The sequence below is a fragment of the Amblyomma maculatum genome, chromosome 11, assembly GCF_055883805.1.
Source record: "Amblyomma maculatum isolate TAMU_Amacu chromosome 11, ASM5588380v1, whole genome shotgun sequence".
NCBI lineage: Eukaryota > Metazoa > Arthropoda > Arachnida > Ixodida > Ixodidae > Amblyomma > Amblyomma maculatum.
Window position 1 is genome coordinate 74,183,361 of NC_139354.1, and position 72,089 is coordinate 74,255,449.

Consider the following 72,089-nt stretch of genomic DNA (forward strand, 5'->3'; position numbering starts at 1 on the left):
TGTTGTCGAAATCAGGGACCTTGTGCACCAGAGTTATAATGACTTTTTAAAATCTATTCTATAAAATCAAGCAGCTTATACCGTCCTTCACCTAAAAAAGGTAAAATTTATTAGTTAAATACTTTTTGTAGACGTCTAGCCAGGTCATGTCGGACTCTTAGCCTTGCTCGTATAGCTATAGTACTTCCAATAATCAACATCCACACCTTCATGATAAAACAAGCAGCTCTTTTTAACTACAACATTAGGATGACACTGCCGCACTGAACAGCCATGAAATATTGGAGAATGCGTGACGGAGAGAACAAATGCTTGTTGGAAGCACAGAAGGCGGTAACGACGTGTTCAGAGGCATAGAGGATTTACCAATTTGTTTAATAAACTGAGCTCTTTGCCAACCTCTCGAAAGAGCTCAGAATCTATAGAACACATGTCTTACATCATTTTCTCAACTGACTCGAAACTGTTTAGGTCTCTTCCAAAAGCGCCATTTTTCTAGACCTTATGGTGTCGTTTAGTGCAAGATTAAGATTGCACCTAAAATTTAGGTAGACATTTCAACACCATCTGAGTAGAAAAAACAACCTACAATTACAAGTAGCATTATTTTGATTATGAATGCGCAATACGCGTGCCAAGGATGCCACAGGTAATTATAGGGGCATCCTGTCTGGCGCCTTTCAAGAAGCGCATGCAACTTACACCTCCGTCTAGAAAGCGTTACCTCTTTTTAAGAGAAGCTAACTAAAGTCATACGGCAGGAGAGATTAGCTCACGTATACTACATGGAAGAGTTATCGCCTTAGGTAATTCTGCTGTTACGGACTGCAGTTTCTGCACAATATATGGCTCATTTGATTAGGGTCGAGAAAAGGATGTATTACATGCGTTCAATAAGTCACTGAGCTGCGTTGAAATTATTGTAAACATTTATGGCTTCAATAAATACCTGCGCATTATTTAAAATACCTTAAATCTCTCAAATCAGCATATTAAAAAGCAATAAAATGTAAATGTGCCTGTCATGAATCTAGCAACATAATGGAAACTGTAAGCAGGACAGAAAGAAATGTACAGACATACAAAAATGCTTAATGGTCTAAAATCTATACCTAGTATTTTCTTTCCTTAACTATTCAATCACTGTTTTGCTAAATAGTAATGCTTGTTTCCTCAGGTGCTTGCAGACTCGATAAATGACAAAGGTGAGCCACAGGTTTTTAACGCTTTTACAAATTTTAACGCCATTTTTCCTGGCATACCTAGTGATATTCATATGCGCTGTAATGGCACTCCGATTTTGTATGAGAGGTTACTCAATGCAATCTTCGTAGGCTTTATTTCCTATCAAATTTACGCATTCCGAAAACAGATCTACAGATTTGTGTGGGGCTATTTCTATTTACAAGTGTGTAGAGGGCTTTCCATTGCAGAGTATGCCAAAGACAGATAAACCAGGAACGGAAGTTGTTTAACTTATGTATGGCTCCGAAGTTGATCCGCAAGTATTGAAGGAAGCTTCAAACATTTATGCGTTTTCCCCTTCTTTACGTTGGGCTGTCTTTTTTTACTTCATATAATAAATGGGCACTTAGCTTGGCATGGCAACATCTCATGCCATTGTAAGGCTAAAGCAGTTTTTCACATATAAAGAACGCTGAGTGCTTGGCGTAATAAAAGAGGTTATAATACAGTCCGTGGAATAAAACTATTTATTTCTCAGAGGCAGCGTAGCATCATTATGCGCCTTGACAGGAAGAAATGACAAATAGGCATTCCGTCATTGCAGCAAGCAATAAAGTTTTCACAATCAAGCCATAACAATTTCGAAAATGAAAGCTTGTCAGATGAAAGGGGGCGTGTTTCGATGCCACCGACGGTACTGCGTTTGGTGCTTGAGGAAATGGAGTTAGGAGAAGGTGTGCCAGCTTAGGAGAAGCAGGAGGGCAGGCCTCTTTGTTTAAGTCCCAACGGGCCTTTAGTTTCGGACATTCAGTGAAAAAGAGGGTAGTGCTGTTGAACGTACAAAACTACACGCTAAATAGCGTGTAAAAGGGGTTAAACTGCCCAGAAAGGATTCTTACCCGAAATTCGTTGAAGAGTTTGGATAAAAGACACTATAAAACTTAGAAATTTTAAGAAAGTTTCACATCATTTGCTGGGCGTCCAGACAGTAAATAAACATTATGAATATGCACCATGCAACCATTTGGAATGGCAGTTTGCTTTGGAAAGTTTTGCCACGACAGCAAAGCACTTTGCAATGAATGTCCACTCCTGGTAACCGCTCTCCAACTCGGAGCTCCTCTCTTCTTGAGATGCAATTTAAAAACCTGCAAGCAGGCCGTGTTTTTTTATTCAACCGCTAAAATACTGGTGTTTAGTTTGCCTACTATATATAATGTCGAGATATGTGTCATCTGAACAGTTATCCACATGCTTTGAATTGATTACACTACTCGCTCTATCTGAAACAATTAAAGGCTGTTTCGAAATCCGTAAGAAGCCGATATCAAAGCAGTGTAATAAAAAGAAGCTCAGCAAAATTAGGAGGAGGTTCAAGCTTCGCGTTTGGAGTACACACATAGCACCTTCACACATCCTTTTCTTTCCGATAATTTTTCTGAATCTGTAATTTTTGGTAAAAAGATCGCGCAGTATCTGTCTCACTTTTCGGTGCGCATCTAAACTTTAACATAAGACCCGCAATTGGAGGTGCAGGCGCACCGATAATTAAAACAGAGCGCGCGAGCAGTCGTAAAACACTTAAAAAAACGCTATGGAGCGCGCTCTATCACCAGATCCGCCGAAGTGAACGAGGGGTCCTCGATATATCCGGCTCACCCAATCTACCCTACGATGCTTCGTTTATCGACTGTCATATCGAAGTCGCGCTGTTACGACGATTCAGAAGTGTTTCTCAGTGGCATGACCCTTTCCTGCTTCGACACAAATGGTGCGACTCTCAATACTCGTGGCCCCTCTTGCTAAATGTCCGCTGTATTCATTCAGTCAATCCATCAACCTTTCTACCCGATCGATCAATGTGGTTCGCGCTAATTTTGTAGTGTTGTCGAAATCTTGACATGCTGCCAGAGATGTGAGGGGCTGCTCAAGCAGCAAGTCCTGACTCCTCAGCACACAGCTCAATTTGTATTAGTTGCCGGAGTAACGGCTATTGTAGTGTCAATCGCGCCAGGTTTGAGCTGGCGTCTCTACTGGACGTGTCGCGCGTGCTATTTTGCTCCGTCTCTGTGTCAAAAATAACGACCATGCAGTTGCCAAAGACTAGCATTTAACTAGTATCGAGCTTTGAAGCAAAGCAGTTAACCTGACGAGGAGAATACAAGTGAAATTTACAACGGAGTGCCGTCGACACGCAACGTCGCCATTCCCTTCTAACATGAACCAACCAGCCCGACTATACCCTCTTGTTGGACACATTGTATAGAGCGCACGAATGTTATGCGTGTGTACAATGTAGAGATCATAGCAATCTGGCCATCGCCAGAAAAGGAGAATTCGAAACGAAAAGAAAATCAGCCGAAATCGCTTTCCTATCTCCTCTTCAGGCGAAGCTCATTCCTCTTCCTGAACTTTCTTATACCATCCATGAAATAAAATGTTGATAAAATATTCATAAAATGTTCATAAAATGTCGCCGAAAACCATTTGTAGTTTTCAGCAATGCTCATCAACGATACATTTCGTCGAAACAAACAGCGTTGCTTTTATTTTAGATAGAGTTACCTTGAGATTTTCCCAGGCGCCACATAAGAGGTAATATAATATTGCTGTTATTCTACAGAAGTCTCCGACATGGATTTTGTTCACTGTTATCTTTCTCTCATAAGACGTTTTCAGCACTTCGAAAGGCAGAGGCGCCTGGCCCATTCGCGATCATGAGTACTAATAGGTAAGTGTGCTCCTACGATCCGCTCGGCCACCGAATAGATGAGAGTGTCAGGGAGCAAAATTGCCTATTACAGTGCACTGTGGCGAGAGATGCATAGGTGCTCAATTGCCTAGCATATTGCTCCTAAGTCTGACTGTTCCAGGGCGCCTCTGCATTTCGCAATTGTGCAAACATCTTGTGAGACGAAGTGCACATGGTGCGCGAAGCTTGTTGCAAGGGTCTCATCGGACGCGTTGTAAATACTATAACAGTGGTATTATGTAACTATTTTCACCGTTCTGAATGGTATATCCTAAGAAATGTACCGCAAAAGCCTAAACCACTTCAAGCTTGAAGAAAATTATTTGTTCGCTGGGCCAATTATACGCCCCATAAGGGGTTCATGCCACTCCACCCCCATTACGCGCTTAACCTGACGGCTCAACGACAGTGTGCATGAGGCTGCATGGCTACTAAATTGCACCTTGCAAAGCAATCGGCTATATTACTCTGGAGTGGGCAGGCCCTAACAAACGCCTTTGGCCATAGATTCCCTGCAGACCTCGCTGTCACTGAGAATCGGCCCGTATCAGGTTCTAGAAAGGTTGTTTCTGTACCGGTGAACAGCAAGTTTCCGCACAGTTATGTGAACCGGGAGGCCAGCGATGACCGTGCGTCGCGCGCGTTACGCTGACCGGCAAGGCAGGGGAGCAAGACGCTAGGCTGTCTATCAGCTCGCGCTGACTGACGAGCTTAGCCACTAAATTAAACTTGCCAATTTTTTTGTGTCATTACAAATCACGTACTACTATTTTTTTTATAGCGGAACAGGTTTAGATTCATGCTGAAATGATTACCTATCAGCCCTCCGTGTATTGCATTATTTAATCTTTTAATATGTGCGCGAATACACTTCGAATCGGAGTTGGTGTGGTGCCTACATTGAACGATAACTCAGAAACGTTTTGGAAATACCAATATGGTCGTGATGCCTTTTCTCGTTTAATTGCATTATTCCTTGCTGGTCACTCTGACCTTGAATATCGTTCAATTTAAGGATACTTGATGCTGCATCTGGTTATACTTTCAAAGAATAAGGTACATACGCCATGTACTCAAGTGGCCACACTGACACTTGCGCCATAAAAGACGTAATCTATAAAATAACCACAATATAATATTCGAGCACTGAAACACGTACGTTGTTATGGCACTGTTTAAACATAATTTGCGCAATCACCTAGAAGCGGCAAATGGATAACGTGATAGCTCAGTACTTTATGCAATATTGAATGTAAGAGTATTAGGAGCGCAAATTAAAGGATCGGTAATTTGGCTAGTAGGGGCCCGAGCTGCTATGAGGGGCCCGGGCTGCTATGAGTGGCCCGTGCTGCTGACGGGAACCTCGATCGCTGTCACGTGACATACCTTAAGACGGAGCTTAAGTGTTCCATTTATTTGTTTACACATCTCCCAACTTCCCGACAAGAGTCAGTATATTCGCAGAACCTCCCTCAGCAGGCTGGTAGAACTGGACTATATATTGTTTTTCCGAAACCCGCGAGATTGGATTTCTATGCCCCTCTTTTTTTGTTGGCTATGAGCATTCAAGAAACTTCAGAAACAAATATTTCGCTACACATTGGAAGTTTAGATACTTTCTATGAGTAGGTTCAAGAGAATAATTTATCATCCATTTTTTTGTCTGAAAATGTTATAAGATGAACCTATTTGATATCACACAGCACGTAATGGCTTTTTTCTGACCGAAGACTATGTTCAGCGCCAAGTTTGTCCTGTACTGGACGCTTAGATATTTTCTAATAATTACATCCAAAACGTGCTTGAAAATTTTCAAGCTTTATCTCATTATTTTGAAGAAAGCAAGGAAAACTGGGCCGGCTTGCACGATAAAGTCCGAGCTAAGTCCAGACTTAAAGGCCTACTTGACCGAAAATCCTCGCCGGTTAACTATGCTCCCAACGCATCGGCAATGTAACCAACATAACTAATCTGCGTTTTTAGGGCTGTAAAGCGTTTGGTCTTATAGTTACACGCGGTTAAAAGGTTTGGTAGCAGACGACACAGCCCTCTAACGGCGTGCTAAGCAACTAAGCATCAAACCGGAAATTGCGTAAATGTGAGACGCTCCGCCGCTCCGCGGCTCCGCTACCCGTGCGCGAGCGGCCCTTTCGCTTTGTTATCTTCGCGTGCTATTGGCTTTTGCGCTGCTGCGTCTCGGTAGTCTCGCTGCGAATGCTGACTTGGCTACTGTGGCGTCAATATATGAATTTTTGGCGCCATGCCAAAAAAATTCGTCGCTGTTGGTTGCTCCAACACGCACTCGGTTCCGGGGATCAGCCTTCATCGGTTTCCGAAGAGCGATAAGCTGCGCAAGTTATGGGTCTTGGCGTTGAAGCGAGACCGATGGGAGCCGAGCAAGACAAGCGTTCTTTGTTCGGCGCACTTCAAAGCTGCGGACTTTGTGCATGACGCCAACATCGCCGCAAGTTTGCCGTACAATCAGCTGAAACGACTTTTGAAGCCCGATGCGTTGCCTTCAGTTTTCGCATACTACAAACGCAGCGAGATCCTTCGGCCAGCCTTCGAGAAGCGCCTTTGTATGGAGGTGATTATGCTTCTTTACAGTTGATATTACAGTGTTGCACCACAGCAGCCTTTATCGTTTTGTATTAATTTTTGTAGATCGTGAATAACGCCTTAGCGGGGTCTGCTACTGCGAGCGTGGGCTCGTCTTCAGCAATCATTGCAGCTCCTGAAAGCAATTGCATAGTGAGTGGAACAGCGCGAAAAGACGAAACACAAGAAAAGCAGCACAACAGACGAGCGCCTGAAAGCAACCCAGATATCTGTATCAATGTTTGCAGTCACCCTGAAGTGTCAACATGTGATGGTAAGTTGTATGAACTTACTTCAAAAAAGACTCTTTAGTGCGATATGGATAGGACACTGTGGCTTTATATGTGGCCGCAGCGCTCGAAAGCACTGACGTTTGGTGCTTGACAGAAACCTCGCTAAAGCTTGTATAGTTCTTTACAAGGAATAGCTTTTCTGCCACTGTCCATGGAATGGCCACAATGGCCATGGCACATTTAGGTTTGTATCGTCAAGTGACACATGGGAAAAATAATAAAAATTGTTTACTGACACATTCCTGGTCACTTTAGTGTCACAGTGCATCTCGACCCCTCGATTTCCAGCACCTATCTGAGCTTGTAGTTTCGTCCACATTTCATTATGTTGGTCTTACTCCTACACCCCTTTTGTTAGCTGTACAAACTCAATTGTTTTTTCTACCGATTTATACGTTTTGTGTGTCCATTGTTTGTTCTAATAAAGGCTGTTATCTGTAGTTGTCTCCACGTTCTGGAAAATAGCATCTCTAGTTTCTTATTAGCACCTGATGTTGCACTTCTCTACATTGGCGCGTCTGTTATTGTACCATAGCACAGATTTTATTTTTCAATATATCATATTGTTCATTTTGTTTGCATAGCCACTGTTTCAGGGTCACTGATATTTTTTTTTAATAAAGCATAGTAGCTTATACAAGGAGAAATTTATATCAGTTCATCTGCCCACCGGCCAGCCGTGTTTAGTGCCTCGTCGGGCGTTTCGTTCCGCGAATGATGAGAAAATCTTAACTTGTTTGACGAAGATTCATGGCTCTAGATATTACTTTTGCCATGACAAAGCTAGGCAATTAGTTTTATCAGCGAAAACGAACTGAAACGCATGTTTTGCCTTTCGGCTTTTGGGGTACCTAATGACAACCTACCAGATACGTGACATATGCTTCATTGTACAAGCAAACATGTCGGATATTAGCTCTGATCGCGAATCTGGCGAGTGTCTTCGGATGAAGAGACCAGATATGGGGTCGTTCCATATCAATTCGAGCCGAAAAGCGATTCCGCCTAGTGCAACAGCAGTTCACAGCACCCGCCTTCGGCTCCAAGCCCCCCTAATTTAGACAGGATTATGAGCACGGCATGGTACGTATTCATGCATGCGTGTGTTGGACTGCTTCGTTGGAAATGCATGTGCACGCTCTTATCGCAGGTGCAGCTGCGCCAGATGCATAGTAATGCCATCCTGGGCGGAATGTGTGTGTTGCCGCGAAGATCAGCAGGTCCTGTTAAAGATAATGAATAGCCAGACTTGCGTCACACAAAACGCCGAATTCGTGACATACTGCCTCACGCCATTCATTCTCGAGGTCGAGTACAAGAAACTACAACATTACCACCCGCGCTTTCACGACGTCGTTGAAGTGAATGCGTAAGCTATTTCAGTGATTATTTCCAAATGCACACAATGTAATTTTGACTATATTCTGCATTATTCTCAGTCGATACAGGTACACTGCGTACCGACAGTTTGCGTGGTGGGCGTATGGTCGGCTAGGCCCAGCTGTGTCGTAACACTGGTAAGGAAAACATTCCCATCGGTTGAGCACACGGGCTTCAAGTGGTCCAAGGTAAATGTGTTAATAAACTCGCTTCATATATGACACGTTTTTGTGTACCGTACCTACTAAACTACGTTATTTCTATACAGCGGCATGATGCTCCGAAGTACGATACCTTCCCGTCAACGGCACCAGCGTCATTTCGTGCTCATGGAATAAAGAGGAGATTCTGATTTTGAAAGACGTAAAACTTTTCTGCTTTCTTCATTCACTTTACAAAGGACATCTATTCTTCTTATCAAATCGGCCTGGACGCACCGTACTGTCACTGAATCACCTCGCGTTTTTTACCGGACCCTGCTCGGATTTGCCATGCAATACCCGTGTCTGTCTGTAGAAATGACTTGAAGCAATCGGCTATTTGCTCTTGGGGTTTACTGGATTATGCTTGATTCATTAAATGTGATCCGAACTCCGCATAAGCTCCAATTAAATACTTTAAGGCGAATATAGCTGCGTGACACGTGTAGTGCGAGCACTTTGGCCACTGTTAAATGCTTTCAAACCTGTCGTACATAGACCACGGGTATTTTACCCGAATGTAGGTGCTCACAGGCGGCATCGCGTGTTCGTTTATATATTATAGTCGTATAAAAGCAAAAAGTATCACGCGCAACCGCTGTCAGCGCTTTGCAGTAAGCGCTTTGCAACAGCCGCCCCAGCAGACGACGCACACGTTTCCTGTCTGAAACAATCGTCACTTCCGGCGAGTGGTAATGGCGCCTGTTTTTCCAGTTTCGGTTCTAAAAATGCTGATTTTTGCGTCCCGCTTGCGCCATAACTTCTAGGGCCTGAAATGTTATATTTTTATAGTAGCATGCTCTACATGTATACTATACAAACGTAGCTTTTTTGATGCCTAGAAAATTTGGGTAAAGTAGGCCTTTAAACAGTGTCTTTAGCAAGACCAGACTTCTTTAACACTGCTCGGGTTCCGAACGCTTCGGCTCGGCTCGTGTTCACCAGAGTGGCTTCCTTGAACGCCCTCAGCAACCACATGGGGCATTTTACCTCGTGACACAATCTTAAGCCGTAAAAGCAAAAAGCAAAAGGATTTTACGCAGCGCAAGAATGACGGAATGTTTACAACTTACAGCGTAGACAGGGTCAGTGCATCCCTGTATTTCTCTAATTTCTCTACTCGGGTAACTGGCGTCCTTGTGTCTTAACCAAGACGCACTAGAGTCGTAATCGTGCAAGCGACTTATTCAAGTCAGGACTGAAGCCCAGTCTCTACTCCAGTCTTAAGCGGCCATGCTAGTAGCCTATCCTTTAGACTCAGTTAAGTCTGGACTTGGCTAAGAAAGTCTTAAGATCGTTTCGTGCAAGCGGGCCCTGGTTATTTTATGAGATTTCAATCCAGCGAACGTTCAGGCAATTTTTGAGATTGCATTTTTACTACCCTTTAATGCTTTAGCCATCGCCATAAGCATGTGTATATGAGCGTCTATAATATCCCACTTTTGGCTCAATAATAGAAGAGTTTTAAAACTGGGAACTTGAGGTGGCACAGTAGTGTCCTCTCGTCTCCTTTTTTTTTTTACTTTTAATCTACCACATTTGAGAGCATAAATATTATATACACTGTTAATGTTTTACAGACTGTGGACGGGGACAGCCCATAAGTCGGATCGTCAACGGTAGAGCGATAACGAAGTTCGAAGTACCTTGGATGGTAAGAAAGTAAACTGTTCGTATCGGCTGCTGTCTTAGCAACGAGGTTTGCTTAGAAGGCAGGTGATATAGCTCAGTTTAATAACCTAAGCGTTTCCATTGTTCGAATATACCAGGGCGAATATCTATAGCATAAATTTTGCACAAACGGCGCAATGATCGTGGTAAGCAAATGTTGAAGAACAGGTGATTTATTTATTCGAGTATAGGATATCAATTGTTTGAAGATCATGCCTGAAAATTGCAGGTCTTGAATTAAAATCTTTCCTGGAAAGTATTATAGACGAGAAATACTGCTAAAAAACGCCAACGTCACTTATTGGTCACACACGGGTCCGCGCTTGTCAATTTCAGTGCGGAATTCAATGTATGTTACACTTTACTCTCGAAATGTTACACTTTCTGGACGAGTGAATGGCCAATATAGCAGGTAAAGCATCACAGGCTGTCTTAATGCAGCCTGCTACTACTGCCGGCGCGCTTGCTTGACGGGGTGTTGATGTCAGCTTGAGCCGTCCACGGAACCATTCTACATAAAAGATTTGCACGTAAACATTGAAGGACTTCTTAATGTAGACTCGAAGGGCTGTAATTGTCCTGTCGTGCTGCCAGATTCAAGGCGACGTATGTACTAGTGTTCTCGTGTGCAGGTTTTCTTCGGTAGGTAAAGTTCTCACAGTGGCGCGGGTGTGATACCTTTCTCGCAGAGCGTCTGAAGGAAAATAATTACCGAGAACTCTTTCGAAATCTCAGTTAGGCCAAAAACGTAAGACCAAAACCTCGCGTCAGGACTTATCATAGTTTTTCATTCCCAGCGTGTAGGTTGCCGGGTGCTGTGGCAGAACGAGCCATGTCATGCACTTCCGTGCGCTTTGGCTGCAAGCTTGATTGACTTAGTTGCAATTACATACAATGTCACAGGATGCAAATATCGGGTGAGATAGGTGATAGCACTGATGTGGCGAAAATTCATTTATAGATTTATTCCGTTTCTTTGCCTTCTTCATTTCCTCTAGACGATCATGTCTGCAAGGTATTGCTGCCCATGTATCGATGGTATAACATTGAGCATGCATTTGCAAAGAAAAGAAATAACAGTCAAGTGCGAACTGTTCAAATTATTCCATGGAAAAGAACTGATATGGTTCTGAAGGGTAAATGTTAACAAAACTTTACCTGGCCTTGTTCCAGACGTTCACAAGGGAACATATTACGCAACCGATGAGCGGATTGACAGCTTGGTATACTGTAGCAGTTCTCCTGAGTTACGGAATCACGCAGCCAATGAATTATACTGTACAGATTTTTCAGTCCCTAAATATAATGAATTTTTGTTTCTCCCAGGTCTACGTGCAGATAGCAAACAAGTGGGGGCCACGTAATATAACGGAAGCCATGTGCGGCGGGAGCATCATTTCCAAACGTTTTGTACTCACAGCTGCACACTGCGTTGATACAGTGTAAGTTGACGTTGCATGCTTGTTGTAAGCTTATTAGCTATGTAGCTTTTCATTGCACTGAGATTTTTAGGGTTATAATGATTGTATACTTATGTTCTAAAATTTCATTTATATTATTCGAGCTCTGTATCTTGAAATTGTAGTGCGATTTTTAAAGTAATATTTACGCTTTAGTACGTTAAAACAAAATAAACATTATAGAAACCTGTTCGTGATGGGAAAATTCTCGTGCTTGTACTGTTCAGAAAAAAAGGGGACGAGAACACGTAATGAAATCAAGAACATTTGCTTCTTCTCATGGTTCGAAAACAAGTAGTGATATTTTTCTACTACAAAATATCTGCAAAAGGTCTTATGTACCTAAGTAGGTCAGTTATTGCTACTCATGTGTATTTTAGAGTGCCTCTGTCACGCTTCCGTTAGTCCATTCATACGCGTAGTTGTCGGCGCAGCTGTAACCGAGCGAGACACCATCCATGAAAGAATCGCGATATAAATACAATTTCTCAGAACATGAGAAAGAAGAGCCCCGACCTCTGTACAGGTCGTACACCGGCCGCACGCTGTAGTGCGCGTCGCTCACGCCACTCGTAGCGTTGCTTTCGAGGAAGAATGATCGATGTAACCCAAGAAAACTGTGCTGGCATAGAGTGCCCTAGATTTGTAGTACAATGTATTGCTACTGGAGGAACTACAAGCTCGCAGACATACACACGCGTACACACATACATACGTGCGCGCGCGACAAATCTTCAATGATTCCCTTTGTGTCAATGCCAGATCGATCCTTTCTACATACAGCACATCCGTGGTGTAGAAAGCAGTCGATATGCACAACGAACACTAGCAAAGCCTTTTCTATGTGTAATTGACAATCGGTACTTAGAAAATAAGCATTTATATCTCGTAAGGAGATGAAATTATTAACAACTTGACAAAGCATAAGCGCAACAAAGAGAATCCACCAGCGCATGCACGACGGAAAGCGAAAGTCGCACCAGTCCATCACGGCAGCTAATTTCTTCATGTGCTGAGCTGCAGGCCATCATTCTGTGTTTAAGAGGCCAGTTTCCTCTTCATCTCGTGGGACGAAGTCATATCATAAGACTTAATAAGGCCTTCCTCAGTGTAACAGAAGTCTGAAAACGAACTTAAATTTTTAGACAAACGAATGATGCTTCAAACATAAGAGGAACAAAGCAAAATATATGTAATCGAGTGGGATAAATATTCCTTCTGCAAGTATATTCTGGTCTAGCGAAGGTAAACGACCCATTATTTGACTTTTGATTTCCGCGCGCTTCAACCAGGCGTCAGAGAATATTACATCTTATCTCTAACGCTTCTTTAGTTTTCTTTCCTCGTGATTGTGAAACCTATATGCAGTGTGTTTTCTAAATAAACTATCCATCCTCTCAGAATGCAGTCTTTTAGGTCTCTTGCTCGTTTAGCGTTTATAAGAAGATCGTGTATGCTTTGTTTGCAACTTTGTGCACAGCAGAGTTAATAGCGCCAGAATCTCCTGAATAATAAAACTGGTGACTTATACTCCTTGCAATTCAAGAAACTATTTTTGTAAACATTATAGAAATGGCAGTATAATGCAAGGGCCACCTTATAGTGGGTAAGAGAGCAGTGCTAATTATTTATGAACGCTTCAGAATTGTTGAAATATCTATAACCCAGGGGCTAAAGTTGCAATATCCCCCGTTGCACTACCACTGGCGTAAGTTCCACACTTAGAGTTTTTGCTTTCTCTACGCCACGAGGTGTTGTTTTCACCGACTCTTAGCCCTGCCCAGCTAGCCCCACTCTGTACAGAGCAGCGTTGTGGCTCCTGTGTCGCTCGTTTTGCCTGCATAGCACAGTGCGTAAAACTACCTGTGTGACACTCTAATAAAGCGGACGTTTTGCCACGCCCTTCCGCATCTTGGTCGGCGTGGGTTTCACATGCGTTAGCAAGGCGCGAGCAAGCAGTGCCTGGCGGCTCACACGGCCATGCAGATGTTAGCCATGAGCTGGCAATTCGGGCTTCCCCTTTCGCATGGACTCTTGATATCAGAGTCAGCCTGTCATTAGATATGAATTCACGTTAGGCCGAGGTCGCGCAGGCATGTTCATTTACGGCTTGATTAAATCGGAGTAAATTTCCTTCGTAGAAGTACATATCTGCACAGAAATAAAATATTGTCTGTAGTGTCCTTGCTGTTCAAAGAGATCCATGAAAGAGTAGCGGGTTTTTACTTCCCATAATTCGGATAAGCCATGGTAAACGTTTACTTTATTTTCCACTATACTTACAAAGTGATAATAAATGATCTATGGTGACATCACTACTTGTTCATATCTCCTGTTTTCTTTCCTGCCGTCCATTCTTTTTATCTATTCTCATTGTCGTGATATCGGCCACATTTTGTTGGTTTTTGTGTCAGCTGAGCGAAACCCAGGTTTTCTGCTATTATGCATTGTCGCATGAAAGCTTTACTTTGTGTCTAATAATAGAGGCTAGAAAACTACCTAAACAAGTCCATAAAGATTTTACTGAAAGAGTTGATGCCTATGAAGCAGCTATAGGAGACGTTGCGATACCCCATTAAGTCATGGTTATGTAAACCGAGTGTGGCAGATCTTGATCGCCGCAGTGCGAGTCACTAACGTAACGTGATGAATGGTTTATCTGCAGTGGAAAAAGGCCATTCTGGACTCAAGTTTACTACAACACGTCCGAAATGCAGAAAGGTCCCCACGTGGCAGTGGAGAAGTTTGTTGTTCACCCCAACTTCACGTGGGACACCCTTGCAAATGATATAGCCCTTTTAAAGGTAAGATTAACATTGAGAAAAGCGCTGAAAGTAACCACACAAACACAAATTTAAGTGCATTTATTTGCATTCGTTGATTCTGTAAGGCGCTGGAGCATGGGAAAACAAAAAATGGAACACGACATCACATGTTGAGCTCGTTGTATTTAATAATCGATGCTGCACAGTGAAGATGCTTCGCAAATTACACGCAGCACGCAATAGTTCAAATATTATTTTAAAGAAGATGTGAGTATGCCATTTCTTACGTAGAGTGTGAGGATAGTGCACTGCAACTGAATATCAATGTCATTTAGTCACTGGGTGATCTTTCTCTCCAGTATGCGTACTTCAGCACCACTGCTGCCCTCATTGTGAGGCGTCAAGTATTGCATTCTGTTTGCGTTCTTCATCACTCGGCTTTGCGATTTTAACCTTTGCCGCGTACTGTTGTTTGCATGGAGCCTGGAAAGCCGTTCCTGCCCGGGCGACGTATTATCAAACCATATCCCGTAGGAGCACTCGAGCAGACGACGCTCTGGCGCGTGATTCCTCTGAGCAGTGCCACCAGGCGACAAATAGTGGATGTATTGTCTAAACGAATAAGAACACATTTAAAGCCCACCGTTCCCGTCATATCGATGGCGCAATTTTTTCCCTTCCAAGAACTTCTTCACTGGCAGTATTAATGAATGCTCATTGTGCCCTGTAAGTGGTTTTGTGTACTGTGCCGAAATAAACAAAAAAATGTTTCGATGGCGCAATGAATTAATACCGCGCATCTGTTCTCTGATGCCACTTAAACATGCGTTCGACTCCTGTGTCCTATTTATTTTTCTGAATATTGTTTTTTGCAATTGCCTTCACTGTAATTATAACCAGCCTTCAGTGAGTGTATATTACCTTTAGGTTGCGTTTACAGACACCTTTAAGCAAGAATCGGAATGACAACAGTTACACTAAGCAATTACCTTCCCCACAATCATTTCCTACCTCAGTGTGTGTATGTTACCTTTAGGCTGCGTTCAGAGACATCTTTCATCAACAGTCACCATTTACAGTGAGTGTATGTTACCTTTATGTTGCGTTCACAGAGATCTTTAAGCAACAATCGCCGTTTAACTCGCTGAAAGCGTAGTCTGCTCCAGTGCGCCTACGGGATATGGTATGGCAATATGCGCCCGGTCGCGCCGTCGATTAAAAGTATCTTCTTCTTTCCGTTTGACATTCGTGCTTCACCCATCGCGATATGCAATGCCTGAATTTCCATCAATGCCATTCGCTTCACCTTCCTGCTCGCTGCGTCCGTGCATCAAGAAGTGAAATGCCCGGTAGTGCTTTCACGTGAAGCATCGACGGTACAGAAAAACTTCTGCTCTTGCCTGAATACCTTTTTGGCTTTCCAGATAGCTCAGTTGGTAGATCGGTTGCCCAAAATTAGCGGTGTCCACGACTTTAAAATCCCTGAAAACAATGCATTTTCCTTAAGCTACTAAGTTAATGAGAAAGTTTTTCGATTCTATTTGTAGCCCTTTGCTACGCTTAGATGAATCAAAATAAGTAATCACTCCCTCATTACCAGCGCTGATCATGCTTACAGTCTGGAATCATCATCATCATCAGCCTGATTATACCCACTGCAGGGCGAAGGCCTCTCCCATATTTCTCCACTTAACCCGGTTCTGTGCTAGCTGCATCCACTTGACCCCTGAGAACTTCTTAATCTCATCCGCCCACCTAACTTTCTGCCGCCCCCTGCTACGCTTTCCTTCCCTTGGAATCCAGTGTGTTACCCTCAGCGACCATCGGTTATCCTCTCTTCGCACTACATGTCCTGCCCATGTCCATTTCTTCTTAATTTCCACTAGAATGTCGGTAACTTGAGTTATTTCTCTGACCCACTTTGCACGCTTTCTATCTCCTAATGTTACCCCTACCATTTTTCGTTCCATAGCTCTCTGGGTTGTCCTCAATTTAAGTAGAACTCTCTTGGTTAGCCTCCACGTTTCAATCTGGAACGTCTGGAATACGAGTCATGAAAATGCAACAATGAATAAAAAAATGATTTCTCTAATTGTATTCTAGAGCTGCATAAGCTGGCAAACAGAGCTACGTTCTCAGCTTGTCGCCCCCATCTTTCCAGCATCCGAAGAGGTGACACAGGAAGCAGCAAAAATAAGAGTGCCAGCGCGCGCTGAGTTTTCCTGACCGGAGTAAAAACACATTTGTTACAAGGACGAAATATCAGATTTGATGCCCATTGACATCCGGCTATCCTAATCTGTACAAATTTGTGCCATGTTTCCTATTTATAAAAAACAATTCATGTGGTATTTGAAGTCATAAGTTAATAAATATTACTTCGCTCTGCCTTCTCGTACCCTTTAGCTCCGATCACCGATCACCTTCGATAGCAGTGTGCGACCGGTATGTTTGCCAAAGCAACCATTGTCATTGACCAACAGGCTCGCAGTAGTCGCTGGTTGGGGAAGAATATCTGAACGTAAGTACAGTACTTCATACGGGATAGCTTTCTTTGAAAGTATGCATCAGAGTGGTTGAGTATGTCTCGCTCGCTGCAAGAAGGGCGAATTTTATTACGCAACACAAGGGACATAATTACTAACTGCTTGAAAGCTGCATTCTTGACACACATATAGAAAAACTTTATTACACGTAGGCATTCAGGGTGCGCCCCCCCCCCCCCAGTCCCCTCACGACTTCACTAAAATAAAAGTGTTTCTGTCCCTCAGGCTCATAACTCCGGCAGCCCGGGCGGTGGCGATGGTCTGTACGGTCTGCTCGTCCGAGCGCAGCAGGGGCATCCAGTCCTCCCAGGTCTTCAAGTGCTCTAGGCTCCGCGGAGAGGGTCCGCCGGGAAGAGGGAAAGGATATGGAGGGAAGGGTTAATAGATCTTGATCAAAACGCCAGTTGGGTATACAACGGACGTAATTGTTGTTTGCCGCTGCCCAGCAACTACACAGTGCGTGTGGATTGCATATTTATCACCGGTGCAATAAATCAATACTATGCCTAAGAAATATCACCTAAGTATAAAATTATAAGTGAAAAATTCAAGAATCGCCCATAGAATACTTCAGAGGTTGCGAGGAGCTTTACGGCGCGCCAACTGTTGCAAATAATTTACCTTGAATCAAGCTATTGAAGTCTGTTCTTCAAATGCACGGCCATAATTGTTCTTCGATTTTCTCGTCCAATGCTGATAGTATTGAGTGTTAGTCACTGCAGCCGTTTCCTCTACCTATATTGTATATATCTGGGTCAGTTTTAGTCATTGCGAGCCTTCTGATCTGCCTCAGTTTCTGAGCCCAGTTGACCCTTCCTGCATGCAAAGTGTTTGCAAAGGTACTCTACAAGTAATGGTGTGAGGCTGAGAAAATTATTCTTAGGCTTTAAAACATACAAGAAACCTGTCATTTATTTTCGAGATGAGTCTAATTATGAGAGAAAGTTTTGGCCAAGATAATTTATTCACACCAACTAAGCTTAGGTTTTTATAGCATGCAAAAGAATGAATGGATGAAATTCGATACTAAGAGAAATGACTAAGACGATTATGCATTTAGCCACTCTTTTTTGTCTACTTGTTTTCGAAATTTTTTTTTAGGTATAAAAGCATAATTACCTCACATCCTGCATATTTATTTCACTTTACCTATTCGCTTTCTGTACTGTATAACCGCTAACACATGAATGGCCAAGAGCTGATAATTAGGGTTTGCACTGGGCGTCTGTCGTTTCAAATTCAACTACTATTGCTTTCCAGAGGGAGAACCATCTCACACACTTCTCTTCATAAGTCGCATAGTTCTTCCCTTCGACATGTGCAAATTAGGGTTCGTGAACGAAGAGCAAGCCAGCGCTTTCGACCGCTCTATGGTGATTTGCACGTCTGCCAGAGGCAAGGACAGCTGTCAAGTGAGTCTGACTAATACTTACAATCTACTTGCACCAGTTTTTACTTCACACTACTTTTTGTCCGTGTACATTTTCGAGACTTGATATTATGAGCACTTCATATTTTATTCGTTTCGTTTGAGGGTAATTGCAATTTGCATTTCAGTTATTTTTAATCGTACTCCTAGCTTCAAGCCATAATAAATTCTAGAAACAATCCAAGGCTTTGTCACGTCTTTGGTTACGATACCGAAAGCAGCAATCGAAGAGACTAGCGATGAGTTGAATGAACTCTTTATTGGGCTGACTTGCGCCCAATTCCGCTGCGGCGATAAAAGCAAGCGTGCTCATTGGTCGTCTAACTACGAATGCCCGTTGTACTCGCCAGTGGCGAATTTCAAGTCCGCGCAGTAACATCTCGATAAAACCACAAAATGTGACTAGCATAACCTGGAACTTTGTACAAATAGGTGCGAGTGTTTGGAATATTTCGAGATAAATCTTGAAGCATCTTGCACGATAAAAAAAAAGAAACATGATATAGCCAAGACGCGCGGATGCTGGGTGTGCATTAACAAAGAACGCAAGATCGTTTCTTGCAATGAGCCTAAAGTGACAAGGCTTTAAGGCCGGGGCTGCCAGAAGCAACAAATAAAGGATGCGATGCTTCGGCGCAATATGTAAAAAAGGATACGCTGAAAGCAAGGAACAAAATTCATAAGGAAACATGCGAAACACGCTAATAAATGCTATGCCAAGTATCAATTAAATACAGAAGAGGGGTAAATAAAGACAGCTGGTACAGATCACTGAACGAACCTCCATAGCACTTATTACAAGCTTAGGTATTACTCTACACACCAATACATGCCGGGTGCTCTAAGACTGTGGGCTAAGGTCTCGATATCTGGATTATCTTGATGTGCAATTTTGAAATATGTATCCTTAAGGGCGGGTACATTTTATCGTTCATAGGTCGGTTTATGATAGATTTGATTACTTTGAACTGTCACTGCTGCTCATAATTTAGGTTGCCTGCGGAATAAACACGAGAGGCTTTGATCCATTTACGAAAGGTATTTGACGCTGCCCTAAGTACGCACAAAATACTCTTTGCTACCATTCTGAGCTCACAATCTAATATTCCCGTACTTTTCTTGCCATAGTGATAATAAAACACGTGTTCTAATTAATGTCAAACAACATCATTTTTTAAATGAGTGCAGCAACCACCGATTAATGCAGCGTTGAGCTTCAGGACAGTCGCGCATAGATACTTATGCAGCGAAGGGTGAGGGGAGAGAGCAACGCGACAGGTTTGTTATGCTCCCCAATATTACTTAACACGGGAAGCTAGACACTGCGTCACGTAATCCTTCTTTCGTTTCCGCACTGTTTGCTGCTGGAGTACTAATAAAATAGTGGGTAAGAAAGAGAAACGAAATAAAAGGAATGGTTGGAAAATACGTCCCGAGATTTGTAAATCAAGCGAATGGTTTCGTATCACTTAAAATAATATTACAAGCTTTAGCAACAAGTTTTTTTTTTCCTCCAAATTGGAAATGTGCATAATTTTTGACTTCTTTTCCAGGGCGACTCCGGCGGTCCCTTAACTATGTGGTCTAAATTAGGCAAGACAGTTCAAATTGGGCTCGTTTCGTTTGGCGTGGGATGCGCTCGAGGGGAGAAACCAAGCCTCTACACACGGGTGTCGAAGTACGTGCCGTGGATTGAGAAAGAAATTGCCCAAGTCGATGAGGAAGACAGCGGAAATGATTACTTCAACGCAGCTGTTCGTCATGTTCATGTAAAATTGTAACTGGTAGCCATTCGGTCAGGTTCTAAAAACTGCTACGACTGGTACACTTTTATTTGGGGGAGCTGAGTGTTTCAGGCGACATGTTCTATCGCATAGGGAGAACGGTTGACTCTATGGTGTTACTTTGTGTAAGCACTGAATGGTCTCAATGCTTTGTGCGTCCTGGACAGTGCAACTTCTCTTTTTATATCAACCATGTTTTTTTCAAAACTCACATGAATATTATAAGTATTGTAATAAACTACAATTAGTAGGTAACCGGAAGGACAATTTTGAAAGAAACAATCTCAGCTTCGACTTCACACTAATCTCACTATGTCCAGATACGGTTCGTCTAACATGTCGTATTCCGTGCCCGAATGGAATCAGACACGCACATTAAAGCCTTGGCATCTGTGTTATAAATATTGCTACCATAAACTAAGTGTATTTCTGTCAATATTTCTCTGTTAATTATTAAGAAAAAACATCAATGGCATAAATGACTCCAAGCGCATGGTGGCGCGAATGTTGGCGCTGACAACTCGTACTTTAAAAGTTCACTTTATTCAGCATGTGCTTCGAAAATAATTGGACTAAGCCTCAGTCGTACCAGCGCATTCATATAAGAAAACCCACTCCTGCAGCATCGCAGAAAATTGTTGACGTAGCTGTCATGGTGCGAAACCCAAGGCACTTCGCATGCCAATGAGAGATATAAATTTTACAAAGAATTCTTTTCAATGGGGTTCTACTTGCCTTCTATGTATATGTATGTATATCAGTGAATTTTAGGCAGCCTGTGAATTAGGGGATTTTTATGATATTATGAAACTAATGCTAACGTTTTCCCTGCAAGACAGAAAATACGAGCAGGAAAAGAACAACGACCGAAGTAGCAAATTGGACAAAATATTACTCAAAGGGTTCCTGAATTGGGTGGCATTGTACAGAATGAAACGAAAACAATAATTGCTGTTTGTGTTATTTATACAATCAAAAAGAACTATTTGCAAGGATGCTCCTACACATCGAGTCGCTTGCATCGTAAAAGGATGCATATCAATATGCCAAGCTTGGTCGAAATCTTCAGCCTTGTGCTCAGTCCTCTGTTCTCTGCGCGTCATTTTTTTATTCTTGGGGCTGCATGCCTTTTCCTTCTGTGATTAATATATTGAAGCAAGCAAAATATATATTTTTTAACCGGCCAGAAAGCGAGACTTGTCCTTAGGCTGGTTTAAAATGAATGCTTACCAACTCGCCCAGTCGTCAACTTTGCAAAATATTTCTTTTACGAAATTGAAAAGCTAAAGTACATGCATAACAGCGTTATCTTGTCAAGGATTCTCGATTGAAGGGTTGACGAGAAGAATAAACAAATTCTGTTGCCTTTAAAAAGCAAAGTGCTTGCGATGAAAGAAACATGCCTGTTGGAAATTGGACCCGCTAGCCACTGTGCACTGATAGTAATATTTAACAAGTAAAATACAAGATCAAATTCTCATAGAAATGAGGAGTGTTATGCAGCATCGTTGAACCTACGATATTGTGCCTGACGGCAAGCCAAAGATTAAAATGGTTGCTCTACAGTTCATTTATCGATCTTCGAGCCATGTTCAGTAACTGTAGAGGCAAACGTAAAACCTGTGGGGACCTTGAAGCTCTGCCTTTAAGGGTATAAAAAAGAAAACTTGAATGAACCCCGTCTTGGGTTGCCCTCGGGTATCCTTGTTCGTGTACATGCGCTGATCAATTCTCTGTGACTCGTCCCTTCGATTTCCCAGTATATCGTCTTACACTATGTTTAGCATATAATACCAAGCTGACGCGCTGTAAAAAAGACTGCGAGATGTCGTCATAAAACCTAAACTAACAAATATCTACGTATACTACGGTCAACTGTTAAATGGTACGTGGTGTAATGGGCCTTAAACACGATGCAATGCGCTGCCGCCGATACGAAGTGAGAGTGGGTGGCATTATATGCATGCTCTGGAAGAGCAGATAACCCTGCTTACTAATTATGTATCTTCTGCGGCAGTTTGTCGACCAGTCTCTTGGGAGTGCTTTGTAAATCCCGGCGGCCACACGGTCTCATGTTCCCTTTAAGGGTAGACCATACTGTACGTGCCTGCGCCGCTGGGGGTAGCATGTCTGATTCGCAATCTTAGGACAAGAAGGGATCCATTCTTATCCTAAAGGAGAAGCGTAAGTTGGCAGCTCCTGGCAATAGAGCCATGTGACATGGCCGATTAAATAAAGAAAGCTCGACGACCAATCATTACCCGGAGATGTGAGCGGTCAACTATCCCCTCACCGAAGCATTCCTATATATTTTCAATCGCAATTGCTCGGACAGCAATACTGACCCCAGATTTTAAGGAAAATTAGACTTTTGGTGTAAAAATTGTAATCTACCTGCCACCGAGAGGGAGTGCTATTCATATTCAATTTCAGGAAAGGCGCAGGATGCAGGGTAAAAAGAGAGGAAGCAGATCAAAAACAGTATGAAAGCGCACTGAAAAAGCATGAGGAACTGCTTCAGTTCGCGAGCTGAAGCAACATTTCAAAAAGGGGGCTTATCTTCTTCTGGCCAGAACAATCATCTGGGGCGGGAGTTTAACGGCGCTTTTTTTTTCTAAAGAAAAAAAAGCCAGAGAGGGGACAGCAAGGAGGGTGTGGAAGAAAGTAGCAGGGCAAGGTGTGAAAGAACGTTTCCTTGGGTTAGAATTTCTCAGCCAGGAACCGCTGTTCCCACGGCTAGAAGAATAAAATAAAAATAAGCAACTGCAGCAGAAATTGCAATGCGGGGTGGACGATTAGCCAGCACCTAAGGCAAGTTTGTTGCTGACATGCCCTTCTTGGAAGGGGGACAAGCATTCTATAGGGTCCTGATAAGCAAAGCAGCTGCTGGGAACGAAGGAGAAAAGAATAAAGAAACTAAATTGAAACAAATCGGAGTTTCAATACCTGCCAAGCATGATAACTGAAGAAAAGGATTCAAGGGGGAACCAAGGTAAGGAGTGATAAGCAGGTAATATGTTTGAACAAACACGTGCCATTTAAGCTGTTGGCACGGTTTATGACATTCTCGGCCCAATTTATTTATATGCCGTATGGGTCTACTGACTAGGTATAATTCGACTGCTGCATCTGCTGCGCAACCGCAGCTGGTTGCGGGCAATGTGAGGTAGTTTCTTGTGCTCGTCGTCGTATTGAAGTGTAGCTTGAATTACCACCCTGACTGCTTTCGTGGCTTCGAGACCTGCGAAAGTAAATGGAAAACTAAAGGGTGAAGGATATCGAGCATGATGCAGTAATGCACCATACTAAGAGACAATCAGTTCGAACAAATAGCGCGTGACGCTGCGATGACCGCCCAGAAATTTGTGGTTTAGAACGTATTTTTCAGCAGCCAAACTAGAAATGAACTGAGTAATAGCTGAATGAAATAAGGAATCAGAAAATGTCGCTTTCATTTTTACCAAGGATAGAAAACTGGATCTTGTAATGTAAAAGCACCCATCCAGCCATTCCATTTCTTTTAATCAAATTTTATTACATCTAAGCAGAAATACTGCAGCAAAATTGTTTTCTGCCGTGCGGAATCACCATTAAAACACTGTACTTTGTTGTTTTTCGTCGTGGGAAGCGAGTAGCGCCAGCCGTAGTGGTCACCGCAACCAGTGATCAAGCGTGCTAAACTGCCAAAAATTCTGGCGCTATGGATTCCACGCAATTGCCTCCGTCGACTTCTACCTTCGTTCAAGAGCTTTTTCACAATAATACTCAGTTTAGGCAATTTTAAACATTGTAATTTGTTTGCTTTTAAATAGCATTTCTAACAAACGGTGTAACATTTCTACCAATGTCTTGCTGCTCTCCTTGTCGGCAGAGAGGGGCGCGCGCATCGAGGCACCCTAGTCTCTATTGCCCCGGAGTTTCTGTCTCCCTGAAGGTTTGCGCCATAGTTTCTCAAAGTATTTTAAGGCGATTGCTTTTAATGGCTCTTGCTCGCGGATCGTGTTAGTCCGTTCGTCCGTTCGTAACGCTTTCGTTACGTTAGAAGCGGTAGCTCGCAGCTGATATGGACGAGCACTAACTGGACGTAGGGCTTCCTGGCATCACGTTTGGCTGGAGTTGCCTACTCGGGCGTCTCCTTTCATATCGGAGGGTGATATAAGAATCCGCCTGCCTAGTCGCTTGCTTTCACGTTATTCCTCGGCCACACAGGCCCGTTCGCACGGCTCGGTTATATGTTGACTAGTACCTTACGCTATCACGTCATCGCGAAGCTGGCAGCGAAAACAGAGAGAAAGAAGGGCCGTAGCAAGAGGCTTCGGACAACCGGGCGATAGAGGCTTTCACCTCTATCTCTTCAGTTTACCGATGCAAAGTGCCCCTTAGATTTATTTTACTTTTAACACTTAATAATTAACTAGTTGGTTTTGCACAATGGAGACTACAGGCAGCCCGGCAGTGCCAAGGACGAGACGAGAAGGACACAAACACAGGCGCTGTGTATTATTTTGCGCCTAAGATATAGAAGCTACTGCCGTAACTAGAAAAGGGTACGGGATGCCAGTGTAAAAATAGCCGATAAAAATACGCGAACCTAGTCAGACATGTGCAGTTAGAGAAGCAACTGCAAACTTTACATACACAGTGGCCGCTTCAGAGTAAACAGAAAACAAAAAGAGAGGCTCCAACCTCGCAGCAGCTGAAAGTCAGCTGTTGATGAAAATGATGCAGTCTGCTTTTGCAGAAAACTCTGGGAAGCCGCATGTGGAAGAATAAAAAAAAAAAACATCGGTAAGCTTCCGGCTTTACTAACGAACGTGGCCGGATAATGAGTCTGGTAGACGCTTTTACCTCAAAGACTGCCGAATTCGCTCTGGGCTTCATACTGTGTCAGATATTGTGGCCGCTCACGCTTTCACCGCCCGTCGCGAGCAGCTTTTGTTGTGGGTGCACATGGTGGCTCAGAACGCAGAGTACCGATTGTGTAAAATTCCTTCTAATGTGCTGCTTGTTCCCTCTTTTTGTTTGTATAAGGATGTGCGCACACCGCCACCCCACATATAATTAGTGGGACCGAAACACGCTGTTCCAGCTGCGTGGAGTGGCGCCAGCTGCGGTGGAGCGCGCTGCACTAGCGCCAGCTAAGTGCACGTTTTTGAGTTGCTTCAGTGGTCCTTAACGGTGGAGGGGGGTGGAGTCAAGTTATGGTTACTATGATTCACATTCTGTTGACATAAGAGTATATTTGAAGCAATCGGCTCTACAACAGCGTGTTGTTAAAAATTACTACTACTAATGCATATTATTGGGCGAATAAAAGGCGTTGTGAAGGCTAAAGATCAAGCGTGAGTGGGTCTGAGAAGTAAAAAAATAAGAAATATTCGAGTATGGAAAAGAGCAAAAAAAAACAGTATATGCCCCTACGCATCATTAGTGTTTGTTGTTGAAGAAAAATAAGATGCACAATCAGGCGAGAACGTTTAAGGGGCGCATATCAAAGGAAAAAGTCACCGACAGATATAATATGTAAATTTAGTGAGCAATTGGCAGACTTCAGAAGGCTCAAATTGTGAATGAGCCAAAATATGTGGATGTGCGCGCACATGAACTTCGTAAACGTTCGCTTGTCATAGAACATTTGTGTTACCTGCGGCTTCAAGATTTAGGTTATTATCTAGGGCAGGCCTGGCTTTTTGTATCTTTTTTTCGCCTTAGCGTCGCACTCCTGGAAGAATTATTTAGCTACATCCGGTGCGAGACGAATAATATACAATATTATTCTTAGTCTTTATTATTGGGGGGCCAAGAACAACTCCAGCTTGAGAGTGAATAACATCCAATGAAGCCAAACGCATTTGACATATAAAATCATGCAAACAATTGATGGCGTTTTAACTTGATCAAGCCTAGATATGCGTAGCAAACGCTACCAAACGGATTGCTCACTAAGTTTGACTCGTAATTTCTTGTCGCCGATGCAGTGCATTGTAACCGTGCGTTGTGTTCAGCGATTCGGTGCGTCTTCTTGGCGTCTTGTGAACCTTCTTGCTTCATTTGACCGGCTTTTTCTTCTTCTTTTTCCTCCATTTTCTCACTCCTCCCATCTTCCCTTCTGCGGCTCGGAGCAAACATTTGTCCAGGTTACGACGCATGCGCAGTAGGGCTTAGCAACGATTACCAGAAATGCACCGCTGATTAGGCTAGTATAGCTTTCGCTACGAATTGTAAAGACTAATAGAAAAGGAAAGCGTGTCCGATGAGAGCAAAAAAAAAATAAAAAATAACCCTTCTGGCCTAGCTAGGTTATGCAGGCAAAATATTTGTCATGGTGGCTTATGCTGTGTTGGCAAGCAAGGTTATATAAGGTTTCACTTTGAAGTGACATTTGTACCGTTTGTAAAAATTCGTGCGCTCCATCCGCCGCGTTGCCTGCGTTGTCATGGGAGCAGCAGCGAGCTTGAGACACCTGTTGCTTTCTCGCTTTGTTTCTGCACATCTTGGGGATATCAACATGTCAGTGCAACCCGCACCAAGGTAGTGCTCATATGACGTTCCATATCCGCCCTTATCTCGCGATGGCATCCCAGCTTAATTTCTCTTACAGGCCTTACACTGACTGTGGGGCATCGTAAGTGTCGGATTATTATACCTACTGTGGTGGTTCCTTCGCGTGTGGTCGGGATTTTTTACTGCCCATTTGTTATTATGAATTATCGACTCCGCTTGAGACATGTTAACAAGGATTCCACTACCTGTGAAATACATAAATAAATAAATGCGCTCGTCCCGTGCTACGTGTCCCTCTTACTTTTGTGTCGTGTTTGTTGCGCAATTTCACCATGACTACAGTAGACATTCACCAACTAGCCCGCCAACAGCTCCTGTTAAAATAAATATATACATGCATTTATTCTATGTATGTTGCATATTGATGAATTTAACATCCTTTTCTTTCAGAACAGATTGAGTTCTCGCTCAAGATATGAGTAAAAGACATGGAGATGTTTAGTCGCCTATTTCTGCACTTTCTTACCGCTGCGCTGTATTCTGTTTCCCAGGACACTTTTCGTGCGCGAGTAATTGTGCGAGTGCTCGCAAGTTATGTTTAGGTGGTTGGCAATTGGCTTGCGGGGTTTAACGTCCCAAAGCGACTCAGGCTATGAGAGACGCCACAGTGGAGGACTCTAGAAATTTCGACCACCTGGCGGTCTTTAGAAACGTGCACTGACATTGCACAGCACACGGGCGCCTTGCGTTTCGCCTCCGTTGAAAAGCGGCCGCCGAGGCCTGGATTCGATCCCGCGTCCTTGGGAGGTTCATGCATTATAAGAAGCCGACAGTAACGTTTTCGCTAGCCGTGAGCTCTTACAAAAAGCTTTGAATTGGGAGCCCTATTTCCGAACCAACCAACGTTGCCAGCCAGATAAATCTTGTGTTTGCTAAGGCTCCTCAGATACGTTCTTTGGTTAATCGGAGAAGTTTACACCGAGTCAAGCATGAAAGTCTCAACCTCACGTAATCCAAGACGGAAATGGGCACTCGGTAAACTTTTTAAACCCATCGTTTTTAACCGCCTCGGCGTCCCTCCGCCTCGCGTTACATTGTTTTCCCACCTGTAGCCTTCAGAGCGTAAATGAAGTAGAACTTGGCGCTTGTATCTGTAGTTCACGGTCGCTGGGAGGTATACAGATTGAGCGTCCAGAGCGCACAACGCAGAAGGTTTGCTGAGAGTGCGCTAAGTCTACTGGACGCTTCTGCCGACTCGTCCAAATTTAGTGTCGCATTTACAAACTCACTGACGTGAAAGAAACGGCAAAGATCATGGAAGACAGATCCAACCGACGCTATATACATACGCGAAATTTGAAAGCGACGAACATTTGTAAGTATTTCTAATGTAAAAAAAATGATTATTCCCTTCTTTTGCGACGGGCGTATCACGCTATCACCAGACACTCTTTTATTTCAAGAGCGCGTGTTTACATTCTTGAATGTTCTCGGCACTCAGCCTCTGAAGCGTTCGCGCAGATTCAATATTGAGAATTATATTGCATCTCAAGGAATAAAAAAACTATTCAGTTATTGGGTACTCGTTGCAGCAATCCTGCCTTCGCTCCTGCCTCCTTTGCAAAGAACTCTTTTTTTTACACTATATATATGTATCTGTATACTTACCCGCAGGTTGTTGATGAAAGTTTTAGAACACATTGCGCTCATGTTCAAAAGCCATTTTTCCCAAGACTGTAAACACACCTGCCAATAGCACCTGTATTGCTATTATGAACTGACAGATGACAAGATGACTGAAATGAGAAGGAAGACAGCTGGAATATGCAAAATAAAGAGCCGTATACGAGAGTCACCTGCGGAGATGAAAATCGGGAGCCCGCTGCAATATGCACTGAGAACGGATACCTAGAACTTAAGGACGGAGAGAATATTCTCGTCATCAACGCCGGTTTCACCAGTAAAGAATGCGCAGCCAGGGAATGCTTACCTGACGTGGCCAGCATGATTAGATGCCGAACAGTTCGAGTCCTCAGAGACACAGGCTGCAACACGGTGGTGGTAAGGAAGGACTTGGTACGGAAGGAAGATATCATCGATACGAAGTCTCCAGTTTAGTTACATGACCGCTCGGATAGTCAACAGTTTTACACTGCTAACGGCGTCTTTCAGAGGAAATATGTCGCCGAGACTGGAGGAGAATACAATCAAGTTGCTGTATTTAAAAGCTATTCTCAAGCTGGCACATGAAGGGTTGATGGGAGGCCACCAAGGCGTGAAGAAAACTCTACTGAAGCTGCAGACAGAATTATTCAGGCCCGCAATGCAGGCTGACGCTACGGGATTCGTTGCCTCTTGCGATCTATGCCAACGCACAATTCCGAAGGATCACACCACACGAGTGCTTTTGCTCCGTGTTCCCGTAATTTAGGCCCCGTTACCGAGCGTGGCGATCAGACATTATTTGGCCCAATTAACCCGAAGTCCACTCAAACAAATCGGTACATCCTGACCATGTGAACTATGCCACTTGGTACCCTGATGCAGTCGCACTTCCTAGCATCGAGATCGAAAGGGTAGCCGATGCTCTTGTTGAAATGTTTTCTCGTGTAAGTGCCCAAAGAAGTTCTCAGTGACAGTAGCACTAATTTTAAGTCAGAAGTAAAGAAAGAGTTTAGCCGTTTGTTGTCAGTAAAACATTTGCATACTTCTCCCTACCACCTGATAGCAAACGGCCTAGTGGAACGGTTCAACGGCACGCTTAAGCAAATACTTAAGTGCATGTATGAAGAGAGACCGACCGACTGGGATTGCTACCGGGCTCCATTCCGGTTCGTATACAGAGAAGTACTCCAAGATGCTTTTCCCCACTACAACTCTTATAAGGGGAAATTGTGTATGGGCTATTGGCTGTACTTACAGAGCTTTGGAATAATGCGACCATCCCTGACGAGTTGTGAACTACGTACGAGTACGCCCTTACTCTATGGGACAGACTGGAGAATACTTGTAAACTTGCCTACGAAGCACGGGAGCGCGCAGGGGATTATTACAGCCGGTACTGCAACATAAAGAGCCACAAACGCTCACTCAAAGCAACCAAGCAGCATCTTATTTTTCATTTCACAGGGCACAATATGCTGCCTATGCAATGGAAGGGGTCTTTTTCGGTCATAAGACGAAGGGGCGAGGTCGACTATGAAGTGAATTTGGGCAATGTCACAAACATATTTCATATCAACTTGCTAAAGAAATACCAGCAAAGAAAAGACAACACCATCATGGCTGCCATCGATGCAGTAATTTCGGCGGAATAAGACACACAGGCGCTGAAGAAATAGAGCTCCCTGAGCCCTCCAAGACACAGTCTATCACGGATGTACACATTTCCGATAGGCTGACCAGCGTAGAGCAGATTATGAGCCGGTTGGAATACTTGTTCAGCTTGCACTACTGCATATTTTCATTGTGTTGTAATTAGTGCAATTAAACCATACATGATGTGCCTATATATTTGCGCTTGCTTGGTTGTAATTTATGATCAGTGACTTGTGACATGTGGTCAGGACATGACTGCCGAACTAGAATGTTGTGGTACAGTGTGGGTTCTGCTCAGTGCGTATATGGTGCGTGTCAGGGGCGAACGATCTTCAGTGCATGGCATTATGGACCCCATCCATGTCTAGAATATTCCGAGACAATAATCTTAAGGGGGGGGGGGGCTGTCGCAAACTGCCTCACATATAAAGCGTAAGTTACGGGATCTCCTTCTTCAGATATAGAGCGGAATTTACGTCTCCCCGCTCTTGCGAGCAAGCTTCGACATGACTCTCCGGGACAGCGACCGGCAAGTGCGCCTCCTTGAGGATAGGCGGCAGCGCTACCAGCCGAGTGTATAAAAAGGCAGACGGCAATACGCCCGTGGCAGTGCGCTCTGGAGAGATGTAGTCTCTCGAGAAAATCTTGCAGCCGCTCGCTCTGTGAAAACACCTTTTGTCTTTGACCGAGCCCGCGATCAACTCATCCTTTCTCCTCATCTTCTACGGCCGCTGCTAGCGATTAACTCTGCGACTACGAAGCCTCAACGAACAAGAAAGCCGTGAGGATTCCCTTGTTGCCACAGACTGTCAATTATGTGACGCGTTTGTTTAAACATTGATCTGGCTTAGTATTTTACGCTGTTTTCTTTGTCACTACAGCCCTTACGTATTGTATCTAGAACACTCGCTCTGTTACATTTATAGTCTCCTTTAATCGCAATGTTTGCTCATTGCCGGTATTCCCTCTTGTCATTTACCAAGTCGTCTGTTATCACTATCGTGCCGTAGCATTTATATTTTTTTGTTCTAATATTATTAAACAGTGTAATTTGGACCACTAGCTGTAAATATGCTATTGTAAAAAAAAACGTGACTTTTTTTTAACTTATTCCTCAGTTTCACACCAACACACGTATTCCACGGGTTGGCCAGCCTGATATTTACCTGTGTCCTCAAACCTCATAAAGGGACGATGGGTAACCGCAAAGGGGACCCACTTTGTGTACAGTACACTAAATGTCCTATTTTTAGAATGAAAATTTACTAACGTATTATTTCGCAGGAGTTACATGCAGACGTAAATCCTGCTGCAAACTTTAGTGCAATGTGTGTCCTTCTTTCTATGCATGCAGTAAATAGAAACTGGCAGTGTTTTAGCGATACCTAAGAGAGCTTTGCCCACACTAAAAGGGCTTAGTTCTATGTAATATATCTTAATTATCCTATTACGTGTATAAGTGTGTTATGTGTCCGGACATAACCTTGAGACTTGATATGTCTAATTAATTCAGAAGTATTTATGCTTGGCAAATCTTACAAGGCCTAACAATGTATAAGACCAATACGTGCTCTGACGCGTTGTGACTTTATTTGCGAGCCTCTGTGCTTCGAAGAGGCTATTTACAGTTAATTGGGTATAATTAACTTTCAGCTAAGCCGAGACCTTTGGTCGTGGCACTAACGGTATTCATGGTGTCTCATAGCAAGTCGTAATATAGCTATGTATTGTAATGCTTCGCTTGGATGCTGCGATAGCAACACATTGTTAGGAGGACGGATTTTAAAATCTAGTACCAAATATGGATTTTGTGCTCCTAGACCGAGAACTCAAGAAAAAATGTTGGGGTAATCATGTGCATTACGTGCGCAACATTCAAGGCGTGTGCGATGAATGGGTAATTGGTTATGCATGAACATAGATAGGGAACGGAGCAAAAAAACGAAACAAATACAAGAAATAGACTGCAAGCGCAATATTATTTTTGCAATGACAGTTTACCTTATATTCATTATTGAACGGCTGATCAGATATTTACCTGGAGACCTCGCCGTGCTGTCACAGCGGGTCTGTCTGCCGACTGATAACTACCAACGAGTCAAATTCGAACCCCGCTGGAGCGACTGCCTTTAGATGGAGGCATCACTGCGTTATCGCTAGTCAGTTTAAAAGATCGTAGAAATTTCGGGGTGAAAATGAGCTACTACGACAATTTTATTTAATTTAGGATCTGTATTTCAAATTACCGTTCTCCATCTGGATCAAAAATATTCTGCTAAGGTACCCTTTAGTTTATAAAGGAAGCTAGAAAGGATGAATAGTGCTTACATCATATAAGACTGGCACTCATGATACTCTACATTTTCGTGAACATTTTTCATTTACGAGCAGAGAGGTCGCGATTAGGATATTGACGATTTGTCAAGATTTGGTTTTTAACAGCAGGCCGCATCGTCGCGAAAGAGATGAAGTCTTTTCAGTCATTTTTTCTGCGTACAAATAATTGGCGTCAATTTTTGTTGCCGATTAATGGCATTCAAATGATCAGATACGTCGTTACCTGCAGATAACATAAAACGTGTGGACTTCATTTTAATGTTTCAAGGCAGCAGAGACATAATGTAACTTCTAATAAGAAATAATAATAATTATATTGGCTCACAGGAAAGGAAAGGCGCTGTATGTGCCACACGTGCTGTGGACTCCTGACCCTGACCCGCTACTAAAGATAGGGAGGAAGGGCAGAGTGAAAGTGGAAAGAATGCGGTTAGTAGGGGAGGGCTACGAAGTTATGTCGAGCACATGGGTATATTTAGCATGCGCTGACATCGCACAGCCCACGTACGCCACTTCGACTCGCCTCCGTCGAAACTTAATTAGAAACCGTTAAGAAAGTTACAGAAAGGGAAAGGGCCAATATCGTTTACTCGGGGAAGTGGAACTACATAGTTTATCAATATGTGTTAAAAATGTATGTGATTTATTTTATGATATATACAATGGCTAGAAAATATTTTGTCAGCCCTGTATCTGCTATCTGATATCTAAGGCACCTGAACCGTGGCGGCGGACATAAATGAATATTGAGAAAGTGGTAGAGGAAATCGATGATGTGGGGTTAAAAAGGAATAATAATAATTGATTCAGACGAGAACAATTTGGGGTTTATTTGTTTTGACTCTGTCATGTGTTGTTTATTGTTGTGAAGGTTTTTTTTTTTTTTTATTGAGCATAGGTAGTTCCATGCTTAGCTTTTGTGAACTTTCTCTGTGTGTACTGAGTATTAGTGAGAATTCCTCTGTATCGTCTCATGCTGTGTATAAAGTTTGTTTTTCTTTGTTATTTCTGACTCCGACCCTTTCTCTGGCTTTAATCGACGAAAGCTGGATACTAAGCGCCACCCCCTTTTGTCACTACAGGTAGCTGCGTTCCGACTGAGCTTGTCACGCAAGTGAGGGCACCTCATTTGTGACCGGAACAGCTGCCCCTGCACACTCTAAAGCCCAATATACATGCGACGTGTTTTGTTGCGAAAGCAACACTTCTTCAGCCCAAGCGAGACTTGGGGTGGCCGCCGCTACGTCATGAAGGGCCTTAGCTATGAGAAGAAGAGGAAGACAAAGACGAACAAGAAGACGAAAGAGAAAAGGAAGGCGAAGAAGAAGACAAAGAGGAAGGGGGACAAAGAGGGTGGGGGGGAGGGTGAAGGGGAAATCCCGAAAGTCATTACAATCCCCCACTGTAGGTATGTGCCATTACAACGAGGGAGAAGAAGAAGAAGAAGAACGCTCGGTCACCCCGTCATGTAATGCTTTCGCTCTACATTCGGTTCAGCAGCGTTGAACCCTTCTCATTTTATTTTCTGCAATGTTTGCTTGTCTGAAAGCGCCGCGCCGGCGCGACGCTCAGTTCAAAACACATAGAGCGACGAAGTGACGAGAAACACCACGTATCTCTCGATGAGGAAGCAAATGTTATGAGGGAGTAGAAATAACTGAAAAGCAAGGTCCGCGAGTGCAGCGACGCTGTCCCCTTCTGTTAAAATCCCGAAAGTCATTATTACGACAATACTCAGCTAATTCTAGCAAACATGTGCGTACATAGGTTGCAGTAGGATTTGCATGCTAGAATGAATGAAGACGAATACCTCGAAATCACTGCTCAGCCTCGAATACCGTCGGTGCGGTTTTCTAGACACATTTAGCTTCAGGGAAGACACACACATACACATTCAGAACCGATAGTAGGTCGTGTACTGCCAAAAAAGCGCGAATAAATGCTTGAGAAAGCGTTTATTTGCACGATGATCACATTTCTGCGAAAACATTGCTGCATATCTAGTCAGCCATTGCCGGGTATGTTAAGAGCGGCCTCTGAAACCGGAAATGTCAGCTTTCCGCTCTGCTATCGGCGCTCGTTCGCAGCAGCTTCCGGTTCCACTAGACGCCGCGCCGCCCTTACGTCAGATATCTGACAGGTACAAATTAGCGGCGGCGCAAGTTATCCCATGCCGGGCGTCGAGTGCGCGTCGTTAGGCAAAAAACGCCGGCTTGATGCGAGAATAGGCCTCCATGTATACCTGGCCCAAGGATGTCTGGCAGTGTGCGCACCAACGAGTGGTGCATCGTTAGTAAATGCATAATAATTTACGGGATACAATTTTAATTGAAAGTAGATGTAAAAAAAATATACTACTCTTCGCGGTTCATAGCTGGTAGTAAATAATTATTCCAAGTATAGTTAGCGTACGCGTATCGGTCTTTGCCCAACATTTATAAAAGTCGGCGCTTCCAATACGCACAAATTGTAAAGGCTTTTCGGAGACGTTTAAACTTACGCGTGTTTAAACGTTGTGAATTTTGTTGTTACATCCAAAATGTGAAAGCCACAGTTTTGCTTTTGCTGTCAATGAATCAAATACTTTGCAATCAAAAACCTTGGTTCGCATTCCTTCCCGGAAGGCATCAGTATATTAACGACTTCCAGATTCAGCGAATTGCCAAGGACAGCTTCCTAGAAATAGCCGCTCACTTAAAGACTTAATAACGGGCGTGGCTACATAATGCATAAAGAAAGCAGAACATGTTAGGATGCCAAAGTAATTGCCTGCATTGTAGTAAAGTAAACACAGAAAATTTACTTCAGCCACACCTTCATACGCGCTTTCATTATATGGTCCTTGGGCATAGTTATTACTACTTGAACGAAAGCTTTGTGAGCCGTGCGGGATTCGCCCCAAGCAACTGTTAATATGTTGCTAAAGAAGTCACTATCTGCAGTTTCACTGAATCAGGTTCCAATCAACCCTTAACCGTAATGACGGCTCCCAAAGGTTTTTCAAAATATCGCTTTGACGCTTTCAGAAATTATGTTTCGATTCTAAAACTTCGGAAAAAGATCACCGGTCGTCGAGAGTTACCGCCTTTTCCAAGCAGAAGGCGCGACTAAATATCTCAGTTTGGAGCTCTCAATGCATAAAATATCATACGGTGAACATACCTATATATTTTCTGAATTTGCTTAGCGTTCGTGGAATGAATCTTTACCACCTATTTTTTTGTGGTGTGACAAATGGTGAAGAAATTGGCGTAACAAAAACCCAAAAATTAGTGCAGTCGGAGAAAGGCAGGTATCCCGCCCATTGAAACCTAACCCCAAAACGGACAATGGAGCTGGAAAAGGAAAATAAAAGTATGCGACATGACAGTTAGTTACTCACATGAGTGTATTGTTTATCTGCGGCTCTAGAAACAAGCTAAGTTAAAACACGAAGGTATACCTGAATGTTTCGACAAAGAGTGAACATTCAAATTGCTGCATTACTCTCCCTTGTCGTAAAGGTTCTCCTGTTGGCAGCCCTAGCAAATGTGTAAACACACATATGTAAAGGAAATAACCGCTGTCTGTAGTTCTGCCAAGTTCGAGAAAACAGGCCGCGGTAATTGCGCTATGAAGGCCAGCGCTAGGGTTATTTTGGGCTTTGCAGTTGCATCTATTCTATTGGTAAGGAGTGAAGGGTAGAGGATGTGTGCGTCACGGTTTTGAACGCCGAGTCGTAAAGCTACAGTGTAATAGTGCTCATTGAACAGCGGGTGAGGAAAATATTATATACTACAAAACCGACAGGGGGGCCAGCATAAACTCTCAAGGTTAATTATCCTCTTAAACAAAAGCAAAATATTCATTTCATTTCAAGGTAAAAGTACAACGACCGGATTATAGTGAACCTGAATTATTTCGCGAGGAAGAGCGGTAGGTTTCCATTGTGCCCAACGGTTTTATGGGGTACCGATAACAACGCCTTCGTGCGAGGCTTCTCCTGAGATTACTATCTATGAAAGTAGGATGACTGCCCTCACTAAAGGCGCTCTGTAGGGGAAATCAAGGACATCAAAACAAGCGATCAGGTGTGTACAAACCGCAATTTCAGCCGAACAAGTTTGCAAGAAGTAAAGATGAACGGTTGCGATGCTTCGACTCGTCGCCGGGATTGAGGTCAGCCGCGCGGAAATCGAGACGATTTGATCTGGCCCCCTCTCATGTTTCCCCCTTTCCAGAGTGTGGCGCTAGCAAAAGGCGTGATATGCGCCAACTCTGCCTGCAGCTGCGGGACATCGTGCCGAGAGCCTGATAACGACACTTCTGTTCAACAGTAGTCCTACAGGAAATACGCGCCGCGTTGCGCGGCATCCCATCAAACATGGTTGCGGCTGGCGTATGTCGTATTGCCTGTGTGTTGTCCCTGACATGCCTTGTACACTCATCGTCGGCGGCTAGTGTTTCCGACAACAATGAAGCACCGATCGTGACAGCGGCCGTAGGAAAACTGCGGGGTTCTAAGCGTGTAGCTGCGGATGAAAAGTACGTGTACGCTTTCACGGGCGTGCCGTTCGCAAAGCCGCCCGTCGGAGAGCTGCGGTATAGGAAACCCGAACCCGAGACTCCGTGGGGAGACAACGTGCGGGATGCGACGAAGACGCCACCTTCGTGCACGCAAGTCAGCGAGTTCGCCCCCAGAAATCTCCTGTGGGTTCCCTACGGTGAGTACACAGGGCTTTGCGTTTTCCTCCCGCACTGGAAAGTTTCATATTCGGCCCTATTTTTATTATGGAATATCAGGCGTTCCGTGTAGATGTGCCTTTAAAGCTATAAGAAATTGAAGAGAACTGCGATGAGGCCTCAGTGACAAGAGCTAATGATCTCAATGGTTTCACATTTGGTCTCATTATTGTGCACTATGGAATGCTAGATTTGAAGTATAGGCTTTGTTAGAATATTGTTATAAAGAAATGTAAAGATCTACAGCGAGAATTCGGATTTACACCAGACAAATCCTTCAGTTTATATTTGCGGTAAGGTTTGTAGTGTCTGAATTCATTTTCACCGATGGAGACGCAATTAATCATCAAATGAATTTAAGTGAACGCTAAATATAGGTAAAAGAACAAAATGAAGAGCTTCTCAGAGAGAGTTATGATTTCCAAATGAAATGTTTGCGAAATTGTGCCAATGGTACCACACAGGAACATTTTATTTGTTAATAAACTGGAAAGAAACCTTTTTTTTTTGTCATGGAGCACAATATACAGTATAAAATAATATTTCTTTTCACATTTTTATAATCAAGAGTTTTATGTAATAAAGAAGTTCCAGTAAACGTAAATCGCTACTTTGATGACCAAGTACAAACTTGAAGTACGGATATAGGCAAAGTAACGTTTACGATAGTTAGTGAAGGTTCATGATGAGAACACAGATTACACTGAGACACAGACAGCGAACAAGAAACACACACCCTATTTAGTGTTTGCTTCTTGTGCTCCATCTGTGTGTCAGTGTGCGCTGTTTTTTTCAACAGGTACAATTACACGTTCAAGAGTGTACACTTTATGTTGCAGCTTTACGTCAATTAGGCAAAAAATGGTATACATACATAAAATTGTTTTTCAAATTAAACAGAGCACCTTTTTGTTACGTTCAGTGTGAACATGGCCATGCAGTGAAATATGCAGAAATTTGCGCGATTATGAAATACCTTGAGGCCTACTACACGTACACACGGATAAAAAGAATATACGAATGAACACGACTCACAAGTATGGGGCTTTAATGGCACGCACGCTGTTCGGTAAATTCATCGTCTTGTTCTTTCACTGTGCATTTTTTTTTGCGTCGTTTACTTGCAAGGGATTAATCGAAATTACCAAACTCCTCAATTTACCTCATACTGATCCTCTCATTATGAAATAATAGCAAACATTTTTTTTTAAGAAACATTTAGGGCGCGTCTGCAGAAAACCAATTAGGAAAAACTACAAAGCGCATTTATGCATTTATGTAAAGTGAATGTTTTAACTAGGCAAATTAAAACCTACATTATCACATGAGGGTTGTTCCTCACTTGTCCTTGTTGCACTCAAATCCACTTTTTATCGGGCTTACTAGGTACCATAAAACAGGAAATAAATTGGCGGCTTCAGCGGCAAAAGGCAACAATCTTCCATCACCGAAAAACCCAATAACAGCGGCAGTCAACGTTGCTCAATTCCAACTGACAAATAACATTTAGAGATTGTCAGTACAGCGTCAACAGCACTCTCAAATAATTTAGAGGCATTTGCAAGCCTGAGACGCTATTCGAGATAAACGTAGTCGCATATTGAAGGAGAAACAATGTGATAAAATCACGCAGCGGTAGCAAAGAAAATCAATCCAGACAGTTCTTATAACTAAGTGGAATCTTGAGAAAATACTTTAGAATGCTATATGTTATTGCTCCCGTGAGGGGATGGATTAAATGTATGGTTATCACAAACGATTCCTCGCATGCAGTGACCTATATCACAACGACGCCATTTTAGGACAAAAAAATTCTGATACATTCAAACTTCGATAAAAATTACGCCTTCAAAAGTTAGCGCGAACCTTGGAAAATGCTGCGCCATTTTATATGCCTGAAGGGCACAGGCAACAAAAAGAAACTGGTTCTCTAAAAGCACCTGCAGAGGTCACTGACACCATTGCATGTCACGGCGAAGAGCAACATTTTTAGTTTGTTCAGCGCCAAACATAGTGCGATAGAAACTTTTTTCTTTATTACAGCATTTCCCTTCACAGACCATGGCAGCTGGTCACATAGATGATGTGCATAGTAAACACATCATCTCGTAACAGCGGCCGTAAGCCACGTAACAATATGAAATGCATTGTGCCAGGCTGGAAAGTCCATAGGGGCCAACACACTTCAAACGAAGCGTAAATGCTTTGTGTCACGAAACGTTGATCCATCAGCACTATACAACAATTACGAAGTCCTTTCTAAACAGATTACTGCCATATTTAATGTCCTTAAACAAGAGAGCTTTATGTAGAAAATAGCTTTTGTTTCGCTTAAAAACGAACTTGAGAATGTTTTTCGTAAATAATGATCAAAATCCTGCACTGTTGCTCAGATTAGTCTCTATTATCGCTGTATGTGGTTTACCAATTCATGGCTGGCTACGGTGAGAACCTACTGCTGCCTGTAGGCTTCTTTACGATGGTAGTGAAACGTTTTTTGCAAACGTGAAAAATACTGGAGGAATAAGGCGAGCGTAGTTGTTTGCCTTGCTACGATCGACTCGCTAGAATAGGAAAGAGGTCTACTTCGAAAATGATGCCCAAGTGATTGAAACAACTATTGATCGTCTAGGTTACAACAAGCTCCAAATGGCGCCAAAATGAATTTGTCGGAGCTTCTTTCAGCCAGGGCAAACATTCTAACTGAAAGCCACACAAAGCAAGAAATAAAGAATATCCACATGCTATGTTACTACTTCCAGTGTGCGGTAATGTATTAAGAATACAATTGTATAGGGGAGACACAAGACGTGCATAGGAAAAGTTTGATTTTAAATCAGCGCAGACATGTGACGCGAATACCCATGTTCATCGCACTTGTGCCCGGCCAACGGTACCACAAATTTTGTATATACATTTCGTTCGACTGAAATAAGATACCAAAATAATTTGAAGTTATTGTACTAGACATAAATAAAGCCGCACTATTTAGTGCGGTTTTATTGAGCTCCTTATTGAGCAGAGATAAGGGAGGGGGATGTGTATGTGGGGTCCCTAGTTCGGGACTCCAGCGGCTGCCTCTGCTATCCGCGCGCGGGTCACGAGGTCCCCTTGGGACTCTAGTCCAGAGCTGGATAGGGCAGCCTCCCACCCTTAAATTGTTTTCTTTAGTCTCTACTTGCAAAAGCGCCACACAGCGTCTGTATAAAGGGTTCCTCGCCTCTTTCTGCCTTATACTCTTGAAGGCTATGCTGCCTGTTGCCTATCGTCCTCGAATGCTTGCCATAAATATCTTGCGAGCGCTTTGACGGATATAAAATTCAAGCGTACCGCGAGCTTTTGCAATCGTAGAGTTGGAGTGACCATGCCATGTAATATTTTTGCAGACACAGTTTATGGTTTCAGCCTTTTCTTTTAAGACCTACGCAGGATGCGTTATTACGAATGAGTTACTGCCGTGCACCAAAGCGTACGGTCAACGTTGGTCACAAAACTATTCACTCAAGTTCGTCTTGCTCACGCCGTACGCACTTCGAATTAGAATGCTGTGTTAGTAATGTTGCAGTAACACTTGATCTGTGCTATATTCGTATTATATTAAGCCCATATTATTGTACCTTGCACGAGTAGAGCCGATCGTGAACGAGGCAGTTAGTTCATCGCTGTTTTTTTTTTCTCTGTCTGTGTTGCTGCAGTATTCGTTAAAAAATACAACACAAAACATCCTTATTACGCATACCAACTAGTTGTAACATCTGTCGAGAAAGCAGTGGCGCCTTTTTGCACCACCGACTTGGGCACAAATGCGGTGGGAGGGTCTCTAAACGCCTCCTTAAACGGTATGACTCAACAGCAATGATGGCTCTGTAGTGGTATTGATCCATTATTTTCTTTTCATGGAGTAGTGCCTGCCCAAATACTATTTAGCGTACAGTCGTAAGAACTTCCATTTTGTGAAACACCACCTGTCAAAAATAAAATTTCCATCAGTATGCATTCCGCACTAAAGTGCAGCTGCGGAAAAGGGCAGAATGTCTAGCTGGCTCGGAATGCAGGGGCCATTGTTACCCTCTGTCCCCATTCTCAGTTGTCAAGCCCGATTTGACAGCTCCTGCTTGTTCGGTCGTGCCCTGCATTCACAGGACGTCGTAGCACCCTACGACCAATGAGGGTCCGGCCGTTATGCGGCTAGCTTAACACGTGCCCGAACTACGATGCGATTTCATTTCGAGAACACCGACTCAGACAACACCGACACCACATTTTCGCATAAGCACTTCGCTACTCATTTAGTTGCTAATCCCATCATTTGCATTCCTGTTATCCTACTCTTACCCAGGCTATAAAGCCCCGCTTTAACCAACCATAACAGTCACGCCTTCCTGGACTGAGGGCGGTTTGTATTACTCGGTCCAAGGTTCCCGTGTCTAGCTTCCACGTTTTCTTTCCACCTCAGTAAAGTAACGTGAACTAGTAACTTCGGCAAACGCAGCTGTGCTCCGTGACGTTTTCAGTCAAACGACCGATCGGCCGTCATAGCCTCTCCAGGTCAGCTGCTACGTACTACTTGTCCATAAAGGCACTTGTCCATAAAGGATTATCACGACGATGCGTCTTATATACCTGATGTTTTAGATATTTGTAGGTGTAAATTTATTGCCGCCTGTCAAAAGTGTTGTATAACTCATCAGAATGGTTTGCATTTCACCGAAGCAAGCTTAGGAACTGAACCTGGCGAGAATAGCAAAAAATCCGGACTAAATGGTTTAGTTTTGACAGATTTTTTATGGAATCATTAGGCAGGACTTACGTATGTTATTCCATCGAAACCAAAACCATTCAAGCGCTTCCGCAGCAATACAAGTGGACATGGCGGAGCTAATTTCTTGTTTGCTACCCTCATTGAACGTCGGCCTATCATAATATATGTTACAGGTGCGTGAAAGTGTGTCTAGTTGTCCTGAACAGCAATCATTGCTATAAAAGATGCGAACTTGTACTTCTGGCATATGTGAATAAGATGCGATTATTTCCGCATTATCAGCGTGCCAACGCTCACTGAAGAATAAAGCTGTCCGATATCTCTCCAAATAACCAATCTGGCGCAGTTGAGACAACGATATCCAGCTGAGTTTCGCATCTTGTCTATATACTTTATCTATGGCATCCTTGCTACCATAGCTGTCTCTTGGAATCATGCCTGTTACTCTTACCGATGACCGTTTATAAATGTGCTGTACTTATAGTTCAGATAATGGCATAGGTCTCACGCTATTCACGAAAATCGCTGATTGGTCAAGAAAGCTTTGAGGAAAACATCACCTGGTGTTACCAAACTTTGATTGGTCAGTCAGCGCGATATTCCTGAGGACATCAACGTGACCATGTCGAGTTGGACCCGGCATTTCATAGATAACAATGCTGGGTTCTGTGACGGCTTTGGACGCTGTTGGCTGTTGTTCTCAGTTGCATGTAGACGTGACTAGAATTGTATCCCTAAGAAGTTAAAAAAAGAAACATTACAGTGTTGTTTCGTTCGAAGTGTAAAAAATACGTTACTTTATTATTGGTATATGAATTTCAGGACCCACGTTTTCTTTTTCCCTCTGTAAGCAATTCATCGCGCTTGAAATTTCTTTTATTGCTTAGTGGGGGATATTTACTAAGGCAATATCATATCCTTTTATAGTTGACTAAGGTGTTATCTATGAACTCTCGTCTTCAGTATTCTGAAGCGAAGCGTTTTATTATATTGTCTAAACTCGGCATGCATAGCTACGGGGAGATTGCCTCTTCTTGTCAGGTTCAGGTGGCCCAGCGCAACGGTACGGGGCCTAGACAAGAGAAATAAGGGGACAAACACAGCGCTGAACTGCCGACATATGTTTATTCAAGAAGCCTTCGCTATATATACTCTAGCTCCGCAGAAAACTGACAAAAGATTGCGGCTTTAACTTTTCTTATGAATGACCTTTGTTGGGATCTTTCCGTCCTTCTAACGCCACTTGAAATAGCACTTGCGGTGCCACTTAACGACCATACGAAGTTTCTTGATCTGACACTGCGTTTTATTGCTGTCCGTTACTTCTGGTTGTTTCCGCACAGAAGTAAAAAGCCCCTGCTTTTGTGCAGCTGAGCCCACTCGAAACTTGTAAGAAAGGGGTAGAGTGATCTAACGCGTATGAAAATGCTACGATAAAATCCTACACTCACAGAGTTATCTGCAGCTTTTCCGGTCAGGTGGAAAAGCTTGTTCAAGCAAGATGCTCTCTTGAGGTTCCTGCTTCAGTACGAGGAGCATTGTTAAAATTCTGCTGGTTGGCAAGAGAGCCAAGCAGACTACCACCGAAAGGAATGTGGCCGTTATACCCGAAATCAGTTTTCTGCCCATATTTTGAAAAAAAAAACGGAAAAATATTTGGTGTCAACATGGTGTTTTCGGCCCGTCATATTGAGTGCCTCTTGCTAGCGTGTATATTAAAATGAAAAAATGGCGAAAAAAACGTGTTCTTATTGCAAGAAAATTCATCACAGCAAAAATATACCTTACAAAAATAATGTGATGTATTCAATCCCGCTGTATTGTTGTTGTTTGTACATCAGCCAAACCGGCAGTTGTCAAAATGACAGGCTTAGGGAGCATATCACTAACGTTAACAATGCTGCCCGTAACATAGGTATTCATGCCGCAGCTTCTCTTGTTTTACACTGTTGAAAAAAGAAAGGCCAGATTTTCACCACCCACCAAGATAAACTAACTAGAGGGGTAACTGATGCATCACAATTTATGAAGCGCCGCGAAAAATGTGTCCGCTCCCCGTCTGCTGCCTAAACAGATGAAAGAGCAAAATTAACTGCTTTCTTGTAATCGCCGGACTTAAGAAAAGTCGGCATGTCAGAGTGATATGAGTACAGCTTCCTGCTACATGTCCACATCTTTTGTTCTTTTTTTGGCGGTGCTAGAGTACATATAGCGGTGCCATCCTGAATAAAATGATATTGTTAGTTCAGCGCTGTGTTCGTACCCTTCACTCATCTAGACTTCGTGCCGTTGTGCTACATCACCTGAAGCTATGTCTGACCAACTAGCCCACCAGTTAAAGTTCTCCTTGTCAGATATTAGTGCTTTTTGAGCTTATCCTGCCTTTATGAAACAACTTTTAACGGGCAGTTCAGCGTTTATACATACTACTTCTCAACACTGTGATTATGCAACGACTGCGTAACTGCTCGCGCTCCGATTGAATGATGTGCATTTTCGAGATCGTTTTATTGCTATACGTTGTCGTAGGCAGACTTTCTGAACATTTTCTGTCGCCTGAGTGATCTCGGGCATTAAAAGTATCATCACCTAAAGCGAAAAAGTTTAATTTTCCTTTTCTGAAGTAGCATGGTGTTCGTTATATATATTCCATGCAATAGAAGAAAACAAAGTTGGCTTGCAAACTATCCAGCGCTGTCCTGTGTACTTCTTGTGTTTCTGCTTCTTTCTCTGGTTCAGCATTTTATAAACGTAAAATCTTTGGCTTCAACTATTTTGTATATTAAGGTAATACTTACTGCGTTGGAAATTTTGGAAAGGTCCAGAGAATGTTACGCGTCTCATGTACAATATGTGCACTTTTTTTCGTACAATCTGCTACCGCCCATTAACACATGCGTTTTTACCTGGTTATCAACAGCTGCTTTCTTTACTCAACGCTACATTATGTGCAGTTTTATATCCGGCTGCTAACTCGCAATCATGGGAGAAACGGTTTAGTTTGGTGTAGTTTGTATATTTTAACGTCCCAGTGCGACTCAGGCTATGAGAGACGCCGTAGTGGAGGACTCTAGAAATATCGACTGCCTGGGTTGCTGTCGCGAGTTAGAAATATTACAAGTGACTGGCGACCAGACTTATAATTAGTCACCACATGGCACTGCGGTAAGCAGATACACCTGCAGGGCCGTTCTCACTTCAACGCGGGGTTGGACAGCAGGAATAAAAATTTATCAAGATTGCCACTGCTTAACGTCGAAGTGCTGGTCTTAGTAACTGTGGAAGCTGCATTTCTTTCTGGCTCGATAATCATGGGCAACGATGGCTTATTTTTTTCCTTTCTTTTAACTCAGAAAAAAAAATAACTTTTGCTGTCCCGTGGCCGTTCGATGAACTTCCTTAATTCAGAAAAATGGGAACGTCATAATAAATAAAAACACTAGCGACCAGCTTTCTGCTTTGACTGCATTAAAATGGGAACGACCCGGTACTTTCGTGATCGGCTTTTTTGTCAACCGCAAGATTGGCGCTACGGTCATTTCCGCTATCCGGTGATGCGCAACGTGTGCTCATCTATTCTACTCGAGAGTGTACTTTAACTCGCACTGACACCGCACAGCATAGCACACGGACGCTACACCTCTTCAGCTCCGTCGAAACGCAGCCGCCAGCGGCCGGGACCGAACACGGGAACTTCGGCACAGTAGTCGGGTACCTTAGTGCACCACCGCGGCGGGACTATGGGAGAAAGGCGACTTCAGAATCTAGTTACCACATATATCATGCTAGATAACTTGCGGGTATCCAGTACAACTACCCTTCATGATGATTCCATGACGCACTTGCTCTGAAAGTCTCTGAGCTTCCTCTTTATTACACAAGCAATAATGTCGTGCTCGTGGTTAAAAGCCGAATATCCATTCTGCAGCTAGACCAAGATTCGCGCTACTTTTCCTTTTCCCGCTAGTAGATTGTTGAATTTATGCTCAATCTTGTCCTAACTATCTTATGGCCACCACATCACACTCTGCTGATCTCCTCTCTGTCGTGAATAATGTCAGGATGAGCAGTGTCCGCATTCCGGCTATTTCACGTAAACCCTAGATTGTTGTGCGTAGAGAAGATGCTATTTGTGATCTCTAAATTGCTTCGCTCCGCAAAATATACTCTAATGAATTCCCTCTGCTGCTAATAGGACTTGTGTCACTGTGGCCCACTATATGGTCTCAAACCACCATGCTTCATGCTTTTGAAAGCATTGAAGTTACTTGTTTTCTTACTTGTTTCTATAAAGCCTGCAATTGTATTCGGATATAAGAACTGTGGAGTACCGATCACTGCAGCATTCTGTTTTTCTACTTTGCTGAATGCTTATATCAAGTCTTTGCAGAGTTTTTCCACAATGTAAACCTCACTCTGGAACCTCACTAAACGTTGTGCGAAAAGATGATATGGCTTACTCAGAAATCCCGTGTGCACATAATAAAGACCCCACGACCAGTAGAGCTGTTAAGGTTTCTATGCATCATATGAAGCCCAAATCATAGTTATTATCACTGTGAAATACCTTCATAGTTAGCAAAACAAATGAGGTTTCTCTCACACGAGATAGTACCCGCTTTTTAATATCGCTTGACTTAGAGTCGTCACTTTGGAAACATCTCAATATTGTATGTCATAAATTTTGTGCTGACAGCTACTGACGTTTTATACCCACAGGTCTGCCTACCAGTGAAGACTGCCTCTATCTGAACGTGTGGACACCTACTCTGAACGGGTCGGCGGGGCTTCCGGTCATGGCATGGCTCCATGGAGGCGGATTCCAAGTTGGTTCGGCTGCCATTCCTGGAGATGATGGAGGAAACTTGGCTGCTTTAGGAGACGTGGTTGTGGTTACAATCGCATACAGGTAACTGTATTTTTTCATGCATAAAATAATTGTTTCGCTTACATACGTTGTAAATAGGAGCGGAAAGTGTTTGCGTTGTGGTATACATAAAGAGTAATAGAGATGATGTTTAGAGCCTTTAACTGAGTTTCGTATTAGCACGACGCAAAATATAGTGGACCTCTTTACCTGCCTCTTATTGTTGTATACCTTATTCAACCAGTATCTAGGTGCCAAACAATAGGATCTATATGCTTAGAAAAGCGCAGACACTTGGACATGTTAGCATATAACAAGGAATAATTAGAATGATAGAAACGAAGACACGAGGACGCCCGCATATAGCGCTGCAAAAGTTTCCTTGTGTCTTACTCCATGCCATGGTTATTATTACTCAATAAAAAAGCCGTTTAAGCTTTCTTTGATATACATTATACTTGTTTGGCATTGGCTCCTAACATTGCGGAGTGCTAATTACAAAACATAGGTTAGTCTCGAGCTTTAAGGCCTGGTTATGAGAACGTAAATTCAGCGTTCTCTCCAATTACAGTTAAGAATAAAAAATGCGCCACTTGTGAAGTGACAGAATTTACAAATATAATAATAAATTTAAATAAAAAAACAGCTTTCGATGGCGCCCTAGGTCTCACCCGGCATCTGGCGTACGTACACTTGAATGAGAGTCTGCGAGTATTCGAGTAAATGCTCGTACCACTCTGCATTATGGGCGTATCCATGCACCTCTCAAATACTATATATATATATATATATATATATATATATATATATATATATATTATAAAGTAGACTGACACACGCTTAAAAACATAGCAAGGTTTTAAGCGTGTGTTAGTCTACTTTATAATAATATAACTTCTGGTTCATAGCGCTTTCTTCTAACTGCTGTGTATATATATATATATATATATATATATATATATATATATATATATATATATATATATATATATATATATATATATATATAAAGCTGCGACAATATTGCGGTTTCCGCGGCGTGTGTGGTTCGTGGTGCAACGCTAAAAGGAATGCAGCCGAATGCAGTTTGTTTCAATATTGTTTCCACTGTATGACTTTAAAAGATGAGCAGTAACTGATACTCATAAACGAAAGAATCGTTTTGGCAACCAGTTTCAAACGCAACTCCCTGCGTTTGAAATTGCAGGCTCTGCAAAGCATGGTGAAAACTTTCGCAGCACAAAAGAGATGTAGGCACGAGCGTAAGGAACAACTAAGACAGGAGGGGCGCTGCACTTCCAACTAAATGTAATTTGAAAAAGGTTTGACTTTTAAATACTAACAACGCTCGTGGCATGTTGTCTAAGCTCAGTTCCCCAAAACAGCCATTTCATTTTCCAGCAAAGTTAACGAGGGTGTGCTGCCGCACTTGTCACCAGCCTTTATGATTTGAAAAGTTTCTATTATTTCGCGCTCAAGTTTATCTTTTGCATTGCCAAGAAACTGTCTACGTCTGTGCCTTGTGTTTACGTCTTTTTTGGGCTACGATATTTCTTTTCACGATTGGTAGCAACGAACTAACCAAACTACCGCGCTTATGCAAGGACCACTAGGTGTTCTTTGAGACCGGGCTCATAAACTCAGTAGACATGGGATTCATGTACGACTTGTTGCAACCTGCGTGTCTGATTTTTTTAATTTGTTTTTTATCCCGCTGGAAATATTAACTGTGAGAGCTGACAACGACTGGCGAGAATAGGCAATTTTCCTATTTTATGCACATGCACGCCTTACATATAACGAAGTACATGTATTATATCAGAGAAAAACTTGCACAAACCCTTAAAGCGACTGCAGACTACATTCACTCTACTCTTTTGTGCGCATTTCCCCATGTAAAAGCGCTTTCTTAAGCGAAAATACACATTTGAACTTGAAAACATTTCTACATAATGAGCGCAGGACCACAATTATTCGCATTTTAAATCTTTTCTGTGATTCATGTTCAGATAAGACATACAATTGTATTTTTACACCCGCATCAAGGCTGATATTTCTGCAATGGCGATTGATATACAGAGCATGATGATTGGAACATTCGCTCCCAAAAGAAATATTCATGATAGTTTATAGTTATGGGCACTGAAGCTTTGCAAAAAAACTAGCTTGAATCATTCACGCTGTCGAAGTGCGTAAAAGGATGCCTTTCAGCAATTGTTCTTTAATATTTAGGTTTTTTTTTTGTCTATTGCGATTCACTTACCCTCACTATAGTAGAGGCTCGCCCATAAAAAACAAACGAATTCTGAATTACTAAATCTTGTTCTTGTAGTTTACTATAGGCCTTGTTTCCTGCCAAGTTTTTTTATTCCTTCAATTCAGAAATTGTTCCCGCCTTGCAGGCTGCAGTCGTTCGGCTTCCTCTACGATGGCACAGATGCTGCACCCGGAAACCAAGGCCTACACGACCAAGTGCTCGCCCTCAAATGGATTCAGGAAAACATACATGCTTTCGGCGGTAACCCGGAGGAGGTTACTTTGTTTGGCTGGAGTGCCGGCGGCATTTCAACCGGATTTCACCTCCTCTCACCAGGAAGTAAGGCGCTCTTCAAACGAGCAATCATCCAAAGCGCCGGAGTCACAAAGAGGGGGCGGGCGAAAGACAAGTCGGAGATGTTGAAGTACTCCCGTAGTTTCGCCCGTAGATTCGGATGCTACAATGACAGTTCCGAGACGAACTTCATTCCCTGTCTTCAAAATATTAACTCCACACTCATTTCTGTCGTCGAACAGACGTTTGTTCATGGTGGGTGCGGAAAGTTTGAGCCAATCTATGGAGATTCGTTCTTACCTACAGAGCCTCGCCTTGCTGAGTTCTCCGGCGACAAGGACGTCATGATTGGACAGACAGCAAACGAGGGTACAAATGCAATTTACACAAGAATTAGAGATACGTTTTCTGAAATACTGGCACCAAGAAAAATAAACAAGGTTGAGATGGTGCACTATCTTGGGAGATTGTACAAGAACCTGACGCTTCCAGAAATCATGAAGTTGCAAGAAGTGTACATGTCGGAGATAGGGGACTTCGACTACGATGCCTTGAGGCAAGCCCTCGCCGAAACCAAGGGAGACTCACACGTTACCTGCGGGAGCTTGAACACTGCTTGCAAGTTGTCGAATGCTACTGCGGCGGCTGATTCTCGAAAGGGAGTATACTTCTATGAAATGAATTATGTGTCCACCTGCAACAAGAAACTACCTTGGTTTGGCATGACGCACGGTGACGACATTCCGCTCGTCTTCGGGAGGGCTTTCGATAAGGAAGGAGGCTGTGCTGGGGACATCTCATACAGCAGAAGGATCGTAGATATATGGAGCAGCTTTGCCAGGGGAAGGTGCGTATTGAATTTGACTTCTCTTATATTGGCTTTTAGAGCTCGTGTGCAGATGTAAATGACATGAACTTCAATTATATTCTACACTATATAGAAAGAAATTAACGCAATAGGTATGTGGGAACAATAATGAAGCTGATTATATGCAAATGCAAATTTGAATTTTTGCGTATGATAAAGAGAAGACTAACGGCTCAAAGTTTCAAAACCATTTCGTTGTTTTTTTATTTCATGAGGTATATTGAAAGTTCACATTTTGAGAGAAACATTATGGGAGCGGCCTTTGAAAGCCCTTTATTTGTAAAGCATTATCTCGAAAGTACTGTGGTGAGCAGCTTTGCCTAAAACGCGCTGATGGTACTCCGCAGAACAAGTCAGCGCTTTCTAATGTTACGCCCTGGGTTTGAGTTATTCATCCTGCGCGTACGCGCAACCAAAATGAATGAATGCTTGCTCGCGGGTTACAGGCCTCATTTACGCTCAGTGCTTTGTGCCGCCAGGTACGCACTTAATAATATGTAACAGCGGCCGGAAAACCAAGGCGTTTCGTGCGAATCACGAAGCGGCTAGGCAAGTGCAATGCGAAATCGGGTGGTCCCTCAGTTCAAAAGCAATTGCAGCAAGCAAGCACCAGGCTAACTGCACGAGGCTAATTGTGTGAGAATTGGGCCTAGTTGGTTGGTTGGTGTCTGTTTCCGTCCTGTCCGTATAACAAGGGCCGCCAGTGATGCGTATGTAGAAACGCGCGTTTATCCCCTTATCACTTGCCCTTGCTTGCCTGGCCTTCTCGTTACACTCGAGAAACACGGTGGCATCGCGACGCTCTGGCAACCATGGCAGCCTCACAAATAAAGGCAGTGCGACCGCAGCGACACGAAAGGTACTCGCAAGACGGAAGCTGGATAAGGAAGCAATGAGCAGGCATCCCTCTGATTTTCCGCGAATGAGCACGGGAGGCATAGCTCAAACCCAGAGCCTAACGCTAGATGGCGCAGAATTGCTCCGTAGAGCGCCGTCAGCGCGCTCTAGACAAGGCTGCTCACCATCGTACAAAAAATTGCTAGAAACTATAAAGAATAAGTGAAACTTATTTATAAAGGGCTGTATTTTTACCTTCTTCGTTTACATGTAGATTGTCTCCTGATGCATATCCTGAAAAGCAAAAATTGCTCTTAGAGGAACGTAAAATCCCATAGATGTAGCAGTAGGTCTAAAAAAGGGATCTTTACACATGCTCTTTTTGAGCAATAGGGACTAAGCTTCGCCATTTCGTGGCAAAATAACCGGGCTGTTTCGTTCTGTTATGAGAAGATAAGCTCAGAGAGGTAATAGATACGTGAAATGAATGTTAGGCATAGGTTAATATTGGCCGGTGCCCATATGCCAACGCTGCCTGCCCGTGACGGCGCCTATTTCCCTCTACTGGAGATCCCGGAAGAAGCGACCAATGGGGCAGAACCTAAACTTTCAAACAAAATGTGAAATTTTCTAATAAAGAAAAAGTTCTTGGGTGCAGGCGGTGGGGAAAGTGAAACTGGATGGCCTTACTTGTCGCTGAGCAAACAATTGGCCTAAAGTGTTTATTCATTGCTCAGAGAAGAGCTCTGCAAACGATCTAAGGAAAGAAATTGACCCCGGCATTAAGGTAACCTTTTCCGCCTGATCGTCATTTGACGCCTTGAGTTACGTTCAGAACAAATATCACTAAACACGCTCTTATCGGTGCTTATAAGTATTGCAATAGACAGAAAAGTGTTTTTCAGACGTCTAGTCTGAATCTTATAGGGTTAAGAGAATTGATTAAAATGCTAGTATTGACTCACTTTCAGGGTAGAGTAGTAAAACGAATTTTATATAGGTACGTCCTTATTAATGATCAAAACTGAAACTCTATTGCTCTACCACACACCAGAAAAAATAATGAAAGAAAAAGATTTTGTTTAATGAACAAGATTCAACAGAGCAGTATTATTAGACTAAGAATCACATCGCACCTGCCATGCAACACTGAATGTTTCTATGTCGCAGCATATCAGTGCAATTAGCCGACAAACGTTTCATGACTGCCTTTCAGTGAAGAGCTTGTGTTTATGGATGCATAAAAAGTTAGCAACTCGTCTTCATTGTTTCCTGCTCATCACCTATTTGATGATGACTGGCAACGGTTTAGCTTCGTCTTAACGCTTTGTTTTCTTTATTTTTTCATATGTTACTAGCTAGCCATCCAGTGGGATTCCCTAATGTCATTTCAGTTTCCCCACATTTTTGGTTAATTGCTATTTGTCTTGTATACTCCTTGATCAAATTGAAAATGTAATTAAAGCACTACTGCATTTATTTCTTTTAGTAAATGCTGAAAATAGCTGGTTTTTTATAATATACAACCATTATTCTACCATCAGCACACAAAACTGAAATGAAACTGTAGCCTATATTTAGGCCTATTTACTTCCACTCGCATAATTTTACATTACATTGATTTTGATTGGGTACAAAAATACTTTGTTGTTTTTAATCAACCTAGCCTGCTCTTTTTTTTTTTAATCAACCTAGCCTGCTCTTCCCCTTTATGGATCACTGCCTTGTCGTGGCGGAGGGGCTTGCGAAACTCGATGAAGTCGTGAGCTCTGTTGTGTAGGGCCACCCAAGATAGACAGGTCACGGCAGAGAGTTGTGACAAAATGTGATTCACGGGAGAAGGTAATGGCAACCCACTCCAGTATTTCCTGCCAAGAAAACCCTACGGCCGGTCACAATACAATTATCGATATGGCGCCGGAAAATAAGCCCCCCAGGTTGGAAGGCGTCCCACATGTTACTGGGGATGAACAAAGGGCGATTCCTAGTAGCTCCAGGACGAATGAAGCGGCTGGGCTAAAGCCAAAAGGACGCTCAGTTGTGGATGTGTCGGGAAGCGACCGGAAAGTCCGATGTTGCAAGGAGATATATCACATAGCAACATGAAATGTAAGATCTATGACGCAAGGTAAACTGGATATCGTCAAGCGAGAAATGGACAGATTGAACATTGATATCTTGGGTATCAGCGAGCTCAAGTGGACCGGAATGGGAGAATTTAACTCCGGCGACCATTATGTCTTTTATTGTGTGCACGAATCCAAGAGAAGGAATGGGGTCGCGCTCATAGTAAACAGAAGAATGGGCAAAGCAGTGCTAGGGTACAACCCCAAAAACGACCGAATGATTTCACTTCGGATCCAAGGTCACCCTTTCAACATAACAGTTATCCAAGTCTATGCACCGACCACTGCTGCTGAAGAAGCTGACGTTGAGAGATTTTATGCGGACCTACAATGCCTTTTAGACCGCACCCCATCATCAGACGTCGTTTTTATCATAGGAGACTGGAATGCAAAGGTCGGGAGTGAAGAAATATCCGGAATTACAGGCAAGTTCGGTCTTGGTGAGCCAAATGAAGCTGGGCAGAGGCTAGTAGAGTCCTGTCAAGAAAACAACCTGACCATAGCGAATACTCATTTTCAACAGCACAAGAGGCGCCTGTACACATGGATTTCACCGGACGGTCTGTACAGAAACCAGATCGATTATATTATTTGCCGGCAGAGATGGAGAAGCGCTATACAAGCAGTAAAAACAAGGCCTGGGGCCGATCGTGGCACCGATCATCAGCTTCTTGTTGCTAAAATTAAGCTTCGATTGAGGAAAACGCAGAAAACTAGAAGGCCTTTCAGGTATGATCTGGATCAGATTCCATTAGAATATGCTGCGGAAGTGAGCATACGATTTCAAGAATTAGATCTAGAAGACAAAGAGCCCGAAGAGATGTGGACTGATGTTCGTGATATAATACAAGAAGTTGCTACTAAGGTAGTTCCAAAGCAAAAGAAATGCAAAAAAGCAAACTGGTTATCTGAAGAGGCTTTGCAAATAGCTGAGGAAAGGAGGATGGCAAAAGGTATGGGGGAAAGAGAAAGATACAAGGTTCTCAATGCGGATTTTCAGAAAATAGCAAGGAGAGATAAGAATGCCTTCTTGAACATACAGTGTCAAGCAGTTGAGGACAACAGCCAATTAAGGAACACAAGAGCTCTGTATAAGACAATCAAAGATATCAAAGGAAGCTTCTGTGCTAAGCTGGGCGTGATAAAGGACAAATGAGGCACAGGGGCTTCACTGAAGCATCAGAGATAAAGAAGAGCTGGCGAGAATACATAGAAGCACTGTACAAGACGGACCCGGATATGCAAACCTAACATGAGAAGGTTGTGATCACTGATCTCGAGCCGGGAATCCTGAAGAGTGAAGTTGAGTGGGTCTTAGCCAGCCTTGCTCAGAACAAAGATAGCGGAATTGATGGCATTCCAGCCGAGTTGCTTCAAAACCTCAACCACGACGCTGTTAACACACTGCATACATTAGGTCAAAAGATTTGGACAACCCTGCAGTGGCCACAGGATTGTAGGAGGTCAGTTTACATCCCCATTCCAAAGAAAGGCAGTGCCAAAGATTGTTCCAACTACCGCACGATCGCGCTTATTTCGCATGCTAGCAAGGTGATGTGAAAAATCCTGCAAGGTAGGCTGAAGCAGTATGTGGATCGGGAGCTTCCGGACGTGCAAGCTGGGTTTCGCAAGGGCAGAGGAACTAGAGACCAAATTGCCAACCTTCGCTGGATCATGGAAAAAGCAAGAGAGTTCCAGAAACCCATTTACTTCTGCTTTATTGATTATGCGAAAGCGTTTGACTGCGTAGATCACAGCAGATTGTGGCAAGCTCTCAAAAAAATGGGAGTTCCAATTCACCTCATCTGTCTCCTCAGGAACCTTTATGAAGGGCAAGAGGCCACAGTCAGAACTGGGCATGGTCTTACTGATTGGTTTCCGATTGAGAAAGGGGTGAGGCAAGGCTGCATTCTGTCGCCCTGCCTATTTAACCTATATGCAGAGTGCATCATGAGGAAGGCCGGTCTGGACGAGTCTTCAGCTGGAGTGAAGATCGCTGGAAAACGCATCAACAACCTTAGATATGCGGATGATACCACTTTAATGGCAGAAAGTGAAGTGGATCTCAAGAGACTTCTGATGCGCGTACAAGAAGAGAGTGAGAAGTTTGGGCTGAAACTGAACATTAAAAAGACGAAGATCATGGCGTCTTGCCCTATGAAGTCCTGGAGCATCAATGGACAAGAAGTGGAAGCTTTGACAGATTTTCTGTTCTTGGGCGCCAAGATTACCTCGGAAGGAGACTGCAGCCATGAAATTAGGAGACGCCTGCTTCTGGGAAAGAGAGCAATGGTTAGCCTTGACCGCCTAGTAAAGAGCAGAGACATTAGTCTGCCAACCAAGATCCGTATAACCCGTGCTATGGTCTTTCCAGTTGTGATGTATGGATGCGGGAGTTGGACTGTGAAAAAGGCTGACCGCCGAAGAATCGACGCGTTTGAATTGTGGTGCTGGCGAAGACTCTTAAGAGTTCCTTGGACTGCCAGAAGATCAAATCAGTCGATATTGTCGACCATAAACCCTGACTGCTCATTGGAGGGTCAAATTCTAAAGTTAAAGCTCAGCTACTTTGGTCATCTGATGAGAAGAGAGGAGTCGCTGGAGAAAGATTTGATGTTGGGAAAGGTTGAGGGTCGCCGGAGAAGGGGTAGGCAGCGAACGCGATGGTTAGATGGCATTCTCGAGGCATTGCAGATGAAGCTATGTGATGTTAAGAAGATAGTGAGAGACCGGAAAGCGTGGCGTGACATGGTCCATAGGGTCACGAAGAGTCGGACACGACTGAATGCCTGAACTTAACTAAGCCTGCTCTTGATATCATTTCTTCGCCTCTTTGTATAAACGCAGAGCCTTGGAAGCACAGTTCTTTTTTTTTTTTGCTTGCGACTGTGACCTACCATTCTGTGAAATTATTCGTTTTTACATTTCAGGTTTTATACGAATACCTTCAGTAACTGCAACTGAGATGAAATTAGGACGCGGCTGCATTAATCATATAAATATAAAAGGACGCCAGTTATTTGGCGAAACATTGCTGAGGGGATTTTCTGACATGAAATGTGGTGGCATGAAGCATGATAGTATGTCCCATCACACCAGGAATCCTTGTTTCGTAGGTTCAAAAAGGAATGCTCACGCAAACGCCCCTAATGATATTAGTATGAGGCGGCATCTCTACAAAAACGTTTTTATAAGTCATATTTATATAGAAGCCTTCGTATATTTCATAAATCACGACCAATTACTTGTTGAAAAATGACCTCAATTTTGTGTTCTTTACAGGACGCCGACAGTGCCCGAAGGAACAGAATGGCCGAAGTTTTCTTCAGATTCTCAGTCTTTTCTTAGGCTCACAGCTACCGGGTCCGAAGTTTCAAGATTTACACTTGATGAACGCTGCAAGGCTCTCAAGGAGCTGAACCTCTACTGAAAACCGCAAAAGAAGAAATAAATAAGATATTTGTTGAGAGCTATCACACTAAGAAGTAATGGTGTCCAATTACAATTCTGCCATCAGTAAGAAAGCTCTGCAAATGTAGGGTAATTTACATCGTTTTGGAAGAGATTTAGTTAAAATAATTTATAAAGGCAAACATTTTCCGTGTGCGGGTTTAAACGCAATTATATAAAAGAAACAACCTCGTTTTTTTCTCGCCTCTACAATCCTTCTTGTAACTTATATTTATGCGGCATCGGCTACTTCCTTAGTCGAAAGAAACTAACCCTAACTCTCCTGTCGGCTTTAGGTTGATTTAGTTTTTAACGTCACGTTGAGCCGTTTGAACAACCGAGTGCTGAAACGTACAGATGAATTTCGTTACCTTTGTTCTTCTTAAAACGAACCACTGCTCGATTTCTATACACATAGTACAATAGGATGTTGATTTTGGGAAAATTACTTGACATAAAGTTTTCATCACGTATTGTCTTAAAACGGTGTATCTGAATTCATTATTCCCGATCAACGTCTAATGGGTAAACGTTTTGGAGGTGCTCAGTTGTTGTATCGACCATATGTATTACAGGGCGCAGCCCGTGTACATTATGCTCCAGTACGCCCAGTAAAAGCCAACCACATGGTTCTCAGCACCCCTTTTAATAATTAATATATATCAGTTGCCTTCCTTAAAACGTGCCAAGTGACATGGTCATTTTATTCATTGCGTTTATTGGAATACAAGGGTATACTGTTGATAATGTCTTGATGGAGATAATCCACTCGTTTTGCTTTGCTTAGGTTATTATTACAGGTAATAATTAAACAGTGCTTTTTGAAATCCCTAACTTTCACTTCTTAGTGGTTTCCTTCCACCATTTTCAATTCAGTTTAAAAACAGCAAATAAATGAAACCTCTCGGTTGCAGACAGCTGTTTTAATGCTGAAAAACAGGAATATTCGAAATAGTTGGTTTTAAAATACTGATACTACGAAGCGAAGTTCTAGTTCTGTTCAGTTCCGGGTTACTGAAGAACCTTAAAAGAACGCTCCGACAGAAATCCCTGCCCAGCATGAGTGAGAAGAAGAGGAAGGTTGCGGTGGTACCGTATGTGCGTAGAATTTCACATGGCCTCAACAATATAGGCAAGAGGTATGGTGTTGATGTCGCATTGACCGCTCTGTTCACGATGAAGATGATTTGCCCGGTTATTCAAAGGAAAAGAATCGAAGAAGCAAGAATGGGGGGTGAGCCATAGAGACCCTTTTTTTTAGATGCAAGACTGCTGTTGTGTAAATGTTTCTACTATCTTGTGAAGCCTGTTATACAGGGTGTTCCATCTAAGATTTTACCTATTTCTTAAAAATAGGAAAGTTAAATTTTATTGTCGATTCTTCTTTTAGCTGTTGTATTAAGGATAGAGAAAAATCAGGAGCCTTAAAGGGTACTAATTAGCTTAATAATTAACTAAGATTACCTAATTAACTTTTTATTTATACCAGCTAGGAGCTGCTTTCAAATTGCAACAGTGAGCTACCGGTGTGAGAATGCCAAATAGTATTTTAAACGATAAGAAACGCGCATTTCTTAAGGACTGCAGCGCTGGCAATTCTGGCCGCTTTCGACGCACGAAAACAAAACCTAGCAGTCGAGGCGCGCACTTATGCACGGACGCAGCCGTGACGTCACCGAGAGAAACCAGCCGTCTGGAGGCGGCCGCTGCCGCCCGCGAAATACGCACCTGGAGCTGCGTCATGATCTGGTAGGATCTTGAGATATCACCAACGCATTGCGGACGAAGCTTGTCATGGTGCGGGCGTAGCGCTGATGGTATGGGCAAATCAGCCCTCCCTCTCGACTACAAGCTTTGGCTCCCAGAGGGTGAAATAAAAAGAAAAGCAGTGCATGCACAGATATCGCACCACTGCATGTGATAACGCAGCGCCAGACGAGTAGTTCACGAGCGGCAGCAGGCGCCTTCAGACAGCTTGATTCGCCCGGCGACGTCACGACTGCATCACTCGTGGGCGCGTACAATTCCGCGCTTCGTCTGCTAGGTTTCGTTTTCCTGCGTCGAAAGTGGCCAGAATTTCCAGTGCTGCAGTCCTTAAGAAATGCACGTTTCTTGTCGTTTAAAATACCATTTGGCATTCTCACACCGGTAGCTCACTGTTGCAATTTGAAAGTAGCTTCTAGCTTGTATAAAGAAAAAGTTAATTAGTTAATCTTAGTTAATTATTAAGCTAATTAGTACGCTATAGTACTCCTGATTTTTCTCTACTCTTAAACAACAGCTAAAAGAAGAATCGACAATAAAACTTAATTTCTCTATTTTTAAAAGATAGGTAAAATCTTAGATGAAAGACCCTGTAATGACAAGCAACACGCTGTATTAACAAGCAACTACTGGAACACCAGAACAACTTAGAAAGTGGCAAGGACAAAACGTTTCTGGTCTCACATTGCCATTCCTGTGAAACAATAAAGAAGAACAAGAAGTGTACTCCCATGTTTGGCCAGGTTAGGGTTTTGTATCGCCACAAAGAAAAGTTGACGAGAGAAATAGTTGAAACATATTTTATTTCAAGTGACGAAAAGTGTGTCAGCGACTTTTCTTGCTCTTTCAAGCAGATCGATTTCTTTTTTCAGTGACTTTTTGTGTAGCAGCTTAACCCAGGGGTTGTGTCACGTGATTGCTTTGTTTTCGTCATATTTGTTTTTATCTGGGCCTTGGAGTAAAGGCTCAGGCTGAGTTGTGAGTCAGCGCTTGTACTGTGGCTCCCATGTATCTTGTCGTGTGTTTTCCTTTTCGCGATGTTTAAATTAATCACAGTGTTGAAGTTTGCGCATAGAGCAGGACAGCAAGGTCGGACGTACTGTACGTGCACCACATGCGAGATGCTCGGAACGTGAGCTAGATCTAGAATGTTATTATTGGAATGAGCGAATGGAACAGCCCTTGGTTTGGAGAAAATACGCATGTAAAAGACACTCAAGCCCTGCAATGAAGTTAATGAATTCACAGCGTTCTGCTGCACATGGAGCTCCTTGCAGAAGGAGTTTTTTTTTTTTTTGCGGATATGCAGTTCGCTGCAGGCTTCAACGCTTAACCTTTAATTTGTGGGCTTTTTATGTGAAACAAATTCATTAGCATTAATTCTTAACGCAGCGCGTTACGCAAAAGACCTCAAGACACAGATATAAATTACCGCTTTATTCAATCATCCCCAACATGTCCGCACGGCAGAGTGCTTCCTTTTAGGGGTAGCATGTCTGTGTGTCTGTTCTTATACTCTCCTGTGCCCGTAGGACTGTCCTAAATGAAGCCATTTAAGACCCGAGTTTAAGCCTCTTGCTGTCTCAGTCACGTATTGTTGTCACATGATGTCGGCCAACCCGAGGAGCATTCGCTGCCCGTCTATGTAACCTACTATCCACCCCCTTCCAAATGCATAACCGTAATTTCTCACATTGGCGCTTCCGTTTCTGTATGCTGTTTTCAATATACTAAATAAAGATAATAATAATAATAATAATTATTATTATTATTAAAACCGCCACCGACTATAATGTGGAACGGGCCCTTTAAAGCAATCTGCTTTTACATCGTTATGACTTTAGCAGGCTCTTGGCTTGTATTGCAGCTCATAGCTCATAACTGTGAGAGGAATGTTTTCTCCCGGGTATTTGGAAAAGAAACATGAATTTGGATACAGTCAAGCATATTCTAAAATGTTCAGGCATTTGCGCTGTTTGGACTTCAATCGAAAGAAAATCAACTTCAACATCTCGGATCCTCAAACATTTGTTATCAAATGTTCATTTGGCGAACTGCGCGAGTATAGCATAATTTAAGCATGCTATCTAGGGTGAAAATTTTGAATTATGTAGTTATTAAATTTCTTAAGCATGATAATTGTCTTGCTGGCCTTGGATGGTCAACAGGCTATAAGCGTGAAGTTGTATTTTCATTTACACCCTTCAGCAAGGTACGAGTTGTCGTTAACTAAAAATATTCGCTGGACTAAAAGCGTTAGACTAAAGCGTCAGGTGCATCAATTTAGAGGAGAACAATAACATTAACAAAAGCGTCAGCTGCCATTGCATGCACAAGGCATGAGAGTGGATTCTGCCTTTAACGCCGGTGAAGTTTGATACGTTCAACGGAACTCTGGTTGTGTTTGATTCAACGGTCTGTCACCCATACTGAAAGCTCGCTGCACATTTGATTCAGCGCCGTTTATCCACCTATTTGTTTTTTTCCTCTTGGACGTCTTCCGTCTAGAGGAGGTTCCAAATGTTAAGAAGAATACTTGTTTCGTCCTCTCAATGTTAGGTACGTTCCGGTTGAAAACTACGATGGTATTCCTTATGATCTTGTAATGATGTTGGGTCTCCATAATATATACAGAAGCAGGATGGCGGTGCTTGATTCACCGCCATGAAATATTGATGCAAGACCAGATAATACTTTAAGGAAGCCATTTTAAGATAGGGTGAAGTTACTAAACGTTTTAATCCAGCACCTTACCTGGCTCCCATTTATTGGAACTTAAAAACAATAAAAGAATGTAGCTGCTTTTACATCAGTAGAATACAGCTCATAGTTCTTGTGCAGATATTTTATATTCGATGAACATAAAAAAAAAAATCCGCGCTTCCTCATTTTTTCCTATGCAGTAAACTTTGAAACAAATGTTAAAGCCTGCATGAAAAAAACAAAAAAACAAAATCGTTACTTGTAATAAAAACAGGCAGAAGGACGAAAACGACGTACCGGAAGTTTCCGGAAGCCTTATATAAAGAAAATAATTCCACGAGGAAGGAAAAGAACAATATTTTTTTCTGCATCGTGCTAAAACATAAAGGGCCGGATACTGTAAACGCGATACCGTGAAGGAACCCCACATGCTGCCGTAAACCTCTTTCAACTGTAAAAAGAAATAATGCTCGTGGAGACTCAGCGGAAATCTGATGCACGATAAGGGTTCACAAACAGAAGCTGGCCTCCTGTCCTCGGTTCCACATGTCGGCAAAATGAAAGATAATTTTGTTGCTGATGACATCAAAGCTGGCTTGGCGTGGAGCGGAAACCGAAAGGTTTAGAGGTTTAGTTCACCATTTATTGCCTTTCAGGTGAATGAAGTGAGCACTCACAAGCTTATAATCTGACCCCCTATTTCGGAAAACCGTGTCCAGCCTCCGAGAACGAGTGGCAAACAAGGCCGGAAACAGAACTGAATTATTGATGTCGTCACAACTTGAGGATTCAGCAGGTGCGCAATAAATGCTTCGAAAAGCTTTCCCAAGTTTTAATAGAACTCGAGCGAAATATTGTAGAGCCGCGTAGCAATATATCAGCGCTACAATTTTGAACGCGAAACGCAGTAGTTAAGATTCGCTTATTCCTTCAGTTTTCTTTTCAATTATTCAGTAGTCGCCCATTCGCGCCTGTTTTTTCCGAACTTCACAATTACGTACAGGTGTAGAAGAAAACCTGTCACCAAGTCGCGCGAACATGAGTGCGTGAATTAGAGGCAGGGTTTCTAACTCGCCACTGAAGCGTCCTTGAAGGCTCTATTCTGTGATCATTCGCTCATTCCAAAGGCTAAGCCAGAGTCCCCAGCGCCTGCCAAATTGTAGACGTCACATATTCTTCTCCCATCACACTCCACGTAGACAAGCCCGGCAATGGATTTGCAATGTGCGAAATTAAGGCCGTCAGAGCTAGGACAGCAATCGTTCGGTGAGAGTGCCGAACATGACGTTGAGAAGACCTACATCATGACACAGCTTTTTTCGGAGAACTGGACAAACAACGCTGTACATAAAAATTTAACGAAGAAAGGTCAACGCAGTTTGCCTGCATACTTAAATCCAAAATATTCGCATTTGCAATTTAAATCATAAACCGCTCGGTATTTAAAATGTTATTATTCTTTACAGCTCAAGAATCGATTCACAAGTACTCCTTTGGCAAGATTTACTACTAGATTTTTGAACGGTATACACTAGGTGTCCCAGACGTCGCGCTCGACAATCTCAGATTTGTAAAAAAAAAACGTAACCAGAACTTGCCGCAACATGAGCACAGTGGACCTAGAATATTCCTGCCGAAATAAAATTTTAGCGAAGTAAGGCTAATTTAAGCACTTGCAAAAGAAATGAATCAAGGCACCGATAAATTACTGTTCAGAAAAGCAAGCATTCGTTATTTATTATACCAATCGAAATAGAAATTTCAACACAAACTGCCTCTCTAACTGATTGGAATAAGAAATTTTTTGAAAGTACCATTTTATATGTAGGTTAGTTTAATCAATTTTTAGTGGACGTTACCGATGCTCTTAGGTAAATATCTATTACCTATGAAGATAATAGGGCTGTCAAAGCTTGAAAAGTGTAACATGAAAACGGTGGGGATTAAGCATCGCTTTAGCCTGGTTACGCAGGCAAAACTATTATTAAGGATAGATTTGCATGGTTTACGAAGGTTGTACAAGGTACCACAGTTTGAAATACGGGGACGCTCAAGGTTCGCCATAAGAGTAAACGGGATAGCACTTTTCACATCGGCGCTTATTGCGCGAGTTTTTACTTATTTTTTGTTGAAGATTGCTATTGTGGACAAGAAAGCGTATATGTTTATGGGTCACTTTTCGAAGGGTACTTAAACGCACTCAGGTCAATGTCAGATAACCTTTTCTTTTCTGGGACCTTTTTATTATATTTTTATGTTCGAACTGTTGGGAAATGAAATTACAAACAGTGATATATTATTGGAGCATTATATTGTCACTGATTTTTGAAATTTTGAAAGGGGTTATTTTTGTTTCATGTGAGAACAAAACAAATAAAAGCGTCCTCAGGCCGTAAGTTCTGTAATTTCTTAACGCTTCTTCACCTCGGTGCGCGACCCTAAGACCACGTTTGGCGGTAGATACGCACTTAATTTGCTGTCAGACTGTCACTAAATCGGCGCCCATTTTCATCAAGCCGGTACGGCGCGAGGCCCGCACGGCGTCGCGTGGAAGTCATGGAGAGAAAAGCCCCCTTCCCCGCGCGGGAGAGCGCGTAGCTTTGTACGCGTTGCCGTCACCCTCTTTCCCATTGCCCGGTGAGGACGGTGGTTGATCGGACTGGAATCAGCCGGAAAATTCCAGCATCTTCTGTGGGACCTGGCCAATGGCGACGCGCGGCTCGACGGGAGGAAGAGAGAGCGCTATAACCAGCGAAGCTATGTGTGTGTGCGCGCTAGCTTTGACGCGTGCTAACAAACAGACGCGGCGCGCCCTATTTAAAGAGACCGCGCCGCTTGATGAGTCAGTCAGTCAGTTAGTTCGTCAGTGTTTTGCGACGTGCTCGCCTGTGCTTCGGCTGGACTCCTGGGGATCACCCGCTGCTGGCAAGCCCACGGACTTTCAAGGGAGCGGCGCTCGTCTCGTATGGCGGCCACATCGTGACTCTTTAGGCGTCGGATTGCAACAGTGCCCGGTGAACAATTTGGTGTTTGTTTATGTAACTCTCTCGTGTTTGATCTGTTGTAAAGCCGGTGTTATTGAATCATTCTGTAGTTGCATGCTTAGCGTTTGTAGTCTGTGAACCTCTCGTCTGTTGCATTTCAAGTGATCTTGTGTGTTCCTTTGCATCGTCTCTTGCTGTGCATAAATTGTGTTTTGTTTGTTACTTCTGACTCCGTTCCTTTCTCTGGTTTGAACCGGCGACCGCTGGGCACCTAACGACCACCCCCTTCTGTCACTACAAGGTAGTTGAATTCCGGCTGAGCTTGCCACGCAGGTCGAGGGCATCTCCTTTGCGACCGGAACAGCTACCCCCACTCACTCAAAGGGTGTCTGGGAGTGTGCGCACCGTTAAGGGCGCATCGTTAATAATACCCCCTAATTATTAACGGGTGACAATTAATCTGGCGTCCGCGACAGGACGTTTGGGTTTGCTGCACTCAAGCTCAGAGGACGGAGAACGAGTTAGAAGAGTTTACGAAGAGGTCGTAAACTGTGTAGCAGCAGAGCGATAGCGAGAAGTTGTGCCGCGCGGAAGCGTTTAGGCGAGGTTCGCTAAGCAGTCTTTAGGTTACACCCAGACGGTTCGCGCTTCAGATATGAATCTGAAAGAGTTGATTGAGGCTGGCACCCAGCTGGGGTTGTCCGGTGCCGAACTGCGCAAATGGGTTAGCCAGAGAGAAAAAGAAGAAAGAGAGAGAGAAAAAGAAGAAAGAGAGAAGAAAAGGAACGAGAGAGAGCAGTAAAAGAACGAGAGAGGGCTCGAAAGGAAGCCGAGGAAGAAAGAGAGAAGGCTCGAAAGGAGCGCGAAGAGGAATTTCAGCGAGAAAAGGAATTACTTACTATGAAACTTCAGCTCCAAAACTCGGGGAACAACAGCGGTTTAGCTGAAGTGCATAGCGCCAGTGAAGGACATAGCAGCTTGCGGATAGACGCAAGTAAATTGATCCCGAAATACGACGAGAGAAGAGACGATCTCGACGCGTTCCTCTTGCGTTTTGAAAGGATCGCCATAAATGCAAATTGGACAGACAGTGAATGTGCTACCATCTTGAGCACTTGCCTTAGCGGCGAAGCATTAAGTGTATTTGGAAGACTTCCTCCTGAGGATGCAGGCAGCTATAACAAGGTGAAAGATGCGTTACTTAAAAGGTTTAGATTTACGACGGATGGGTTTCGTGAGAAGTTCAGGACTGGAAAACCTATGGACGGTGAAACGGCAACACAGTATGTTGCGCGACTGAGTCATTATTTCGACCGCTGGACTGAACTCTCAAAAATTAAACTTGAGTATGGCGCACTTCGCGAACTCCTAATTAAGGAACAATTTCTGGGTAGCTGTCACCCTGGTTTGTCGCTTTATTTAAAAGAAAGAAAGGCACATACATTGGATGGAATGATGGAGCTCGCAGACCAGTATTTGGAAGCCCAGGGAGGCGAAAATTTGAGCAAAATTGTAAATTTGGAAACCCCTCAAAAGCCCGAATTCCGACAGACACAACCTATTGTAAAGTCACCCCCGAGGTGCTATCACTGCGGACAACTAGGCCACATCGCACCTAATTGCCGTAAACTCGTAACCAACAATCCATCCTCGTGTTGGAAATGCGGACAGAAGGGCCACAAAGCGATGTCGTGTCCCGACGCTGACAAGGCAGCACCGCAGGCGGCATGCGCGAGGACTCCGTCAGAGTCGGAATATCGCCTGGAGGAAGAAGATGCCGATGGCTTTGTTGAGCTTAAGAACGGCAGGAAAGTCCGCTTGGTGCACGGCCAAGAGGAGGAGGAAGCAGAGAGAGGGGTTAATCGGAAGGACAAGAAACTCCGGGTGGTGAACGCCGTAGTACATGCACAACCTGGATCTGCGGTGAATCGTATGCCGGTTTCTAGGGGAAAGATAGGAAGAAAGTCAGTCTCTGTGCTACGAGATACAGGTAGTAGTGCCGTAATCGTGAAACGAAGTTTGATTCATGAGAATGATCTAACTGGCGAGAAATGCCCTGTGAGGCTAATTGACGGCTCAGTCCAATTACTCCCTGAGGCAAAATTAGAAGTGCAGACGCCATACTATTCTGGAAAACTGACAGCCCTGTGCATGGAACGCCCTATCTACGATTTGGTGTTGGGAAATATCAAGGGCGCAAAATTTTCCGAGGATCCTGAAGAAAGTCCCGCGCCTGTGCGCTGCAAGGAATCTAAAAAGAAAAAGGCAGGGCGAGGAAAGCAAGGCCATGAGAAGCCGGAAGAAAAGACTCGAGACATAAAGAAACAAAAGGAAGCCTCTCGGGAGGAAACCGAAAAGAAAGGGACGGCTCAGAAAATTAAGTCAGGAATGCCTAGGCCGTCGTTGACGCAGGTAGCCTAAGTGTTTGTCCTACTTATGGGGGCGTTACTTGGGATATTTCACCTTCAGCGGGAGGAATACCGGTGCCCAGGAAAGAACACTATTACAGTGATTCTTTTTGTTGGTCTGTGCGCATTGGCACAGTTTCCCGTGTATCCGTCGGCGCTACTGGTTGTAGGGGCAATTATTGGCACGCATTGGTTGTGTGATTTGCAAGAGGATGAGTCATGCCTCTGGGAATTTTCAGTAGCCCGTTCGGGGAACATAGAAGTGTCTCAAATGCGAGAGCCTAGAGCGAAGGCAGAATCTCTGGCGGACAGAAGTGTGTCACGCACTGATCGCGGGCTGTAATTACACTCGGAATTTAGGTTTGTGCGCTTCGCATTTGAAAAGCGGTGTGTTGTTGATTCTTATGTGTATCTGACGACAGTGTGGTGCTATGTTTGTGAAATTTGTGCAAAGTGCGTGACATGGTCATTTGCCCCATATATTTGTGAGCGCATGCATGTGCGCGCGATGTTCGTGGTTGTTGTGAATATTGTGCGACAATATTCTTTAAGGGAGGGGCAGTGTCACGAAATTGGCGCCCATTTTCATCAAGCCAGTAAGGCGCGAGGCCCGCACAGCGTCGCGTGGAAGGCATGGAGAGAAAAGCCCCCCTTCCCCGCGCGGGAGAGCGCGTAGCTTTGTACGCGTTGCCGTCACCCTCTTTCCCATTGCCCGGGGAGGACGGTGGTTGATCGGACTGGAATCAGCCGGAAAATTCCAGCATCTTCTGTGGGACCTGGCCAATGGCGACGCGCGGCTCGACGGGAGGAAGAGAGAGCGCTATAACCAGCAAAGCTAAGTGTGTGTGCGCGCTAGCTTTGACGCGTGCTAACAAACAGACGCGGCGCGCCCTATTTAAAGAGACCGCGCCGCTTGATGAGTCAGTCAGTCAGTCAGTCAGTCAGTCAGTCAGTTCGTCAGTGTTTTGCGACGTGCTCGCCTGTGCTTCGGCTGGACTCCCGGGGATCACCCGCTGCTGGCAAGCCCACGGACTTTCAAGGGAGCGGCGCTCGTCTCGTATGGCGGCCACATCGTGACTCTTTAGGCGTCGGATTGCAACAGTGCCCGGTGAACAATTTGGTGTTTGTTTATGTAACTCTCTCGTGTTTGATCTGTTGTAAAGCCGGTGTTATTGAATCATTCTGTAGTTGCATGCTTAGCGTTTGTAGTCTGTGAACCTCTCGTCTGTTGCATTTCAAGTGATCTTGTGTGTTCCTTTGTATCGTCTCTTGCTGTGCATAAATTGTGTTTTGTTTGTTACTTCTGACTCCGTTCCTTTCTCTGGATTGAACCGGCGACCGCTGGGCACCAAACGACCACCCCCTTCTGTCACTACAAGGTAGTTGAATTCCGGCTGAGCTTGCCACGCAGGTCGAGGGCATCTCCTTTGCGACCGGAACAGCTACCCCCACTCACTCAAAGGGTGTCTGGGAGTGTGCGCACCGTTAAGGGCGCATCGTTAATAATACCCCCTAATTATTAACGGGTGACACACAGACTTGCGCATTTATAGCTGAAGTTAGAGCAATTGCAGATTTTGCATTAGAATTGGGGGAGGTTTGACCTAAGAGATACTAGTATCTAATAAATATCGTTTAGCTTTCGAAATCAAAATAAGCATGATTTGAAACCAGGTTAAAATAAACAGAAGCAAAGAAGCATTCAAAGTGATGACTCTCGTGGACCCGAATAATTAGCCTCACGCACGCCATTCTTAAGACACGGGCTTTATTTATGCCTAAATAAACTCGCGAAGTCGCCTCTGAGCGTACATGGCAGTGAGAGGCCTTCATCGCTCTGGGGACTAGCGTTAGGCAGGCTAAACGGAAGGGGTTTGCTATAACGCGCAAGTGCCTTTGTTGCATGCTTTAACCTCCACTGCATATAACTATAATGAATGGAGCAGGAAGCTTCTAGCAATTTCAAGCATTTCACAATAAAACAAAAAATACGAGGCATGACTACCACCACTTAAAATATAAGAGAATGAGGGCTGAAATCATTTTCTAGGAGAGAAGGGTGATCCTTAGGGCACCCTGCACGCAGCCATTAAAATTAATAGGTTTAAACTCACACTTGTAGTAAAAACATAACGAGCTGTACTCTTGATCTAGATTGTTGCCAAGCAAAGTGTTGACACTGCGAGGATGTCGACTTATCGATAAGTATTCAAACAGTAAACCATTACAGGGAACATCAAGTGTAGCTCTTTTTTTCTCAATATGTATTGAAAGGTCAAATCACCGAGAGTGATAAGCAAGTTTTAAATGCATTTCATAGCCGTGTTTCATGAGTTCTTTAGTCACCATTTTAAAAATCATCCTCTTCGTGTTTTGGTTACCATTGCTGGAATTGCAAAGCATAGGCGACGAATACCCTTGCAAAACATCTGCGCCACATGTATCGGCAGTGAAAGCAACACGGAAACACAGGAGGCATTAATCGCAGTGATGTGAGTTTAGGCCATGACTGTGACGTGGATATATTTTTTGTGTCTGGAAAGGATGAGAATAAGGTTTGCTACACTTGATTTCTTGCCTACGCTTCGTCAGTTGCCCTGCTTCCTACGCTAGCCTCAACCATTTGTGTACCGAAAGCTACACTACGCTGCGTTTGCCGCTTTTCGCAGTGCCTGAAAAAAAAGCGGCAGTTTACCTGCGATAAAAAACGACGAATACACAGATAGACAAGGACATGACGAGGGCTGATCCTGAAGTTTGCGGTGGCCTTAGGTTGGAGAGAAAAGGAAAGAACTACGGACCCGAGCATTATGTAAGAACGCGATAAAAGCATCAGGTGAACAAATTATTAATATAATTTAGCTGTACTTTCTCTTTTATATATTGTATAACTGTTCACTATATATCTAGCAGCCTTCGCCAGTGATAGGTTATTTATTAGATAAATATGAGACACATTCATTGTCTGCCAAATCGCTTATCTTATGAACTCCTTCAGCGTACATAGGCACGTATATGTCAAGCTATGATGAAGGCTTATGCTGCTAAGAGCCAGTATTCTCTCAAAATATTATTTAACGATTCATACCAAATTTAACAATACTATAAGACGTCCTAAAGCATACAATGCGGCTCGCTATGACATCCTAATCCTTCGAAATGGTGTTTGACTTTTTGTTTTACAGCCATCACGAGCCAGGGAAACCGTGTTGTATATAAGCTGTACGATGCAGACTCCTCTTGCGGAAATGCCGCCACAGTGCTTCGCATTGTCGACCCGCGAGGGAAGAAAGGATTCATCTTTTCCAGGGATGTTCCTGAGCCGACACACCGCTGTATGAAGACTCAGCTCTGTGCGCCGAAACAGATATGATCCGCGCCGTTAACTGAGAAGAACTTTCTTCATTGTTTGAACAAAAATAAACTGACCTTTCGAAAGAAGGGTTATTGCTGTTTTGTCGAAGCTCATTACAATATAAATGAATAAGCGGCTAGGTGCTGAACTCAGCATATGCTGAAGAATAGAAGTTTACGTCATACACTTACACAATAGACAGCTTATGTTCTTAATACCCTCATACAACTATTGTTTTCTAAGTTAAAGTCAAAGTTGAAGCCAGTCACCAGTCCAGAGACCTATGCTCTTTCGAAAGAAAAAACATTTGTAATTCTATGCAGTACAGGTCTGTGCAGCTTGAATAATACCTAAGAAAGAGCTAATAAAACGAAGGGTAATAAAACAGGGAAGAATTACAAGCGAACGAAAGGTCAGTGCAACAGACCGTTATTCACTCAGCTTGAAATTGCTGAGATAGAATGTAGCCTAAGCAGAGTAAAGCCTCTCGTGTGTCACGCAAAGCACTCTAGAACACGAGTGCCAGTCGGCCGAGAAATCAGTACGTGATGTCCATATGTCGCCGGTAACTCGGCTAAATAATTTCTTCCAAGAACGTGAGTGCCAGATGACACATCCGAATGATACTTTCGATATTTTTCAGCTGCCATGTCAGCTTCCTAGATCACTTCTCTGCCCTGTCCTGATTAGTTGTTGAAAAGAGACTCCATAAACCAAAGATCTCACACATAACCACACAAAACAGGAAATCAGCAAAACATTTCACTGCGTACTGCTTTATCCTCCTACGCAGCTGACGCAGTCATTTCTGTCAACTCTCTGTTTACTTTTCTGCCCTCAAAGACCCCACTATATTGTGAAGCCATTTATGGTAGCTCTGTATTTATAGTTGCGGTTTCATAAATTGGCACTTTGTCTTCATTACCGGATAAACTTTGCATTTCTTTCAGTCGTTTGTTTACAGTACTACATTAAGAAGCTCTCGCTGTTGGCCTCAATTTTTTCCTCCTCGTTTATTCCGCTTGGCCGATAGACATGACAGCCGTTTTAGCGGCACGGGCCCACTTCATCTAGAAGAGAATTAATTTTTTAATATATTCCGCTTTTTTTATCAGTACAGCAAGAGAAAAAATATGAAGACAGTGAGCTACAACGCTTGCTTTCTTTTCGTTGTACATTTCGCAAGACCACTGCTATTATTGTCTATATGGCGGTTCAACGTCCGATACAATGGCGAACGACCCTTGGTTTTGGGTCGTTGCCGCACGCAGCATCATAGAGTTTCTTGCCGGCGTTCAGGAGCAGAACACCTCACTTGCGGGTTTTACATAATAATTACTTCATCCATCGCAGAAGGCATGCAGCGCCATGATTGCAAACGCAGTTCTAGAACTGACGGAGCAATGGGAATCTTCACAATTGGTATTAGAGCTCGAGGCTTGAAGCTATCTAGTTCACTGGCATGACTAGTAAGGTCTAGGCAAGAACAATTCCACACAAATTCAGCGAGCCTATCTTTGCCACAAATCTCAATATATTAAGTATCTTTTCAGCGTTTAGTGCCATCAAGCGGAGAATGTCCGCATAAATTCTAAGAGGGGCAGTCTTATTTAATGTTTACATCACAAATCTTCGTCAACTTTGCAGATTATGTCATATTTTATCGGTATGCTTGCACGGTACTTCATTACCGTTACAAGTACAATACTATTTGTGAAGCGTGACGTAGACAAACACATATAAAAACAGGGCACTTGCACTGTGGTTTTATAGGCATGTCGCAAGAGATTGTTCTTCTTCTCGCAAATGACTTCTTTCGCAGGGCCTGATTTACGTACAAGAACTTTGCTAACCGCGAAATTATAGCTCTTTAGGTGGTTCCTCTATGTATTCTCACTCGTGCTCATCTGCATAGAGCTGGAAGCTAATATAATATTCTAAGACGTAAATGAAGCCTTCCTTGACTAAGCTGTGCGAAGGTCCTATGTGGCTTAATAGCAGCGTGTCTAACACAGTACATGAGGATTCAGGAAGGTTGACTTCAAATTCATGCGAGCTACATCAGTTTGTAGTCACTGTCGTCTATGTCATATCACGCCGCATCATTGCGTGCCAAACGCGGCGATCAGTAAATGCCCGGCTGGTCAGCTTCCGACTACCTCATGACAGAGGCGCGTATTATCTCAGTGCAACAGCACTGATCCGACAAACCTCTCCAAGTCCGTCTTGCATTTGGCCATCGGACCCGTTGTTGTAACATATCTGGCGAATCTGCCCCGGTGTTCGATCGAGCAACTGTGACGGCAGCAGTTGTCGAGCTACCGAGGAGGGTATTTGTATTTTCTTGGCCATCAGTCGTACTCGTACGGCCTTAGTAACGGAAGCGACCTGAATTTACAGCCAGATGATGGTAACAAGTGCTTCAACACCAGAAGAACAGCATGCGAGGTTGGAGACTAACCGTAAACGT

General features: G+C 43.3%; 2 protein-coding genes across 2 annotated transcripts; both read left to right on the forward strand.

Moving 5' to 3' along the window:
- Nucleotides 1-1,168: 1,168 nt before the first annotated feature.
- LOC146174173 (trypsin-1-like) lies at nucleotides 1,169-20,060 on the forward strand (the record flags this gene model as incomplete). Its single annotated transcript, XM_084585341.1, has 7 exons — nucleotides 1,169-1,205; nucleotides 9,989-10,062; nucleotides 11,406-11,521; nucleotides 14,205-14,343; nucleotides 16,711-16,825; nucleotides 18,111-18,262; nucleotides 19,833-20,060. Coding segments are annotated over 7 exons (861 nt in total), but the record flags the coding sequence as incomplete, so codon positions are not given.
- Nucleotides 20,061-36,484: 16,424 nt separating this feature from the next.
- Nucleotides 36,485-56,763, forward strand: LOC146174174 (acetylcholinesterase-1-like). The gene is made up of 4 exons (XM_084584249.1): nucleotides 36,485-36,925; nucleotides 46,426-46,615; nucleotides 48,976-49,971; nucleotides 56,238-56,763. Exons 1-4 carry the CDS (start codon nucleotides 36,586-36,588, stop codon nucleotides 56,383-56,385), a joined length of 1,674 nt encoding a protein of 557 aa, XP_084440375.1. The 5' UTR covers nucleotides 36,485-36,585; the 3' UTR covers nucleotides 56,386-56,763.
- The last annotated feature ends 15,326 nt before the right edge of the window (nucleotides 56,764-72,089 follow it).

What these genes read in the sequence shown, in the direction of transcription:
- LOC146174174 (XM_084584249.1), top strand. Translation starts at nt 36,586, where the DNA reads ATGGTTGCGGCTGGCGTATGTCGTATTGCCTGTGTGTTGTCCCTGACA. An exon ending in TCTCCTGTGGGTTCCCTACG is followed by an intron (nt 36,926 to 46,425) that starts GTGAGTACACAG and finishes TTATACCCACAG; the next exon opens with GTCTGCCTACCAGTGAAGAC. An exon ending in AGCAGCTTTGCCAGGGGAAG is followed by an intron (nt 49,972 to 56,237) that starts GTGCGTATTGAA and finishes TGTTCTTTACAG; the next exon opens with GACGCCGACAGTGCCCGAAG.